The sequence below is a fragment of the Vicia villosa genome, linkage group LG1 (genome assembly GCF_029867415.1).
Source record: "Vicia villosa cultivar HV-30 ecotype Madison, WI linkage group LG1, Vvil1.0, whole genome shotgun sequence".
Lineage (NCBI taxonomy): Eukaryota > Viridiplantae > Streptophyta > Magnoliopsida > Fabales > Fabaceae > Vicia > Vicia villosa.
The window spans coordinates 71,033,296-71,105,384 of record NC_081180.1 but is presented as its reverse complement, the minus strand read 5'-3'; the positions used below and the strand labels follow the sequence as shown (position 1 = coordinate 71,105,384).

At 35.5% G+C, this 72,089-nt stretch overlaps 2 protein-coding genes across 3 annotated transcripts; one reads left to right on the top strand and one right to left on the bottom strand.

Annotated features, from left to right (window-relative positions):
- Positions 1-37,201: 37,201 nt before the first annotated feature.
- LOC131641374 (3-hydroxy-3-methylglutaryl-coenzyme A reductase 3-like) lies at positions 37,202-40,816 on the bottom strand. Its single transcript, XM_058911685.1, has 4 exons — positions 39,672-40,816; positions 38,628-38,809; positions 38,147-38,493; positions 37,202-37,945 (listed from the first exon to the last, which is right to left on the bottom strand). Exons 1-4 carry the CDS (start codon positions 40,604-40,606, stop codon positions 37,703-37,705), a joined length of 1,707 nt encoding a protein of 568 aa, XP_058767668.1. The 5' UTR covers positions 40,607-40,816; the 3' UTR covers positions 37,202-37,702.
- Positions 40,817-52,786: 11,970 nt separating this feature from the next.
- Positions 52,787-65,545, top strand: LOC131641363 (uncharacterized). Of its 2 annotated transcripts, XR_009295495.1 has the most exons (10): positions 52,787-53,325; positions 53,402-53,463; positions 53,809-53,923; positions 54,002-54,125; positions 55,038-55,118; positions 55,553-55,894; positions 61,850-62,016; positions 62,417-63,240; positions 63,523-65,145; positions 65,236-65,545. XR_009295495.1 is itself a non-coding variant. In XM_058911673.1 (9 exons), the coding sequence occupies exons 1-9, from the start codon at positions 52,967-52,969 to the stop codon at positions 65,016-65,018; spliced, it is 3,570 nt and encodes a 1,189-aa protein (XP_058767656.1). In that variant the 5' UTR covers positions 52,787-52,966; the 3' UTR covers positions 65,019-65,545. The 2 variants fall into 2 exon arrangements, 1 of the variants encoding a protein (XP_058767656.1); XM_058911673.1 differs by having other exon boundaries at positions 63,523-65,545.
- The last annotated feature ends 6,544 nt before the right edge of the window (positions 65,546-72,089 follow it).

The following is a 72,089-nucleotide window of genomic DNA, read 5'->3' as shown; positions in this document are numbered from 1 at the left end:
GACTAAAATGGTGGTTTTGAAAATGGGGGGATCAAAATCAAGAAAATAGCTAAATAGGAGGACCAAAGTTGTATTTAAGCCTAAATTAAATTGAAACGGATTTTTTCCATTGATGCACCACCCTAAAATAAAGAGTATGTGTGGAAAAAGAAATCAAATAACTATTACAAGTTCCATTTCATCTTATATATGCGCAGAAAGCTAAAATGTATGGGGGCCACCATATTTTATCTCTCTCTTTTATTTCTCTGATAATCCAAACAGGAGAAATGCTTCATTTCTTACATTACTATTTCACTTACACTTCTCTCGTCTTAAATTCACCACAAACAAACACACGTTTAGGATTAGATTGGTTAGGGCCCAACCCGATTTTCCTTGTTCACCAACCTCATTCATTCATGTGCACCCCTTTGGCTGATAACAATTTCTTTATCCACCCCCTGGGGTGAGAACCCCTGCTGGAAACTCCATAATACCCCTGACTTCGGAGATGCATCTCCGAAGTCATTTTTCCCTATTTTCTCAGAATTCGGAGATGCATCTCTGAAAACACCTATTTTTGGGTGTTTTCTATTATTTCGGAGATGCATCTCCAAAATATGCTCTGAGTTTTTCTTTTTATTCAAATTAATGATTAATCTCATATTTTATATTAATCGACAAAACAGAATCGAATAAATACGAATAAAATATAACACGTAAATATGAATAAAATAGCAATATTATAAATACGAAAATAGTTGTACGGGTAAGTGCTAAGCGTCAATATAATACAACCTGAATACAAAAAAGTCAAGAATAAAATATAAATTGGCAACTGCTACTGAGTATGTCTAACCCTAACTCCCTGAGACCTCATTTGCCTCCTATATGACGCCGCACCGGCCGCGTCACTAACCATTGTAACACCCTTCTAAACCCCCGCGGTATTTAATAAAATAATCAGAGTAAACATGAACAAGGGTATCACAATTGACAAAATAAAACATCATATTGAAATATCATGCTTCACGAGGAACAAATCACCATATATTATTCAATCATGTTTATCACAGCGGAAATAAATTCAACATGGAATAGTTTAATCTTCACCAAGGCATAACCCAAAAAAAACATAATCATAAATCAACCGAAATAATAGCATAATTCGACAACTCAAAACTAGCGTTCCCCAGTGTTACAAATCAGAGCATGACACCGACGCTACACTAAACAGACTAGCCTATAAGTTATCCTCACCATGCCAAGAGTCGTTACTCCTCAATCTGAAAAATGTCAACAGTAAGGGCGAGTCTCATTCGCAATTAACAAATATTATGTGTTTATAAATAATAAAACGTCATAAGTATATCATTCATCCAATCATAATATGTTTAAATTTTCAGACATTCATTCAGCAGCACAATAATAAATATATCACCAAAATATAACACTGGAAGCCATCCAATCATGTTATAACAATAATACATATGAGATATACTGACTCTATGCATGTGGTACCAAACATGGGATCAATCCATCCAACCGATCTAAACATCATCGAGATACGGCCCTACCGGCACAAATTCCACACAATGGGAATTATGCCCTCACTGATCCAAAACATCACCAGGATTCAGCCATCAAATATGATTATGAATGCATGCACATATAACATACTTACCATCACCAAATAACGATGAACAAATCATCTCAACACCACATCACCGAATAAAGTATGTACATGTCATCAGCATCATTCAAAATCAATCATCACAATTACAATACAATCATATATATATATATATATATATATATATATATATATATATATATATATATATATATATATATATATATATATATATATAGATATATTATCACTGTGTTATGATTCACAATACGTGCACACAATGTATAATTTCACCAAGATAATTAAATCGGGTTTTAAAAATAAAATCAAGCATCTTCCTATTTCACCATCGCATCACATAAATTATTTAATTATCTTCATTGTGCTCGAAACGGCACTTAAAACAGATACACGGTTCAAAAGATATAAATTTTAGAAAATAGTTTATTTTTCAAAAACACACAGCGGTAACCGGTTACAGCATGGCTGTTACCCAGTTACGCGTTTACTTCAACTTATTCGCTATTATTGAAATTCGCCTGTAACCAGTTACAGCAGGGAGGGTAATCGGTTACAGCAGCCAAAATTGCCCAGTTTTATTATTTTTACACGCGGTAACCGGTTACAGCATATGGCTGTTACCCGGTTACAGTGTACCCATTAGCATAAAATCCCCATTTTGACAGCACATTCTCATCTCTAACTCAATCCAATTCGTGTCATAAGGTACGGTATCATGAAATAGCACAGGAATACACATTATAACACCACTTTAACATGTTTTAGGAATCAATTAACATCATACATGATCATCATCATTCAATTCACCCTAAAACTATGAAAAGTTTCCAAAACCTAACATCTTCTAATTGAATCAAATAATACACTAATCAATTATATTACCCATGAATACATAAGAGATATTAATCGGAAGAGTCACCCCTTGCCTTAGCCACAAACTTGATTCTTCCTCTTCCTCTTTCTATGTTATTCTCCCCCTCTTTCACGTTCTTCTTTTTCTCCTCTTTTGCTCTTCTATTTCCCAATTTCCTTATTTTCCTTATTTTGTGAAAATAGAGTATAACTTTAGTAAAAAGGCCTAACAACCTCACTCCCTCTTTACTAACCGCAACTCCGACCCAATTATATTATTTTCTCATTTCTTCCCATAATTCAATTAAAATACCAACAACTCCAATTAATTAATTTAAATCTTAATTAAACTAATATAGAGAAAAATGGGGCGTTACAACTATCCTCTCCACAATGGAAACTGCCTCTGGATTGCCCTGCTCAATGATACCTCTATCCAAAGCATTCTGCCCAAGAATTTGTATCCGTTGGCATACCGGCAGGAGATCAGTGGCATGGTCATCCTCGGCCTGCTGGTTCTCCAAGATCTCCTCATGTGCCGGCCTAGATGGATCTCTAGGAGCGTCGAGTGTCATCAAAGGATGTGACACCCGATAGAACCATGTCACGTATCCCTCCACACAGTGCCACTTCTGGGTGACCACCATACGCCGATACTCCTCAGGCTCCAAATGATGCGCCCAATCCTCAAATATAGCAGTGAGGCCCACCCGAGTAACGGTGTCGGGAGCAGCCACAAGCAGAGACCTCGATATCATCTGCACATGTCCAAACTGCCTTATGCACCGCTCCGGCAGATACGTGACTATGGTGTTGGTCCCACATGCCAATCATCCAGAGTATAAAGCGATGCGGTCAAATGGGACAACATGACGGTAATCAGTGAAGGACGTCCAACGGATGTCGTCGTGCATAGTGCGGTCCAGGTGCATGCGATATGGGCCCACTGCGTTATTCCTCCTTTGGAGGACATATCGTGCGGCCCTGAGCATGGCGTCATCGTACGCAGGATCAATGGCGAAGCTGTGGATGCGATGGAAGTATGAGATGATCCAGCCCTGAAACTCAAATACGATACGATAATATAATATGTGAAATAATATTGAAAAAAATATTAAATATGGAATAATAATACGATAATATTGAATAGTAAATGTGAAATAATATTGACATAATACGATAGGATAATATAATATGTTGAAAAAAATATGAACCATAATTAAATATGAAATAATTAAAAAGAAACGTAACGTCAGGAGTGTGCATGATCCAGTCAACTATCTGGTCCTTTAGTTGGAGGCTTCATTCAACTTCTGGTATAAGTATACTAGAATAGCTGCCCCAGTTCCACTGGTCCACTATAGTCCGATTGATAAAGTATCGGAGATATGTCATGTCGATGTAGGTTACACTTTTGTCCACAAAGAGTGCAGTGCCTACCAAGAACATGAACCAGCACCGCAGAACCCAAGCAAGGTGATACTCAGTAAAAAGCTTGTCATCCTCCTGCTCCGACTCCGCTGCCGCCACCAAGTGTTTCTCATCCAACTGTATCAAGTTGGAGGACCAGATATGCGCCTCACTCGTCACTCTGCACTCGTAATCCACCATGTTTGGGTACATGCCCAGATAGTCCACCGTCCACTCAATGGCCTCAACCCTCTGTATCCGGGAATGGTCGAGCAGCATCCCTTTGATCGGCATGTGGAGCAGATAGGCCACGTCGTGTAAGGTGGTCGTCAACTCCCCAACAGGAAGGTGGAAAGAAGACGTCTCCTTGTGCCACTGCTCGACAAAAGCGTCCTACATGCCGTGACTGATGGTACTAGCCGGTCATGCATAACCCGCCAAGCCCGCTCTCAGCTACCACGTCATTAAACCACTGAGCCTGTGGTTTAAACAGAGAAAATATCTTCCGTGCATGGTTCACGGATTTTATGGTCGGTCGTTCCTGTCACAACAAAAACAAAAAAGAAACTTAGTTAGACCAATAGGAGAAAGTGGAATAAAAACCTAAATAAAAAACAGTTAAATTATAAAGTGTAATTAACAAAACTACTTCTCCCTCTCAAACACGTCGAGCGACGTGGTCGTGATAGTAAATCAGCACGGAAGTGTCTATAGGCCCTCCCGGGTAGCCCTCCTCCGCATCATCCTCCCCGCTCGGAGGGTCAGCATCAGTTATATCATCCTCATGATGTCCCACCTCCTCCTCGATCTCTTCCTCCTCATGTACCACCTCACGAGAGAAAGACGCCCGAGCCAGCCGACTCCTAGATCCAAATGAGGAACCAGCAGGCGCCTCATCCATTTGGACGGGTACTCAACCCCGTCCCCGTGTCGATGCTAACTGTGAGATTCGCTCGCGTCGAGCCGATGCGGTTTGGGTCTCCCTACCCTGTCTAAGTCGTGCGGGGTTTCCTGACATTTTCCTGAAAAAATTGAAACCGGTAAGAAGGCGAAACAATCAAAAAAATAAAAAAAACAATTCTGAGTACATTTCGGAAGTGCATTTACGAAACTGGTCAGAGAGATGTTTTCGGAAATGCACTTCCGAAACAACCTACGAACACCATTTTTTGCAGAAACCCATTTCTTCCCTAAATGCTTCAAAATCCATTTTTTTTCCTATCTAAACACACACATTGACGTATAATAATTAAACCCTATAACATTTTGCTAGTTTCTAATAGCCCTACTATGAATTTCAATCCTAGAGTTTAAGGTTGTAAAACTTACAAATTGGAACCTTTGAATGTAGCCGTTGAAGTAGTCTTTGAATGTTGTAGAGCAACTTTAGATGTCAAACTAAATGTAGTAGTAGGAAGAAATAGAGAAATTTTTGGAAATTTTGTGTTCTAGGGTAAAATGAAAAAGGGGGGAGGTTGTTTTGTTTAAACTGCAAAACGCAGGTATTTTCGGAGATGTATCTCCGAAATCACCTTTTCAAAAATGCATCTCCGAGAACACCTTATTTTTAAATTAAAAAAATAATTTCAGAGGTGCATCTCCGAATCACCCTTTTTGATGACTTCGGAGATACACCTCCGAAATATAAGGATGTTTTAAGAATTTTACGCAAATATCTAAGAAGGTTGGGGTGGATAAAAAAATTGTCTGACTGATTGGGTGGACAATGGGCCATGACTGGTTTGGCCCAACATTTTTTATTAATTTGCATGCTTTTGTTTTTTTTTAATATAGTTTTTTAAATAACATTGACTAATCTTCTTCACAAATAATAAAAGGGATTAGAATTTTTTTTTAATTTTTATAATTTAAAAAAATAGGTATTTTGTTTTCTTGTACAAAGTAAAGATGTTAAAAATAATTTAGATGTAGTGATTTAGAATTTTTTCTATCAAAATTAGATTAAAATGACAAAATATTTTCTTTAAGTTTTTTTAAAGACAGCTTTGTTTCTGGCTTGGTATTCGATTCTTCTTTGTGTGCTTATTTGTATTACTTTTAGTACTTGATCTCTTGTTTGTATGGATAATTATTTGGACAATTTTGATTGTTAAACAAGATAAAGTAAGTGCACAATAAAACCGACCTTTTAAGATAAGTTTCAAAAGTTTGATTCAACGTCGAGTCTTTTTCCTAATCATAATAATAAATGCAATGTGAGTGCTTGATCCAATATAAGGTATCTCTTCTGATTACCTCAAATACTTTAAAAACAAATTCAAATATTTGATCCAAAGTCAATTAATTAATACACAAATCTTTTTTCTTAATAAAATCAAAAGAGCAAGTGATAATAAGAGCGCGCCTCTTGAATATCTTGATCTTTTGCATTAAAATACTTTAATTTAAATCCAACATGACCTTGTTAGAGATATATTGTTTGATATATTTCGGCAGATCATAGTATCTCTAAAAAAAGAGGCACCTGTGAATTTTTTGACTGACACAAATGATGAGGGCTCGAGACTTAGGCCAACAAATATTTTGGTATGGAGGTTTTATTATGGGACAAACAACTCTCAAAGCTCCTTCAAGTAAATTAGGTAAACATGAGAAAGCATGTTTCGACAATCAACAAGTTTTCATATCATTTGTCTTTGACATTTTTTATTTTCTAGCACCAGAAACATTTGATTTTTTTACAAAGAGTTGAAAGACTTATGAATAACAATATTGTATCTCTTAGATCTATAAATATAATTTTTAAAAAGATTGATTTTGCCATAAAAAGAAAATAGCGGCGCAATGACCTTTTATATATGAACTTTACACTTATATTAAAATCTCAACTTATATTTTTGTTATTCTCAATGGAAAGTTTATGTGTTTGATTAGTGTAATCATATTTTATTTGTTTAGATTAATTTTTCCTTTTGATATTTCAAATTAATTTAATAGTGCGGTATAATAAACTTTTCCTTTCTAAATGCACATGCAGATAAATTTGACATGATTTATTGGTAGGAGTTCTATTAAATGCGAGAGTTCTATTAAATGCGTCAGTAGTGAAGTAGAAAAAGTAATCAAATTTAATAAATAATATAAATTTATTAAAAATCATAATAGAATATCTATCCATTTTCACACACAATCTTACTCCTAAAAAAAAGTTTCAAAGACAAGATTTTCATTTACAAACAGCAATCAACTTTTCAAAGCAGATTTGATTTTTCCTACTGCACAATAAAGTGATTGGCACAAAAGTTAAATGAGTAGTTTGACAAAGGTGGTTCATAAGTCATAACAAAGAAAATACTCATCTAACGAGGGCATCCGAAACACTTTTTAAAAATATAAAATAAAAAATTATTTATTTGAAAATTATTTATTTAAATTTTAATACATTAAATATATGTATTTAAAAAAAAACATATCTTTTTAAACACTTAAAAGTATCCTGAAACACTAGTTAATCTTTTTTAAAAATAATAATAATAACAAATAATGTCTTTTTTTAAAAAATAACAATAATATTAATAATTATTAAGACGAAAGCTAGGTTCTGTTTGGCAAGTCGTATTTTGTGCTTATATCTTATAGCTTATAAGCTCGTATGATACCAAAAGAGTTGTTTGATAACAGTTTTTTCATCACAAACTTATAGTTTATTTTGCTAACTTATAGCTTATTTTTCAGACGTTATTTTAAATAGTGTTTTAACTTATAGTTTATCATTTTTCTTTCATTAATACTCTTATAAATTTTAATTATTTTGAATGTGCATTTAAATATTAATTAATAAATATTTTTTTAATGTCATTTTACATTTATCAGCTAGTTAAACCGTTAATTTTATCAAACAGTTTAAATAGCTTATCAACTATCAGTCATCAATTATCAACTATAAGCTATCAGTCATCACCATCAGTCATAAGCTATCAACTATAAGTTAGCTTATCACTCAACCGTTAATTTTACCAAACAGAATCTTAGGGTCTGTTTGTTTAGAGAGAAAAAAAGGAGAGAGAAGTTGAAAAAAGAGAAGACGGAGAGAAGTGTCAAATCAGTTGTGTTTGGAGAACATAGAAATATGGAAGAGAGATTAAAATTGACTGGATCCCGCATCAAAATTGTTTCTCTTCATGTGAGAAGAAATGGAATGAAATACGTGAATTTGTGTATTTTTTCCTATATAGCCTTGCTCATTAAATGTATATTAAAGGCTATGTTGCTTCTTTTAATATAAAATTTTTATTTTTACATATAGCCACATATGAGAAATTTTATAATATTAGTTTAATAATTTTATAAAAACAGTATCATAATTTAATCACATAAATTAATAATAATTAATAAAATTAAATTGTTATAATTGATTCAATGTTAAGTAATAACTTGAGTTTACTAAATTAAAATATTTTAATAATTGATTAAATATTAATTTAATTTTCATATAAAAAGTAATTAATTTTATTAATGAATTAAAACAATAAAAAAACTAAAATAATTTATATTTGAAATTAAATTATTATGATAACATAATTGCATATTTTAATATAAGGATATTTTAGTCTTTTCAAAAATTAAACACACTTATTTCTTTTCTATTTTTTTCATCTTTCTCTTATTCCAAACAATATGTTAAATCTACTATATTTCTCATCTATTTCTCTCTTTTTCATACTCTTTCTCATCTATTTCTCTCTTTTCACTTTCTTCTCATTGTCAAACACACCCTTAATGTTCTCTTGTACATAAATTAAAATCCAACACTTGTTTGTGGACCTAAAATAACAATAATGACAATTACCACAAACTGGTTTTAAGTTCCGTAAATTTAAATGCAATTTGTTATATTTAACATTCTTCCCGCAAATTCATGTTCCTTACAACCAATTCATGTTCCTTGCTTTCAAATCATATGAAGTTTTCTTAGTTTCTTGATCATTCTAATCTTTTGGGTGGGATTTATAGTTTCAACACCTTCAATGATCATTGATGGGACAAAAGGACAATCTTCGATGGCAACCCAAAGCATTTTATCGATTAACATTAAATAAACATACATGTTATCTTTCCGGTACTCATAGTTTTTGTCCTTGAATCTGGAGCTCGTATGCACCATTCAGATCTTCCTTGCTCATATTCTGAACTTTTAAAATCGTAATACGTGATCAAAAGACTATCTCTTGATGTCAATTATTGGAGAAGAATATGGGTGAAAAAGATATAAAATGGAGGTTTGAATAGATCTTACCTTTCAAAAATTCTTTTCAAAATTTTTAAAAAAAAATTAAAAAAATTATTAAAAAAAAAAAAACAAGCTTATTGTGTTTGTGTTGAATTTGATATCAGATGTTCTCTATGTTCAGACAACATAATGGAAAGTGGAATTATTAATAATTTATTCAATTAATGATTAATCCAATTTAAACAAGCTGTCAATTTTATTGATTAATTGAACCAAATTAATATTACAATTACAAACAGTTTTAATCGCAAGAAACATAATCTGAGTGACTTAATCACTACCAAACCTACACTTTATGCAACAAAATGATATTAACAGAATAAACCGAACATCATGAGATTTATAAGAAAAACTATAAAATCCTAAACATGCAATTATATATAATAAATTAAAAGGAGATGGGGAAAGAATATTGCACTAAGGTTTATACTGGTTAGTAGTCTTCCATTATTTTGACAATTATACAACATATATTTTATACAATCAAGGAACCAGATGTAATTAAAAAAGTAACAACTTTAATCTGATTTTTTCCTTCTTTTGTTGTACATGACTCATGCAGCTGAATTCTCCAACACCTTCATTCAGTATTGATCGTCTTTTAATTAGATCCAAGGCCAGCTCCAAACATCCGTTCCACAACAATCTTCACTTGATCGTATTGTTCCCTTGTCTGAGCTTGATTCAACCTAATGGGAGAGAAACTCCTAACTTCATTATGTGTCTACCTTCTCTTGGCATTATCAAAGTCTTAGGTGGAGAAGAAATCATTTTCTTTTTACTCCGATTGGATTTTCAATTTTCAGTAATACCATACAATCTTAATTTTGACCTACACTTCAAGAACTCCACTCTCTAAAAATTAAGAAGCAACTAATTCATAGTATCTTGCTAGAGGTTAAAGATTAATGCAGATTTAAAAGAATATTGTGATTTGTCGTACTTAGAACACAATGTTTTAAAAACTCTTAAAGTTGTGATGTATTACTCACATCTATGTTTTTTTGCTTGAAAAATTACATAAGAATATTTATATATGTGCTTCAGATAGAGCGCTAAAAATGAACAAAAGTACTCATTTTTTTAGAGTTAAGTGCAGTTTTGTGTGACTTGAGTCGAATGAAAAATGACTTGAGTCAAAAACTTTAAAACCATAATTTTGACCTTGTGATTTTTGTAACACCCGTAATTTCATAAATTAAGTTAATTGAATTTTTTAATTTAATTAATTGATTTTATTTAATTATTCGGTGGGTTGGAAATTGGGAGAATAATTGTAATGGGCCATTGTTGTAGTTAGTAAGAGGGAGGGTGTTAAAACTAAGGTCTTTACTAAAGTTATGTTGTGCTTTTCATAAAACAAGAGTTTTGGAAGAAGAGAAACACAAGTGCATTTGGGAGAACGCAAGGAACGTGGAAGTGTGAAAGAGCAAGGAAGAGGAAGAACCAAGATCAACCTTCGAGGTAAGGGGGGACTCTTCCGGTTAATCTTTATTATTGATTTATTGAATAATATGATTGAATTGTAGGTTGTTTGATTCAATGGGTATGTGTTGGGTGTTGAGGATTTTGGGGTTTTGGAGAAGTTTAGGTTCAATTCATGATATGTGATGCAACTGATTTGTGTGAATGATAATTGATGTTGGAAATGTTTGTATTATGATATAATTGTGTCAAATGTCTAGATTCTATGCTCTTTGTGGTGTGTAATCGTAATGGTACGAAGTTGGAAGGATGGAGAATGGAAAATTCTGTCAAAAGCTGTATTTTCAGGTTACAGGTGCGAAGTAACCGGTTACATGGTATGAGGTAACCGGTTACCACTGTTGGTTTTGGGGAAAAGTTGTTGTCTGGGGGGCAGTAACCGGTTACATGTTTTGGAGTAACCGGTTACCAAAGTTACGAATAGGATTTGTGGGAACTCCGTCAGGCAGTAACCGGTTACTTGAGTTGAGGTAACCGGTTACCGCTGAGCAATTTTATTAAAATAGTTACTGCCATGTGTAGTAACCGGTTACTTGGATTGAGGTAACCAGTTACCACTAAATGTTTTCAAAATATTGTTTTTGTAAAAGGGGCAGTAACCGGTTACTTGAAATGAGGTAACCGGTTACCGCTGTTTGTTTTTGAAAAATAAAATATTTTATAAAATCCGTAACTTCTGAACCGTTTACCTGTTTTGAGTACTGTTTTGAGTACCGTAGAGCTGATGAGTTATGCTATCATATTAAATGAAATGTTGTGTGGTGTGAATTATATAATATGATTGTTTGGATTATGTTGAGGTGTGAACATAATATCCGTAATTGTTGTTGGTGTTGAAATGTAATAAATGTTGTTCATATTTTGATGTTGATGATTAGCATGCGATAGGTGATGCATGCATATATAATTATATTGGTGGTTGTATCCGATGGTGTTGGATCAGTGGTAGCTAATTCCCATTGTGTAGAATTAGAATGGAGGTAGCTGTATCCTTGACGATGGTGGATCGGTGAGATGGGTTAATCCCATGTTCGGTACCACATGCATGTAGTTGCATTGCATTAGGCTGTATGTATGACTATAACATGAATGGAAGGTGTCCAATGTTATAATGTGGTGTGATTGATGTAATTGATGTGTTTGATGTATGGCTGAATACCTGAATATATTCTATTGGGTAAATGATGTACATGATATCTTGCTATTTATAAATTTATAACATTGATTAATTGTGAATGAGACTCACCCTTACTGTTGTTATTTTTCAGATTGAAGTGTAGCCGTACTTGCCTTGGTGAGGATAGCTCGTAGACTGTTTCGATAGTTTTAGAGTCGTGTCATGCTCTGGTCTTGTAACATTGGGGAATGTTTGTCTTTAGAGTTGGATATTAACTCTTGTTTTGGTTTTATTGTTGAATAATATTGTTTATGTCTTGAGTATGGTAGACGTTGGCTTTGATTATTCAACTGAATGAAGTATTCCGCTGTGTTTGAAACATGTTGAAGTTATTTATGTTCCTCGGAATAGCATGACAGATGTTTTGTTTTATATGAAGTAGTTGTAACGCTCTTAATTGCATGTTTACTCTGAAAATATTATTTAAATTATCGGGGGTTTAGAAGGGTGTTACAATTTTAGTCAAGAAATTTTTTTATTCGAATCAGACTGATACAACAGAAATCCAAATTTTGAAATGTATTTTTTATTCGAGTCCTCATTTAGCTTGATTTGAATCTAGTTTGCTTCTGATTTAAGCCAGAGAAACTTGTGATTCAAACCACATTGACAATGACAAAAAATATTCACATTTAATTTTTAATTCAATCACGCATAACCTTAATTTAAATCGCCCTTTTAAAATTTGAATTTTTGAAAAAATTAAAGTGTAATAATGAATTTAAAACAATGTTGGAACGGATTTCTTGACTCAAATAATCAACTAATTTGACTTGAACCATTTGCAATAATTTTTATTTTGTAATTTAATTTAATGCATTCAATTTAAAAAATATGTACAAAACTAAGGAGAGGAGATTCAATAATAAAAAGTTAAACACGATAATATAAAAACTATAGTTTTGAAAATTAATAATAATTTTTCATAAAAAATAATAAAATTTTATTTTTAAATATTCTAGTTTCCATAGGTTAATTGTGAAGTTTTTATAATAATATTTTTTCATAAAAAATAATAATTATTTTATTTTTAAATATTCTAATTTTGAAACTTGACCATTGTGAAATTTGATATATATATATATATATATATATATATATATATATATATATATATATATATATATATATATATATATATATATATAAGAGAACTAAGGGTTTTCCAACCTTGATACACAAGAACGGAACGAGTCCGACAAAAAACGATATTACAAACCAATTACAATTACGACATAAAAGACAACGGGTCTTTGCTAAAATCGTAAAAGTTACAATTGGAATAAGCAATGTCGCCGAAGGAAGACCACCTCCATATCAAAATCTTGATGTTCCAAACAATATTATTTACGTTCCACCCTTCATTCCTAAAGCAAAAGCCGTTTCTTGTCAACCAAATAATCCAACAAGTGGCTAACCAAAACACCCCCAATTTACCAATCTTGATACTTTTCATACAACCCGTGGAATACCATTCCATAAATGACGGAATACAATCTTCCTCTTTCCAACTTGGATGATCCACCCACACACCAATTTCTTTCCAAACCACTTTAATTACATCACATTTAAAAAAGATATGGTTCCTATCCTCCAAATGTGTATTGCAAAAAACAAAATTTAAATTAGAAGTAGAAAAATCAATACCTCTAACCAACAAAAGATCTTTAGTCGGTAACCTATTACCAAAAAGTCTCCACGCAAATGCTTTAATCTTGAAAGGGATCTCCATCCTCCAAATCTTTTCCAAAGCTTCATCGTACCTATTAGGAGGGTCAAAAGGTGTACGATAAGAAGTATAACGGTGATAACACGAAGAGACCGTGAAACATTTCTCCTTTTCAAGAAGCCAACAAACGGAGTCTTTGTCGGTTTTCAAGCCCCCGAAAAGCTCCAATTGCGCCTTCAAAACCGCAAGCTTAATAGATAAGCCCGCCTCCGCCGCCCCCACCTCCGAAATACCTAAATCACCCCAAATCCACCCTCCATCACTCCAACCTCCCATAGCCGCTACGGACACTTTCTTCAAAGAAGAAAACTCGTAAAGTTCCGGAAAAACCTCCATCAAAATAGAGTTATTCAACCAACAAACTTCCCAAAAAGGAGTAGAGAAACCATTTCCCACTAGATAAGAACAATTAGAAACAAAAGGGTCATTATGAAAAGAATTAACACAACCGACCTTTAATAAATCCCGCCACCAAAACGAAGAAGAAAGAAGTTTGGAAGAATCCCCTCCACATAAAACAAGCAATCTAAGATCTCCATAGCGGGCCTTCAAAATCTCTAACCACAAAGCACTCCCTCCAAGAACAATCCTCCATCTCCACTTGTTAAGAAGAGCTAGATTAAAGTCTTTAAAATCTTTAATAGCTAAACCACCTTTTAAATAAGGCAAAGTAACAACTTTCCAACTAACCCAATGTATATTCTTTTTCTCGACCACTCCGCCCCATAAAAAATTACTTTGGATCTTAGTAATTTTCTTAACCACTTAAGCCGGCATCTTATAGAAGGACATGGTGAAAATAGCCAAGGAACTCAAAATAGACTTCAAAAGAGTAATTCTACCTCCGAGATTTAAAAAACGATTCTTTCACCCGTTCAACCTATTTTGCATCTTTTTCACAAGCGGGAGCCAAGTTGCCTCCTTCCTAGGATTGCACCCAATGGGAATACCAAGAAAAAAGAAATTTCTAGCTTCAATCTTACAAGAAATATAGAAAGAGGCGGCATCCAAAAATTGAGGCGAAACATTAATCCCTATTAATTTTCTTTTATGAAAATTGATACCAAAACCCGAAACCAACTCGAAAGCTCTCAAAATAATCTTCATAGCCTTAACATGCTTCCAAGAACCTTCTCCAATCATTAAAGTGTCGTCCACAAATTGAAGGATATTAACATTACAACTCCGCTTATTTGACAAACTCTCAAATTCGCCAATATCAATGGATTTTCGCACCAACCTAGAAAGAGCCTCCGTGACAATAACGAAAAGAAAAGGCGATAAAGGATCACCTTGTCTTAAACCTATCTTTACAACAAACTCCTTAGTAGGACTTCCATTCACCACCACTGACATGTCACTTTTAAAAATCAACAATTCCATCCATCTCCGCCATTTTTCTCCAAAACCCATCTTAATCAACATAAACCGCAAGAAATCCCAAGAGACTTTATCATAAGCTTTCTCAAAATCAACTTTAAAAAGGAGACAAGAAATACCTTCCTTCCTAGCATAGTCTACCACCTCGTTTGCTACCAAGACTCCGTCAAGCAATTACCTACCCGGAACAAACGCACTTTGACAATGAGATACCACTTTATGCAAAACTAATTTTAGTCTCCCCGCCAACAACTTAGACAAAGCTTTATACAATCAACCCACCAAGCAAATGGGTCTATAATCATCCAAACATAAAGGGTTAGAAGACTTCGGAATCAAAGCCAAAAAAGAAGATGTGATCGCCTTTGATAATTCGCCTCCCACAAAGAAATGATCAAAAAACCTCAAAAAGTCTTCTTTTAAAAAAGACCAACATCTTTTAATGAAAAGAAAAGAAAAACCATCTGGGCCCGGACTTTTGGTTCCACCACAACACCTTAGAGCCTCAAAAATCTCTTCTTCTTGAAAAGGTCTTTCAAGCCAACCTTTATCCACCTCACTAATACTATCAAAAATGATACCATCCAAAAAGGGAGCAACTTCTCCGTCCTCCTCAAATTTTTTGAGAAATGACGAACAACATGCTCTTTAATCTCATGTACCGATTCCAAACTCCCTACCGAAGTGTTTAAAGGCCCAATATGACTATGTCTTCTTTTCTCCTTCATAACCTTGTGGAGAAAACCACTATTAGAGTCACCTTCATTTAACTACTTCAAATTAGCTTTTTGGGCTAGCATATTCTCTTTTATCCTTAACTTCGACCAAAACCGACTCGTTGCCTTCCTCCTATTATTCACTATTTTCGGGTGGAGATCCTCCACTTCCCTCTCCAATAAACCATCCCCAAAATTAATATCTCTAACCTCCTCTTGGATATCCAAGTCTATTCTTCCAAAAACCTCTTTATTCCACCATTTAAGTCTTCCTTTGAGGAGAGTAAGTTTTTGTTTCAAAACATAATCCCCTCTACCTTCCACCTTAAAGCTTTTCCACTCCTTTTCCACAAACGAGAAAAAAGAATCGCACGAAAACCATTCATTGTTGAACTTGAACGGCTTAGGACCCCAATCATAATTATCCACTTTCAACCAAATAGGACAATGATCGGAAATATCTCTATCACCCACCCTTTGACCAACCACCCCCCAATCATTCACAACTTTATCTGAAACAAGGAATTTATCAATACGACTCATCGATTTACCATCACCACTAAACCAAGTGTATTTTTCCCTTTACAAGGCACATCCACCAACTTGCTCTCCTCAATAAAGGCCGCAAATTCCATTGTCTCGTTACCACTTGAAATCGTCCCTCTACCCTTCCGCCCACCCCTCTCCTTAATAGCATTGAAATCACCGCCAATAATCCACTCCCCGTCATCAAATTTCATCTTCAAAACCAAAAGCTTCTTCCATAAAGATCTCTTTTTGTTAATGTCGCAAGATGAGTAAACGTTGACCAAATAGAAGAACTTATTATTCTTATAGAATTTAACACTGAGAACCCCCCCCCCCTTTGAAACTAAATATGACTTCCAAAACATCCTCCCTCCATAAAGAAAGAAGACCCCCCGACCTTCCCGAAGAATTAACAAAAGAGAACCCGATGCCTTTGTTGTTCCAAAAGCTTTTCGCCACAAAATCTTCCATCTTAGAAATTTTAGTTTCTTGAATCAAGAAAACATCCGCTTTGCTCTTAAGAATCAACGAACTAATTCTTCTCCTCTTAAGGGCATTGCCTCCCCCTCTAATATTCATGGTGCCGATAATCATAACAAGATCTTCTTGGACTCCCTCAAACCACCCTTTCTCAACAAAGCCTCTTCCTCCAAAAATTCAATCTTCTTTATGACCTCCGACTCTCCCCCTTATACACCACCCCTAAGGATTCCATTGAAGGATAGAAAAACACTTAGAAAGGGGGGGTTTGAATAAGTGTAGTCTTAAAAACTTGAGCGATAAAAATAAATTGCACAGTTATTTTTATCCTGGTTCGTTGTTAACTAAACTACTCCAGTCCACCCCCACGGAGTGATTTACCTCACCTGAGGATTTAATCCACTAATCGCAACAGATTACAATGGTTTTCCACTTAGTCCGCGACTAAGTCTTCCAGAGTATCCTGATCACAACCTGATCACTCCAGGAACAATTGCTTAGACACAAGCTAAGACTTTCTTAGAGTATCCTGACCACCACGTGATCACTCTAATTACAACTGCTTAGACACAAGCTAAGACTTCCTAGAGTATCCTGATCAACACTTGATCACTCTAGTTCCTTACAACTTAATGTAATCAAATAAGAGTTTTACAATGCTTCTTAAAAGCTATAATCACAACAGTGATATTTCTCTTAACGTTTAAGCTTAATCTCACTAATATATTACAACAGCAATGTAGTGAGCTTTGATGAAGATGAAGTTTCTGAGCTTTGGATTTGATCAGCGTTTCAGCAAGTTAATTGTTAGCAAATCGTCCACCTTGCTTCTCATCAGAACTTCATATTTATAGGCGTTTGAGAAGATGACCGTTGAACGCATTTAACGCTTTGCGTGTTCCGTACAGCTTTGCATTTAATGTTTCACGCTTTTGTCAACTACCTCGAGCCTTGTTCACGCTGTGTCTACTGACGTTGCCTTTAATAGCTTCCAACGTTCCTTTTGTCAGTCAGCGTAGCCTGCCACCTGTACTTTCTTCTGATCTGATGTTTGTGAATAAAATATTTGAATATCATCAGAGTCAAACAGCTTGGTGCATAGCATCTTCTTGTCTTCTGACCTTGAAGTGCTTCTGAGCGTGATACCATGAGAACTTCAGTGCTTCTGCTTCTGATCTCAAGTTCTTCTGATGCTTTCATAGACCCATGTTCTGATTCTGCCTTGACCATCTTCTGATGTCTTGCCAGACCATGTTCTGATGTTGCATGCTGAACCTTCTGAGACAAAGCTTCTGAGCGCTGATTTGTGCATACTCTATATATATTTCCTGAAAGGGAAATTGCAATGTATTAGAGTACCACATTATCTCACACAAAATTCATATCCTTGTTATCATCAAAACTAAGAATATTGATCAGAACAAATCTTGTTCTAACAATCTCCCCCTTTTTGATGATGACAAAAACATATATAAATGATATGAATTTGCGATCAGAAAGAGTAGACGGCTAAAGACAAATTACACAGCTATAGCATAAGCATGTGAATATGTCTCCCCCTGAGATTAACAATCTCCCCCTGAGATGAATAATCTCCCCCTGAAATAAATACTCGAAGAACTTTAATAAAAGACTTCCCTGATTATTTCGGTAGAGACGATCACATAAGCTTCTATCTTCTGATAATTCATAGCTTCTGACTTCTGCTTCCATTGGACAGCTTCAGAACTTTGAATTTCTTTAGATCCCTAGAACACTCACAGCTTCTGATTCCTGCTTCCTTTTAGGACAGCTTCAGAACTTGAATTTCTTTGATCTTCAGAACATTCACAGCTTCTGATTCCTGCTTCCATTTAGGACAGCTTCAGAACTTGAATTTCTTTGATCTTCAGAACATTCACAGCTTCTGATTTCTGCTTCCATTTAGGACAGCTTCAGAACTTGAGTTTTCTGGATCTTTAGAACATTCACAGCTTCTGATTTCTGCTTCCCTCGGATAGCTTCAGAGCTTTGAATTTCTTCTTACATCACTTCATGCTAGATTGTATCAGAACATTGTTGAATGTACCAGAGCATCATCAAAGCTTCTCTACATCCTGAAATGTTACAGAACGAAACTAAACGACAAAAGTCAGCATGAATGAGTTAGAACATAAAATGTGTATCAGAACACAAAATATGTATCATAGCCATAAAATGTGTATCAGAACACAAAATATGTATCAGAGCCATATAGGCCATATAGAATATATCAGATCCAATAGACAATGTATCAGAGCAAATGGACACTGATTTGGATCATATTCTATTATCAGAATTTCTGATCATTCTTCCTTCTTGCTTCTGATTCTGAAGCTTCCTAGCACTCAGCTTGCTTCAAGAATCCAAGAGCTTGATTCATCTTGTTGCTTCTTATGTTGATCTTGAATCTTTGATTCCTGCAACAACACAACTTAGAAACATATGAAGCTTGCAGCTTCTATTAGTAGCAACTGATTAAATCAAATCATTTATCATATATTTCTCCCCCTTTTTGTCATATCATCAAAAAACAGAAAAGATTCAGATACAAACAAAAAGAAACACACTGAAGAAAAAGATGATTTCATTGAAGTTCAAACAACAGGTACAGAAGTACACGAAGAGAAGGAAGACAGGATGCACAGAACAGATGAAACAACAGAGACTCAATCTAAGACGGCCCTAGCCTTGACAGGATCTCAGCCAGCATCTTTTGAACCCCATTGTTGTGCTCATTCTGCTTCTCTATGAAGGCTCTAAACTCATCCTGGTTCTTCTGAAGATCTTCCAGAGTCCTTGCAAGACGAGAAGATTCATCAGAAGAAGCTTCACCGCTTCTAACCACAGGAATAGCATTGTGATCTGTTGCTTCCATAGATAGATCATTTGCAGGGATTTCCTCAACAGGAACTGATTCAGCAACATGATCTTCTACATCTGCTTCTTGCATAGAAGCATCTCCATATTCTGCAGCTGGAATCTCAGAATCTCCATTCTCAAGTGCCTGAAGAATGGCAGCAAGATTCCTGGGAGCAGAAGGACCTTCAACTTCTGGTGGATCAACAACTTCTGGAATGACCAAGCTTGGGTCTTTCTCAGAAGGGTTTTCCCTCAGAAAGTCAAAGAGGGTCTTGAAATCCCCAAGCAGAACTGGATATTGAGGTATCCAGATAACAATCTCCCTGCATGGATTAGCTTCCATTGCAGCAGCAAGCCTTGCTTGTTCCAATTCATCCAGAAAGGGCTTCTCTTCCAAAAGATGTCTTCCTATGAGACGAACAAACCAGAAGTCTTCATAGCTTCATAGCTTTCTTCATCAGATTCTTGAAGAATCATCTTCCTTTTTCTGGTTTTCTTCTTCTCAACAACTTCAACAATCTCAGAATTGTCATTTGACTTCTTCTTCTTTCTCTCAGCTTCCTTCTTTTTCTTCTCAAAATCAGCAGAAACAGCCTTAACTACTTTTGCAATGACTTCTTCTGGGACTACTTCATTCTTAGTGGTAGCAGCAGCTTTCTTAACAACCTTCACCTGATTGAAGGAGGGGTGATCAAACTTTCTTTTGGTCCTTTCTTCTTTCTTGCGATTTACTTTAATAGGAGCACCTTTGTCTTGATCTTTAAAACTTTTATTCTCTTTTTGTGACTCCAGATACTTAGTTCTGACTTCAGGTACCTCATTGTTGAAGAAAGTTTCAAATTCAGCTAGAACTGGTGCTCTTCTGATTCTTGTTCCCGCAAGAGGTTGGGGAGTCTTACTGATAGCCTTAATCACTTTCATCTTCTTTAAGGTGTAGGCATTCAGACAGGCTCCATTGGTGACAGCAAGGTCTTTAATAATACCTTCAGATTCCAGACTCTCAACAATCTTGGAATGCACTAGAAGGTTTGTGATAATCCTACCAAAAGGAATGATTGTACCACCTTTTTCTCTAAAGGCGTTTCTGGAATCCTTCACAGCTTTCCACATATGGTTGAAGATAATGTAGATAGCATCAACCTTCTTCTTGGTGGCAATGCAATACAGAATGTACTTTTGCTCGTTGTTAACGAAGTCAGAAGCATGTGTCCCTTTTCTGTGATAGAAACATCCAAGAAGAATCTTGGTCCAGATTTTGTAGAGATCCTTCATGTCCTTGACATTCTTAGTCTCATTTATATCTAAGTAAAGAGTAGATAACACGGTCTTCCAATCAACTCTTTTATCGATTTCAAAATCTCCTTCAGGGTCTTTCAGATCAAACATCATTCTCAGAATGTTCTCAGTTACTACCACAAACTTTCCATGGACGAAAGACAAGATGGATTTTGGGGCGACAACTGCATGTATCCAGAATTCCTTGACAAGATCTGGGTAGACTGGTCCACAGAACTCTGCGAACAGCAAAGTCCATCCTTGAAAAATTATATCTTCTTTGAGATGAAATTGGTGTTCTTCGATGTTATCAAAATCAACCATAAGTTCACACAGAACTTCCAATTCATCCTTTGGAATGGAGCACGCAACAACTGGAGTGAGTTCCTGGTATGCTTCATTTTGAATATGGAGAAGAGTAGATGAACCAACATTTTGAGATGAAGAAGCAGCCATTGAAATAGAATGAACAACTAAGAGGAACAAATTCTGGGTTTTCGGTTAGGGTTTTAGAAACGACTAAGAAGATTTCAAAAGAGAGTATGCAAGAAGAAAGAGAGACACGGAGCGAAAAAGATATATGAGATGATTTGAAAAGAATGTATAGAGGCGGATTTGAAAAAGAAAATAATAAAAAATATAAACTGAACAGTTCCAGAATCAAAAGAAATCAATTTTATTAAAAGATGAGTGACGTAAGGAGAGAGAACATGGTAAATGAAATGATTTAGAACAGTTACCTAGGTCGGTGTCTTTTCAACTGCACGCTTCGTACTAGCCGTACAGACACGTGTTTACCATCAGATAATAGATGACAGCTGTAAAATTTTCAATAGACTTTACGCCTTCTGCTTCTGATCACTGCTTCTGATTGTCATTCTTAAGAAATGATCTGGTTCTGATAGGATCATCTTTCTTCCCAAGGATCACATCTTCTGGATGAGCTGAAGCAAGTCTAGGTGATCTTCTGACTGTTGGTTCTTCAGAAATCCTAAGATTCTCTAAAGATGCAGCAACTTGATCTTCTGATCCATTGCTTCTGAGACTGCCAGCTTCTGCAGCTTTGCTTCTTGGTTCTTCAACTTCTGATATATCAATATCAAAATCTGCAAAATTCTCAAACTGCTTTGGTTTTTCAAGACCAAGCTTATCATCAAACCTGATATTGATTGATTCTTCTACAATCAATGTTTCAGTATTGTATACTCTGTAGCCTTTAGAGCGTTCAGAATATCCAAGAAGAAAACACTTTTGTGCTTTAGAATCAAACTTACCAAGATGATCTTTAGTATTCAGAATAAGACATACACATCCAAAAGGATGGAAATATGAAATGTTGGGCTTTCTGTTCTTCCACAATTCATAAGGAGTCTTATTTAGAATAGGTCTGATAGAGATTCTATTCTGAATATAGCATGCAGTGTTAATTGCTTCTGCCCAAAAATGCTTAGCCATATTGGTTTCATTGATCATGGTTCTGGCCATTTCTTGTAGAGTCCTATTCTTTCGTTCTACAACTCCATTTTGCTGTGGAGTTCTAGGACAAGAGAAATCATGGGCAATACCATTTTCTTTGAAGAACTCCTCAAAGAGTCTGTTCTCAAATTCACCACCATGATCACTTCTGACCTTTATGATTTTGCACTCTTTCTCAGATTGAATCTGAGTGCAGAATTCAAAGAACACTGAATGAGACTCGTCCTTGTGTTTCAAGAACTTTACCCACGTCCAGCGACTATAATCATCAACGATGACTAATCCATATTTCTTCCCTCTGACAGATGCTGTTTTGACTGGGCCAAACAGATCAATGTGCAAGAGTTCTAACGGCCTTGAGGTAGAAACAACATTCTTAGACTTGAATGCAGGTCTGGAGAACTTGCCCTTCTGACATGCTTCACAAAGAGCATCTGATTTGTATTTCAGATTTGGGAGTCCTCTGACCAGATTTAGTTTGTTAATCTGAGAAATCTTTCTCAAACTAGCATGTCCTAATCTTCTGTGCCAGACCCATTGCTCTTCGGAAACAGACATAAGACAAGTCACCTTCTGCTTCTCAAGATCAGAAAGATCAATCTTATAAATGTTGTTCTTCCTCTTGCCTGTAAATAGGATTGAGCCATCCTTCTGACTTACAGCCTTGCAAGACTTTTGATTGAAGATTATATCATAACCATTGTCACTTAATTGACTTATGGACAATAAGTTATGCGTTAATCCTTCAACAAGAAGTACATTAGTTATGGAAGGAGAGTTACCAAGACTTATGGTTCCAGAGCCAATGATTTTGCCCTTCTGATCTCCTCCAAACTTGACTTCTCCACCTGGTTTAAGCATCAGGTCTTGGAATGTAGACCTTCTTCCCGTCATGTGTCGCGAGCATCCAGAGTCCAGGTACCATGACATTTTGCTTCCTGTCCTCTTTTCCACCAAGGATATCTGCAATAGGAATAATCTTTTCCTTAGGTACCCACAATTTCTTGGGTCCTTTCTTGTTAGTTCTCCTCAAGTTCTGATTGAACTTGGGTTTTGCAAAATATTTAACAGGAGGAACAGCATGATATTTCTTATTCTGAGTTCCATGATATTTCTTAGGTTGTGTCACATGCTTCTTGGTGTGTGTTATGTGAAAACTTTGTGCATGTGATGTGTGCTTAATATCATGGGAGTGGCCAAATTTAAATTGGTTATACAGAGGCTTGTATGATATTTTCATATCATCCACAGATTCAAGCTTGTATGGGATTTCACCCTCATAACCAATGCCAAATCTCTTGTTCCCAGACACAACATATATCATAGAAGCTAGCTGACTTCTGCCAATACTTCTAGATAAGAACTTCCTGAAACTTAAATCATACTCTTTCAGAATATGATTCAGACTGGGAGTGGATTTTTCTGAATCAGAAGGAGATCCAACATTATTGGATAATTTTAAAACTTTTTCTTTTAATTCAGAATTTTCCAACTCAAGCTTCTTAGTTTCAAATTCAAATTGCTTTTTCAGCTTTTTGTATTTGATACTAAGATGGGCTTTTAATTCAAGAAGCTCTGTTAGACTGGAAACTAACTCTTCTCTAGATAGTTCAGAAAATACCTCTTCAGAATCTGATTCTGATGTAGATTCTGATCCATCATCTTCTGTCGCCATCAGCGCAAAGTTTGCCTGCTCTCCTTCAGAGTCTGATCCTGATTCTGATTCAGAATCATCCCATGTTGCCATAAGACCTTTCTTCTTATGAAACTTCTTCTTGGGATTCTCCTTCTGAAGTTTCGGACACTCATTCTTGTAATGTCCTGGCTCATTGCACTCATAGCAGACAGCCTTCTTCTTGTCAGATCTTCTGTCACCAAAAGATTCTCCACGTTCAAATCTCTTTGAACTTCTGAAGCTTCTGAACTTCCTTTGTTTGCTCTTCCAGAGTTGGTTTACCCTTCTGGAGATCATGGACAGTTCATCTTCTTCTTCAGATTCTGATTCTTCAGGATCTTCTTCTCTAGCCTGAAAAGCGTTAGTGCATTTTTTAACAATAGATTTTAATGCAATAGACTTACCTTTCTTCTGAGGCTCGTTTGCGTTCAGCTCTATTTCATGGCTTCTCAAGGCACTGATAAGCTCTTCCAAAGAAACTTCATTCAGATTCTTCGCAATCTTGAATGCAGTCACCATTGGGCCCCATCTTCTGGGTATGCTTCTGATAATCTTCTTTACATGATCAGCCTTGGTGTAGCCTTTATCCAGAACTCTCAATCCAGCAGTTAGAGTTTGAAATCTTGAAAACATCTTCTCAATGTCTTCATCATCCTCCATCTTGAAGGCTTCATACTTTTGGATTAGAGCAAGAGCTTTAGTCTCCTTGACTTGAGCATTTCCTTCATGAGTCATCTTCAAGGACTCATATATGTCATGGGCCGTTTCCCTGTTAGATATCTTCTCATACTCAGCATGAGAGATAGCATTCAGCAAAACAGTCCTGCATTTGTGATGATTTTTGAAATCTTTCTTTTGATCATCATTCATTTCGCTTCTCGTGAGCCTTACACCAGTAGCTTTAACAGGATGTTTGTAACCATCCAACAGAAGATCCCATAGATCAGCATCCAGACCAAGAAAGTAACTTTCCAGTTTATCTTTCCAATATTCAAAGTTTTCACCATCGAATATTGGTGGTCTAGTATAACCATTGTTACCATTGTATTGCTCAGCAGAGCCAGATGTAGATGGAGTTGGATTTACTTGAGATTCACCAGCCATCTTTTACTGAAGCGTTTTTCTCTTCCTGAATCTTTTCTAAACACGGTTAAGTGCTTGCACCTTAGAAAAGGCGCTCTGATGCCAATTGAAGGATAGAAAAACACTTAGAAAGGAGGGGTTTGAATAAGTGTAGTCTTAAAAACTTGAGCGATAAAAATAAATTGCACAGTTATTTTTATCCTGGTTCGTTGTTAACTAAACTACTCCAGTCCACCCCCACGGAGTGATTTACCTCACCTGAGGATTTAATCCACTAATCGCAACAGATTACAATGGTTTTCCACTTAGTCCGCGACTAAGTCTTCCAGAGTATCCTGATCACAACCTGATCACTCCAGGAACAATTGCTTAGACACAAGCTAAGACTTTCTTAGAGTATCCTGACCACCACGTGATCACTCTAATTACAACTGCTTAGACACAAGCTAAGACTTCCTAGAGTATCCTGATCAACACTTGATCACTCTAGTTCCTTACAACTTAATGTAATCAAATAAGAGTTTTACAATGCTTCTTAAAAGCTATAATCACAACAGTGATATTTCTCTTAACGTTTAAGCTTAATCTCACTAATATATTACAACAGCAATGTAGTGAGCTTTGATGAAGATGAAGTTTCTGAGCTTTGGATTTGATCAGCGTTTCAGCAAGTTAATTGTTAGCAAATCATCCACCTTGCTTCTCATCAGAACTTCATATTTATAGGCGTTTGAGAAGATGATCGTTGAACGCATTTAATGCTTTGCGTGTTCCGTACAGCTTTGCATTTAATGTTTCACGCTTTTGTCAACTACCTCGAGCCTTGTTCACGTTGTGTCTACTGACGTTGCCTTTAATAGCTTCCAACGTTCCTTTTGTCAGTCAGCGTAGCCTGCCACCTGTACTTTCTTCTGATCTGATGTTTGTGAATAAAATATTTGAATATCATCAGAGTCAAACAGCTTGGTGCATAGCATCTTCTTGTCTTCTGACCTTGAAGTGCTTCTGAGCGTGATACCATGAGAACTTCAGTGCTTCTGCTTCTGATCTCAAGTTCTTCTGATGCTTTCATAGACCCATGTTCTGATTCTGCCTTGACCATCTTCTGATGTCTTGCCAGACCATGTTCTGATGTTGCATGCTGAACCTTCTGAGACAAAGCTTCTGAGCGCTGATTTGTGCATACTCTATATATATTTCCTGAAAGGGAAATTGCAATGTATTAGAGTACCACATTATCTCACACAAAATTCATATCCTTGTTATCATCAAAACTAAGAATATTGATCAGAACAAATCTTGTTCTAACAATCTCCCCCTTTTTGATGATGACAAAAACATATATAAATGATATGAATTTGCGATTAGAAAGAGCAGACGGCTAAAGACAAATTACACAGCTATAGCATAAGCATGTGAATATGTCTCCCCCTGAGATTAACAATCTCCCCCTGAGATGAATAATCTCCCCCTGAAATAAATACTCGAAGAACTTTAATAAAAGACTTCCCTGATTATTTCGGTAGAGACGATCACATAAGCTTCTATCTTCTGATAATTCATAGCTTCTGACTTCTGCTTCCATTGGACAGCTTCAGAACTTTGAATTTCTTTAGATCCCTAGAACACTCACAGCTTCTGATTCCTGCTTCCTTTTAGGACAGCTTCAGAACTTGAATTTCTTTGATCTTCAGAACATTCACAGCTTCTGATTCCTGCTTCCATTTAGGACAGCTTCAGAACTTGAATTTCTTTGATCTTCAGAACATTCACAGCTTCTGATTTCTGCTTCCATTTAGGACAGCTTCAGAACTTGAGTTTTCTGGATCTTTAGAACATTCACAGCTCCTGATTTCTGCTTCCCTCGGATAGCTTCAGAGCTTTGAATTTCTTCTTACATCACTTCATGCTAGATTGTATCAGAACATTGTTGAATGTACCAGAGCATCATCAAAGCTTCTCTACATCCTGAAATGTTACAGAACGAAACTAAACGACAAAAGCCAGCATGAATGAGTTAGAACATAAAATGTGTATCAGAACACAAAATATGTATCATAGCCATAAAATGTGTATCAGAACACAAAATATGTATCAGAGCCATATAGGCCATATAGAATATATCAGATCCAATAGACAATGTATCAGAGCAAATGGACACTGATTTGGATCATATTCTATTATCAGAATTTCTGATCATTCTTCCTTCTTGCTTCTGATTCTGAAGCTTCCTAGCACTCAGCTTGCTTCAAGAATCCAAGAGCTTGATTCATCTTGTTGCTTCTTATGTTGATCTTGAATCTTTGATTCCTGCAACAACACAACTTAGAAACATATGAAGCTTGCAGCTTCTGTTAGTTGCAACTGATTAAATCAAATCATTTATCACATATTTCTCCCCCTTTTTGTCATATCATCAAAAAACAGAAAAGATTCAGATACAAACAAAAAGAAACACACTGAAGAAAAAGATGATTTCATTGAAGTTCAAACAACAGGTACAGAAGTACACGAAGAGAAGGAAGACAGGATGCACAGAACAGATGAAACAACAGAGACTCAATCTAAGACGGCCCTAGCCTTGACAGGATCTCAGCCAGCATCTTTTGAACCCCATTGTTGTGCTCATTCTGCTTCTCTATGAAGGCTCTAAACTCATCCTGGTTCTTCTGAAGATCTTCCAGAGTCCTTGCAAGACGAGAAGATTCATCAGAAGAAGCTTCACCGCTTCTAACCACAGGAATAGCATTGTGATCTGTTGCTTCCATAGATAGATCATTTGCAGGGATTTCCTCAACAGGAACTGATTCAGCAACATGATCTTCTACATCTGCTTCTTGCATAGAAGCATCTCCATATTCTGCAGCTGGAATCTCAGAATCTCCATTCTCAAGTGCCTGAAGAATGGCAGCAAGATTCCTGGGAGCAGAAGGACCTTCAACTTCTGGTGGATCAACAACTTCTGGAATGACCAAGCTTGGGTCTTTCTCAGAAGGGTTTTCCCTCAGAAAGTCAAAGAGGGTCTTGAAATCCCCAAGCAGAACTGGATATTGAGGTATCCAGATAACAATCTCCCTGCATGGATTAGCTTCCATTGCAGCAGCAAGCCTTGCTTGTTCCAATTCATCCAGAAAGGGCTTCTCTTCCAAAAGATGTCTTCCTATGAGACGAACAAACCAGAAGTCTTCATAGCTTCATAGCTTTCTTCATCAGATTCTTGAAGAATCATCTTCCTTTTTCTGGTTTTCTTCTTCTTAACAACTTCAACAATCTCAGAATTGTCATTTGACTTCTTCTTCTTTCTCTCAGCTTCCTTCTTTTTCTTCTCAAAATCAGCAGAAACAGCCTTAACTACTTTTGCAATGACTTCTTCTGGGACTACTTCATTCTTAGTGGTAGCAGCAGCTTTCTTAACAACCTTCACCTGATTGAAGGAGGGGTGATCAAACTTTCTTTTGGTCCTTTCTTCTTTCTTGCGATTTACTTTAATAGGAGCACCTTTGTCTTGATCTTTAAAACTTTTATTCTCTTTTTGTGACTCCAGATACTTAGTTCTGACTTCAGGTACCTCATTGTTGAAGAAAGTTTCAAATTCAGCTAGAACTGGTGCTCTTCTGATTCTTGTTCCCGCAAGAGGTTGGGGAGTCTTACTGATAGCCTTAATCACTTTCATCTTCTTTAAGGTGTAGGCATTCAGACAGGCTCCAGTGGTGACAGCAAGGTCTTTAATAATACCTTCAGATTCCAGACTCTCAACAATCTTGGAATGCACTAGAAGGTTTGTGATAATCCTACCAAAAGGAATGATTGTACCACCTTTTTCTCTAAAGGCGTTTCTGGAATCCTTCACAGCTTTCCACATATGGTTGAAGATAATGTAGATAGCATCAACCTTCTTCTTGGTGGCAATGCAATACAGAATGTACTTTTGCTCGTTGTTAACGAAGTCAGAAGCATGTGTCCCTTTTCTGTGATAGAAACATCCAAGAAGAATCTTGGTCCAGATTTTGTAGAGATCCTTCATGTCCTTGACATTCTTAGTCTCATTTATATCTAAGTAAAGAGTAGATAACACGGTCTTCCAATCAACTCTTTTATCGATTTCAAAAGCTCCTTCAGGGTCTATCAGATCAAACATCATTCTCAGAATGTTCTCAGTTACTACCACAAACTTTCCATGGACGAAAGACAAGATGGATTTTGGGGCGACAATTGCATGTATCCAGAATTCCTTGACAAGATCTGGGTAGACTGGTCCACAGAACTCTGCGAACAGCAAAGTCCATCCTTGAAAAATTATATCTTCTTTGAGATGAAATTGGTGTTCTTCGATGTTATCAAAATCAACCATAAGTTCACACAGAACTTCCAATTCATCCTTTGGAATGGAGCACGCAACAACTGGAGTGAGTTCCTGGTATGCTTCATTTTGAATATGGAGAAGAGTAGATGAACCAACATTTTGAGATGAAGAAGCAGCCATTGAAATAGAATGAACAACTAAGAGGAACAAATTCTGGGTTTTCGGTTAGGGTTTTAGAAACGACTAAGAAGATTTCAAAAGAGAGTATGCAAGAAGAAAGAGAGACACGGAGCGAAAAAGATATATGAGATGATTTGAAAAGAATGTATAGAGGCGGATTTGAAAAAGAAAATAATAAAAAATATAAACTGAACAGTTCCAGAATCAAAAGAAATCAATTTTATTAAAAGATGAGTGACGTAAGGAGAGAGAACATGGTAAATGAAATGATTTAGAACAGTTACCTAGGTCGGTGTCTTTTCAACTGCACGCTTCGTACTAGCCGTACAGACACGTGTTTACCATCAGATAATAGATGACAGCTGTAAAATTTTCAATAGACTTTACGCCTTCTGCTTCTGATCACTGCTTCTGATTGTCATTCTTAAGAAATGATCTGGTTCTGATAGGATCATCTTTCTTCCCAAGGATCACATCTTCTGGATGAGCTGAAGCAAGTCTAGGTGATCTTCTGACTGTTGGTTCTTCAGAAATCCTAAGATTCTCTAAAGATGCAGCAACTTGATCTTCTGATCCATTGCTTCTGAGACTGCCAGCTTCTGCAGCTTTGCTTCTTGGTTCTTCAACTTCTGATATATCAATATCAAAATCTGCAAAATTCTCAAACTGCTTTGGTTTTTCAAGACCAAGCTTATCATCAAACCTGATATTGATTGATTCTTCTACAATCAATGTTTCAGTATTGTATACTCTGTAGCCTTTAGAGCGTTCAGAATATCCAAGAAGAAAACACTTTTGTGCTTTAGAATCAAACTTACCAAGATGATCTTTAGTATTCAGAATAAGACATACACATCCAAAAGGATGGAAATATGAAATGTTGGGCTTTCTGTTCTTCCACAATTCATAAGGAGTCTTATTTAGAATAGGTCTGATAGAGATTCTATTCTGAATATAGCATGCAGTGTTAATTGCTTCTGCCCAAAAATGCTTAGCCATATTGGTTTCATTGATCATGGTTCTGGCCATTTCTTGTAGAGTCCTATTCTTTCGCTCTACAACTCCATTTTGCTGTGGAGTTCTAGGACAAGAGAAATCATGGGCAATACCATTTTCTTTGAAGAACTCCTCAAAGAGTCTGTTCTCAAATTCACCACCATGATCACTTCTGACCTTTATGATTTTGCACTCTTTCTCAGATTGAATCTGAGTGCAGAATTCAAAGAACACTGAATGAGACTCGTCCTTGTGTTTCAAGAACTTTACCCACGTCCAGCGGCTATAATCATCAACGATGACTAATCCATATTTCTTCCCTCTGACAGATGCTGTTTTGACTGGGCCAAACAGATCAATGTGCAAGAGTTCTAACGGCCTTGAGGTAGAAACAACATTCTTAGACTTGAATGCAGGTCTGGAGAACTTGCCCTTCTGACATGCTTCACAAAGAGCATCTGATTTGTATTTTAGATTTGGGAGTCCTCTGACCAGATTTAGTTTGTTAATCTGAGAAATCTTTCTCAAACTAGCATGTCCTAATCTTCTGTGCCAGACCCATTGCTCTTCAGAAACAGACATTAGACAAGTCACCTTCTGCTTCTCAAGATCAGAAAGATCAATCTTATAAATGTTGTTCTTCCTCTTGCCTGTAAATAGGATTGAGCCATCCTTCTGACTTACAGCCTTGCAAGACTTTTGATTGAAGATTATATCATAACCATTGTCACTTAATTGACTTATGGACAATAAGTTATGCGTTAATCCTTCAACAAGAAGTACATTAGTTATGGAAGGAGAGTTACCAAGACTTATGGTTCCAGAGCCAATAATTTTGCCCTTCTGATCTCCTCCAAACTTGACTTCTCCACCTGGTTTAAGCATCAGGTCTTGGAATGTAGACCTTCTTCCCGTCATGTGTCGCGAGCATCCAGAGTCCAGGTACCATGACATTTTGCTTTCTGTCCTCTTTTCCACCAAGGATATCTGCAATAGGAATAATCTTTTCCTTAGGTACCCACAATTTCTTGGGTCCTTTCTTGTTAGTTCTCCTCAAGTTCTGATTGAACTTGGGTTTTGCAAAATATTTAACAGGAGGAACAGCATGATATTTCTTATTCTGAGTTCCATGATATTTCTTAGGTTGTGTCACATGCTTCTTGGTGTGTGTTATGTGAAAACTTTGTGCATGTGATGTGTGCTTAATATCATGGGAGTGGCCAAATTTAAATTGGTTATACAGAGGCTTGTATGATATTTTCATATCATCCACAGATTCAAGCTTGTATGGGATTTCACCCTCATAACCAATGCCAACTCTCTTGTTCCCAGACACAGCATATATCATAGAAGCTAGCTGACTTCTGCCAATACTTCTAGATAAGAACTTCCTGAAACTTAAATCATACTCTTTCAGAATATGATTCAGACTGGGAGTGGATTTTTCTGAATCAGAAGGAGATCCAACATTATTGGATAATTTTAAAACTTTTTCTTTTAATTCAGAATTTTCCAACTCAAGCTTCTTAGTTTCAAATTCAAATTGCTTTTTCAGCTTTTTGTATTTGATACTAAGATGGGCTTTTAATTCAAGAAGCTCTGTTAGACTGGAAACTAACTCTTCTCTAGATAGTTCAGAAAATACCTCTTCAGAATCTGATTCTGATGTAGATTCTGATTTATCATCTTCTGTCGCCATCAGCGCAAAGTTTGTCTGCTCTCCTTCAGAGTCTGATCCTAATTCTGATTCAGAATCATCCCATGTTGCCATAAGACCTTTCTTCTTATGAAACTTCTTCTTGGGATTCTCCTTCTGAAGTTTCGGACACTCATTCTTGTAATGTCCTGGCTCATTGCACTCATAGCAGACAGCCTTCTTCTTGTCAGATCTTCTGTCACCAGAAGATTCTCCACGTTCAAATCTCTTTGAACTTCTGAAGCTTCTGAACTTCCTTTGTTTGCTCTTCCAGAGTTGGTTTACCCTTCTGGAGATCATGGACAGTTCATCTTCTTCTTCAGATTCTGATTCTTCAGGATCTTCTTCTCTAGCCTGAAAAGCGTTAGTGCATTTTTTAACAATAGATTTTAATGCAATAGACTTACCTTTCTTCTGAGGCTCGTTTGCGTCCAGCTCTATTTCATGGCTTCTCAAGGCACTGATAAGCTCTTCCAAAGAAACTTCATTCAGATTCTTCGCAATCTTGAATGCAGTCACCATTGGGCCCCATCTTCTGGGTAAGCTTCTGATAATCTTCTTTACATGATCAGCCTTGGTGTAGCCTTTATCCAGAACTCTCAATCCAGCAGTTAGAGTTTGAAATCTTGAAAACATCTTCTCAATGTCTTCATCATCCTCCATCTTGAAGGCTTCATACTTTTGGATTAGAGCAAGAGCTTTAGTCTCCTTGACTTGAGCATTTCCTTCATGAGTCATCTTCAAGGACTCATATATGTCATGGGCTGTTTCCCTGTTAGATATCTTCTCATACTCAGCATGAGAGATAGAATTCAGCAAAACAGTCCTGCATTTGTGATGATTTTTGAAATCTTTCTTTTGATCATCATTCATTTCGCTTCTCGTGAGCCTTACACCAGTAGCTTTAACAGGATGTTTGTAACCATCCAACAGAAGATCCCATAGATCAGCATCCAGACCAAGAAAGTAACTTTCCAGTTTATCTTTCCAATATTCAAAGTTTTCACCATCGAATATTGGTGGTCTAGTATAACCATTGTTACCATTGTATTGCTCAGCAGAGCCAGATGTAGATGGAGTTGGATTTACTTGAGATTCACCAGCCATCTTTTACTGAAGCGTTTTTCTCTTCCTGAATCTTTTCTAAACACGGTTAAGTGCTTGCACCTTAGAACCGGCGCTCTGATGCCAATTGAAGGATAGAAAAACACTTAGAAAGGGGGGGTTTGAATAAGTGTAGTCTTAAAAACTTGAGCGATAAAAATAAATTGCACAGTTATTTTTATCCTGGTTCGTTGTTAACTAAACTACTCCAGTCCACCCCCACGGAGTGATTTACCTCACCTGAGGATTTAATCCACTAATCGCAACAGATTACAATGGTTTTCCACTTAGTCCGCGACTAAGTCTTCCAGAGTATCCTGATCACAACCTGATCACTCCAGGAACAATTGCTTAGACACAAGCTAAGACTTTCTTAGAGTATCCTGACCACCACGTGATCACTCTAATTACAACTGCTTAGACACAAGCTAAGACTTCCTAGAGTATCCTGATCAACACTTGATCACTCTAGTTCCTTACAACTTAATGTAATCAAATAAGAGTTTTACAATGCTTCTTAAAAGCTATAATCACAACAGTGATATTTCTCTTAACGTTTAAGCTTAATCTCACTAATATATTACAACAGCAATGTAGTGAGCTTTGATGAAGATGAAGTTTCTGAGCTTTGGATTTGATCAGCGTTTCAGCAAGTTAATTGTTAGCAAATCGTCCACCTTGCTTCTCATCAGAACTTCATATTTATAGGCGTTTGAGAAGATGACCGTTGAACGCATTTAATGCTTTGCGTGTTCCGTACAGCTTTGCATTTAATGTTTCACGCTTTTGTCAACTACCTCGAGCCTTGTTCACGCTGTGTCTACTGACGTTGCCTTTAATAGCTTCCAACGTTCCTTTTGTCAGTCAGCGTAGCCTGCCACCTGTACTTTCTTCTGATCTGATGTTTGTGAATAAAATATTTGAATATCATCAGAGTCAAACAGCTTGGTGCATAGCATCTTCTTGTCTTCTGACCTTGAAGTGCTTCTGAGCGTGATACCATGAGAACTTTAGTGCTTCTGCTTCTGATCTCAAGTTCTTCTGATGCTTTCATAGACCCATGTTCTGATTCTGCCTTGACCATCTTCTGATGTCTTGCCAGACCATGTTCTGATGTTGCATGCTGAACCTTCTGAGACAAAGCTTCTGAGCGCTGATTTGTGCATACTCTATATATATTTCCTGAAAGGGAAATTGCAATGTATTAGAGTACCACATTATCTCACACAAAATTCATATCCTTGTTATCATCAAAACTAAGAATATTGATCAGAACAAATCTTGTTCTAACATCCATAGCGTTCCAAATTTTAGAACCGGCTTTGCAATCTAAGTTGCCCCATTGCCTACAATTATTCCTATTGATATCGCTCAGTTCACTGTGATTTCCATGAGAAACAGCATCATTTCCAGCAAAGGGAAAATTCTGAACAGCCCTAAAAGGGGAAGAAACAGCCCCTGTGTTACGCCTACTGGTACTGCCAGGAACAGCCAAAGAGGAAGCCCTCCTATGCTTGTGAACCCGGTTGCCAACAGCTAATAAATCCTTCCCTCTAAATTTTGTACCCTTCCGAATAGCTCTATTATGAAGCGAACCTCCAAAATCCGATAAATTTTTGAAAATAAGATACTTGTTTCGCCGCTTCCTCTTATCCTTAGCCACTGAAACAGCATTATCGAAAGAGCCAGCGGCTTCCGCTCAACAGACATAATTCCCACAAGCATGATCAACGTCTACAGCGGACACACCCCCGCCTACAGCGACCGCCTGAACAGAATTCGACATACCAGGCTGGATACCGAAACTGTCTTCAACAAAAGAATTATCATCCCCAATCAAGGTTAAAACAGGACCAGGATTCGCCGTAGAAACAACATTCCCAGCCGAAGACGAAAGAAAAAACTGATTGTCCACGCGATCCTCGGAATTAGAAGCAACTGAACGCTCCTTCCGAGCCATAACCTTCAGAAAAGCTGTCGTTCCTACGCTGTCCGCTTCAGCCAAAACAGTGGCATGACCAACCTTCTCTACGGCACCCGGCTCACCAACACCTGTTGAAGAAAATTCAACGATATCGTCTTCCGATTCATCTAAATCGTCATTCGAATCAAACTCCGAAATAGAAGATTCAGAAGTGGAAAGATTAGAAGAAGGATTAACGACGTGCGAAGAAACCTGACCAAACTCCTCCCTTAAAAGAAGAACATAAGGTCTTTCGTCTATGGTAACCGACAAACTATCCATCAGCTTGAAGTCAAGTGGCACTGAAATCCTCATCCTGGCCACATCAAAACGGTTCCCGCTTACCGTGGAATCATCTAAGGACAGAAAACCACCCAGGAAATTCGCCAACAAAATGAAAAAATCAGGATTCCAAGCCTGGACCGGCACACCGAAAATCCTGATCCAAATAGGCCTAACCGTTTCAACCACATCTTCCTCCCACTTGACAACCTTCTCAAAGCAATTGTTCCACCATATCTCCCCTTCACGAATGAAGTTGTCGATCCAACCCTGCACCGATTCTTCTAAAAGACACAAAGAATCACCCAGGGGAGTGACCTTGACATTGAAATAGCCTTTCATCTCCAATTTAGACTGCATACTGTAAGTTGAACCAAAGACAATCACCTTCCCCACATAAGCCTTATTGAGTCTCTCCTTAACAGAATCCGAAGAGGAGAAACGCACATGACTCCTGACAAGCCTCTCTGGTTCTTTGGTCTTATTCAAAACCGCATCCCCAAAAGACCTATTCTTGTCCTGTTAAAAAACTTGCATGCTGCATCATGACGCCCTCCACCCAACACTCCTCCTGACGCACCAACCCTCTCCCCGAACCTCCTCTTACCTTCAAAAGACCTATGCGAAGCGGGAGCCGGACGAGCGAATCTAGGTTCGTTGGCATGAATCTTCCTGCCACCAATCTGAACGTTATCCAAAGTGATGGCCAACAATCTCGAGTCCTCGACATCCTTAAACCTCGCGAAACCAAACCTCTTTCCCACCTTATTTCTTCTCGGTGCTATCGATACCTCCACTATTTTGCCAATGCAACCAAAGAGACCAAACAGATCCGCAGCCCTAGTAGAATCCGGAAATTCCGAAATGTACACCGAGGTTAAATCCCCCAATCCTGCAGGGACCTGAGACTTGCTGAACGGGAAAGAATCCCACAAAGGGGCCCAATTCCTGAAATGCTTTCTCCTCACCTCCACCCAATCCTTCTCCCTCTGAAAACCGGCGTTTCTCATGAAGAAGAGAAAACAAACCCAAGAAAGAAGCCGAAACGAAAACAATCTCGAACACAAAGACCAAGCAGAAACAGCTAGAAAAAGAAGAAGAGAAAGAAGATCTCAGAAATCAACAGCCCCAAATCTAAACCTCCACCAAGGAATTTAAACCGAAAATGAAGGAAAAGAGATGGAAAGACCCTATATATTAGAAAACAAAAAAAAATATGAATCGGAGAAAAAACATATGATAAATTTTGAAATTAATTTATATCATTATTGAATAAGATATGATCCAATTATTTATAATATTCCGTCTCTTGTCCTTCACATTAAGCTGAACCTTAATTCTTTTAAATTTATAGTAAGATCATATACAAAAGATGAACTCATTCTTCACACTCTTCCTTACTTTCTTGTTATGACTTCCGATTCACACACACATATGCAAAAGATTAATCCAATAAAAAAATGGATTAAATTCAAGAATTTCGGCCAGAAGCATCACGTTTAAGATAGACATAAGTAAAACCGGCACATGAATATCCCTTTAAACTCTTTTGTCTTAGAATCTCTATAAAAATTATTTCGGAAAAACCGATCTAAAGTATTTGCACAACGTCCCAAATGCCAAGCACCAAAAGACAACCAGAGATTATTATCAACAACTCTACATTTCATTGATGTCTCAGCTCTTGCTAAAGTTACAAATTTACCAGAACTAGGAGATTACAACAACAAAGCAAAATACTCCTTCATACACACTAAAATACTGAATCTTTGAGGCAATAGCTTTCCATGTCAGAATGACATAGTACAGAATAAATTAAAACAAAACAAAAAGAATAAAAACTAAGCCAAAGTTTAGCTATTTATTTTTCTCCATTTTTTGATTCAACCCTTTTGTACAATCTCATAAAAGACAATGTCTTCACATGGACTAGGTGGTTAAGCTTTTCTTATTTAGTTCTTAGTTCTTACCACATGCTCTTGTTGAGCTGGATGTATTACTGAAAATATGCCAATCATCATTTTTTATTCACCCTTGGCCACCACCAATAGTCCTTTTGAAAGTTAACTATAACTATATACCTTGCCATTATTAGAGGCGTTGGTCCCCCTCTACAAGTTTATTATTGTGTTGTATGTGGCCAGCTCATGAGACGATTTTGGAGATATCCTTGCTAGATCTGTTGTATTTCATGTGACTCTTAACTAGCTGCCCAGCTGCAATTGCAGACATGAGCGATAGTTCCCCGGCGAGGACTGATCCGGCTACAATGGTTGCCAGTAGCCGAGAGTTTGCGCCGGGAGAGTCTTTGCTGGCACCCTTCACACCAAGTAAATTAAGACAAGCTGACTGAGATGCAAGTTGTGTTCCTCCTCCCACAGTACCAACCTGAATGATAAGAACAAAGGATCTTGTCATCATTATAGGAAATCTAGTTAATGATACAAAGAAATGGAAGGAATTTTAAAAAAATCAAGTTTGCTTCTACATGAATGCTTGGGTAAAAATGGAAAAGATGTAACATTTGCATTAAGTGTGAATTTCTGATAATGTTGTATTTAATTTCGAAGTGAACATGAATTCCTGTACCTCAATGGAAGGCATGGTGACAGAAATGTGAAGGTCCTTGCCATCATTCACAGCTTCCATCATGGTAATACAATGAGAACTCTCCACATTCTGAGCAGGATCTTGACCAGTGGCTAAGTAGATAGCAGAGACAATGTTGCTAGCATGAGCGTTGAACCCGCCAAGAGCACCAGCAATGGCTGAGCCAGTTAGGTTCTTAAGCATGTTTAGCTCAACCAATGCCTCCACATTAGTCTTCAACACTTTCATCACCACCTCTTCCTTAATTACAGCCTCACACACCACAGACTTACCACGCCCTTCTATCCAGTTCACAGCCGCCGCTTTCTTGTCGGAACAGTAATTTCCTGCCACAACCAAACCAACAGTGCGCATGAAAGCATTAGTAACTACTTTCAATTCAACCATATTAAAAAACACAATATTAGAATTACAGGTGTGCAGGAAAAAAACTTATAAATAAACAAGTTAATGTATTTACCAGAGATTCCAATGACATCCATGTCAGGGAAATCATTTAGGAGAAAATCAAGGACATTTTGAACGCCTTTTGATACCATGTTCATCCCCATGGCATCACCTGTACTGCAACGGAATCTAATGTACAAATTCTTGCCAGCAATAGCAGGCTGAATGCTCTGCAATCTAGCAAATCTACTTGACCTGCACAAATCCATTAAATTATTAATGAACAAACAATAACACATCCCAATTTTAATTTATCACCCTGGTAATCCCAAAAACTGAAAGTATTGATAGCACAATAAATTAGATCATCTCAATCCCTTCCATAAAATGGATTCTATCTGACCTCTCCATCAACTCCAACCCCTAAAAGTTTTGATCTCTCAACATTTAGATCAATCTATGAACTAAGATTTTCCATTAGATTAATCTATGAACTATAATTTTGCATGCGAAACACAGGGTGTCAATCAACACCTAAGTGTGGATCCTCTCCGTCTCATCAATTTATTCCCTCTCTATTCTCTTTATCTCTCTCTTATTTCCCGTCCTACTCCCCAGGACCGTCTTAAGTTTTCGGAGACTCTGTGTAGGTTAACCAAGATTGAAGTGAGACAAATCAAATAGGAGTCCTGTTTTGTCATGGTTTAACTGTGAAAAATATTTTAGAAGGCCTTTTTTAGACACGACTTAAACGTATCAAACTTTGTGCAATGTGGTAGTCCACCTTGCACGCCCTCAAAGGCGGCCTTGTTTTTCACAGACTTACTTTGATCCACTGCAATGATGAAGGGATGTGGGATCAAAGACAAATAAACTTGAAATTTAAATCTATGCCATTGCAGGGGACCCATTCTACTTTTTCAGCTAGATTCAAATCCTTTCAATCAACATTCAACACATCCCTTAACCTAAATTTCTATCTGAGAGGATTCAAAATCCCACAAATCATTTGATCTCAATTGCATCAAAATTAATACACATTTGTTAACCTAATAATAACAATTCACAAGCCATAACCAAATTGGAATAATGAAAAGAAAATAAGAGAAATTCATACTTGTTGAAAGTGAGAGAAAGAGCATCAAAGTTGAGTGGATCTTCCAAGTAAAACTTCAACTGAGCAGCTCTTTTAGCAGATGAAAACCTAACAACAGGTGCTCTAGTCATTCCATCTCGAAGCAAAACCGACGAAGCTCCGCCGCAAGCATGAATAGCTTTACACCCTCTATTAGTACTCGCAACAAGACAACCCTCCGTTGTAGCCATTGGTACTGTATACTCAATTCCATCCAACAACAATGGACCTGCCACACCAACCGGAATTTGCACAAACCCTATCGGCATCTCACAGCACTGACCCAATATTGAATCGTAATCAAAACCTTCCAACGGTAAACCCTCCAAAGACTTCCCTGTTATTGTCTGAACCGCCGAACGACGAATCGCCGCCGCTTTTTGACAATCAGCAAGCCTAGATTCCAACGAGTACGACGGAATTGAACCGGAAACAACCGATTTCACGATCTCCTCGTCTTCGGCTGAGAGATTCACCGGTGCAGCAACGTCGTAAATCTTCGGTGACTGAGCTATTGCTGGTTTCGCGTCGGTGTCGACAAGTGCGGCAGGACACGGTCCTGATATCCTTGAATCTTCCTTAGCGAGGATCTCTTCATCGGAGAGATCCTCCGGGAAGGAAGCACGAGATCCGACACCAAAGAAGCCTAATAGATAAACGGCGGAGGCTACAAGAGAAACAATAGCGGCGGTTTCGGACGCAGTAACGACGTGGAGAGGAGTGGATGTACGGATCTTCTCGCGCCAACGGTGGAGGAGAAAGTACGCGACGGAGAAGAATAAACCGAAGAAAACCGCATTAGCCATGCATAGAGAAGCTGTGTGTGAGTCGGTAGACGCGAGCTTCTGGGTTCTTTGGAGTTCGCCGGGGTGAACAGGTGTAGGAAAGGAATTTTGATCTCTCCGGCGATGCTCCATTTTCCGACGAATTTTGATCCACGAAATGCAGATACAAAAAAGCGAAGGAAAATGGAAGCAACGTACGGAAGAAAAAACCCAGAAGCGAAAACGAGGGAGTTTGGGGAAGAGAGAAATGGGAAAGGGGTTAGAATGTTTTTGTTTGGTTGGTTAGAAAATGAGAGGAAGGGAGAAAATAGTGGAGAATGAATGAATGAGAAAAATTTGTAACGGTTGTTTATAAGAGAGAGAGTAGAGAATAGAAAAATGGTTGGCGCGCTGATTCGTTGCCCACGAGTACTGCGTGTGACGCTTGTTTGAATTTTATTTGAACGGAAGATTTACTATATGTCTCACTCTCCACATGCAACGTGCAATAAACATTTTTGTTACGTGATTTTTTTTAATCTATAGTGCTAATAATTGAAGAGTAGGTTTATATTGAAAATTATTAATTATGATCTCGTATTCCATGCGGTTACGAAATTATAGAATAATGAAGTCAGTCGGTCTATTTATGTCGTCTGAGATAAGATATATTTATCGAAATTTATTAAAGATATTAGTATATTATAAAAATTAATTAATTTTTAATTTTTTTTTAATAAGCAATTTATATTATATTTATTATTTAAAAATTAATAAATATATTTAAATTTATAGAAACTATACCTTTAAAGACATACGTTAATGTTGATTTTTTTTAAAGGTTTTGCAGTATTTATTGCATATAGAAATTTTATATTTATTCTACACGTATAATATTCCTAAGATGCTCACTTACTCTGCTTATTTTCCATTTATAGGAATTTTATATTTATTCTCCGGTTAATATTTCTAAGATGCCTTAAAAAATTAAATTTCAATATTCTATTGGTCTAAATATATATATATATATATATATATATATATATATATATATATATATATATATATATATATATATATACTTAAATTATGTAAAAAAAATTAAGAAAATAGTTAATTATATTATTTTCAAGGCCATTGTTGAGAGCGTGCAAGGTGGACTACTGCATGAGCTTTAAATTTTAAGTGTTAAACTATAGTAACTAAATAGGATCGGATAAATCTTTGTCATTTTTAAAATGTGATTAAATAGGATCTCTGATTATCTTGCCATAGTTAAACCATAATCAATCTATACAAGACCTCCAAAAACTTAGACGACCCTATTCATTTCAATAATAAAATCAGTGTTATTTAATAAAATATTTTAAAAAAATTATAGAAAATGTGTATCTAGAGATAAATATTAATAATTTGTTCTTATTATTTCAATATCTTTGGTATAAAGATATTTATCTTACACATAATGACTATCACAAGATTAGTATTCCATGAAAATGTGTTAATTAAGTTACATGTGATTTTAATGAAGGGTGAATTCTTATTTATCCAACTCAAAAAGTTGGATAAGGTTATTTCCAATATAAAATATTTTAAAAATAATAAATAATTATATTATTTAATAAATATTAAATATGTTAAAATTAAATAGTATTTATGATTGAAGGTATACTATCCAATTTTTTGTGATAGATAAAGAAGTTATTTCCATGATTAATTATGTTGATTTAATGATAAAACTGTCAAGTCATTATTAATTGAGTCAAACAATTTATTTATTAATGTTCCGTTAAGGTAGCTCACTTGTTCATTTTTTGCTTAAATACACTTTTAGACATCTCATTTTGATCAACTCACGAAATTGATCCTGCCTTTTTAGCCTCTAAAGGGTATATTATAATAGATATTTTTGTTGAACATGAAGTGGGTATACTAGATGTAGCTGAATTTGGCGATGAAGGTCCTTTGAATGATGAGGTTAGGAATGATGAAGAAGTTGTTATTGATGAGGTTATAGGTGAGAAAAAAGATGTCAATAATGAAGGTGTTATAGAAGATGCTGAGAATGAAGATACTAATGAAGTAAGAAATTATGGCCAAGGTGGTGATGATGGTTATATTAATGGAGAAGTTGGAGTCAATTATGATGTTGAAGAAGTTGTTATGGAGGAGGTTATATGTGAGAAAGAAGATGTCAACAATGAAGGTGTTATTGAAGATGTTGAGAATGAAGATACTAATGAGGTAAGAAATGATGATCATGGTGCTGAAGATGGTTATATTAGTGGAGAATATGAAGACTATGTTCCAACTGAAGGTGAAAGTGAAAATGGCTTTGTTATACATGTTGAAGGAGAATAATGGGATTGGACACATGAATTACCTACTGAGACATTTGCTGAAAATAATCAAGAGGGTGGTAAACTGAATGAAACACAAGCTGCCTATGAAGAGTCTGACCAAGATGAAAGTGATTTACATACTATAGTTGAAAGTGGTGATGAAGTTGTTCACAAAAGGAAATTCCCTACTTTCAAAGTTCCTGGTAGCGGTGATCCTGTTAGGTTTGAGTTGGGTATGAAGTTTGTCTCAAAGGAACTCATCTTGGATGATGTCAAGGATAATGCTATGGAAAGGAGGACTAGTTTATCGTTCAAGAAAAATGATGCAGTCAGGGTGGTTGTGAAATGTCAACCAAATTTCCCATTTCATATGTTAGTTGCTAAAAGGAGTGGAAGTCAATATTGGCAAGTTACAAATTTGAAACCAAATTATGAATGTGTTAGGTAATGTTGGCAATAAACAAGCTAGAACTAAATGGGACCTATTTTTGAGAGGATTTATATTTGTCTGGAAGCTTGTAAGGCTGCATTTGCTAGCACATGTAGACCATTTATAATTTTAATTTGTTGTCAATGTATGCTCCACAACCTATAGGTTTATGGTACTATTTTGGTTATGTAATGACAATTATGCTTGATTGTAATGCCTTAATCAACATTGGCTGTAATGACAACTATTTTTGGTGATGTAATGACTATTATGCTTGATTGTAATGACAATTAATAGTTTCAATTAATCTATGTTTGGTTCAATTTTCATTGATTCAATTGATTGATTCAACATAATTCATTGATTCAGTTTTCATTTTCATTCAAACATCATTGAAGTTCAATTGAAAATTACAACAACTAAACAAGAATAAATACAGAAGCCTTACTAACATAATCAGCCTTGTTGCCCTAATAAAGAACACATAAACACTTAAACAAGCCTTCCTAGACATAACACTTATACAAGCCTTACAAGACATAACACCTAAACATAATCATTAGAAGTAAATAGCAGCCTTCAAACCTTCAATTCTTCAAGGTAATAAGACAGAGCAATCCCATAATGATCACAACATATGCAACAACTAATCCTTGGCAAAAACTTTAGCTTCTTTTTCAAATCATCGTCTTGTTTCAGCTTTATATTATCCTTCTTCTTAAATTCGTCAATTTTCTTCATTAGTGACAAAATCATCTCCTTTGCATGCACATACATTTCTTCATCGTACCAACTGAAGAAATTACATCCCTTTCGTCCCTGCAACTGCATTCATAAACAAGCAAAACAATGTTAAACTTACGCCCAAGATTCCAAAACAACACATTCACAAACAAACTAGCAAACTGCATTTACCTTGTATAACCCACAACTATTAAACCTACGCACAGAATTCCCAGTTTGTCCATGAAGTAGTGAGAGGTGAATCAATGTCATAGAAGCAATAAACATCTCTTCTTCGTAATGCACAATTGTTACTCGATACAATATATGATTGTGGCATTGATGAAGAGGGAGAAAACAAGGAGGGAGATAACGAGGAAGAAGATAGTTTCTGAAGGAGACAGGGAGGAATAAGTATGTTTCTGAAGAAGACGACTTGGGGAACCAATTTAGGGATTAGGATTTTTAAATTTTCAAGAAACCGAGTTTTATTCTTTTATTAAATTTATAAAATGTTTCATTTGTTTTATTTTATTAAATTTTTCAATTGTATTTTAAAATATAATTTTCCAGATTGGCACTTCCACATATGCGTTTATTTACCATCTGTGCATTTCTGGAGGGGAAAATGGGAGTTAGGACAAAAATTGCAAAAAAAAAAATTAGTATAATGACTATTTTGTTCGATTTGAAAAACGCAGGATCAATTTCGTGAGTTGATCAAAATACAAGGACTAAAAGTGTATTTAAGCATTCATTTTTAATAAGCCATTAAGTTATTTAATGAAAAAAATTACTTATTAATTATTTTGTTGCTAATTATACTATAAAATAATGATAAATTTTGCCTTAATAATTTAAATATTAATTACTTTAGAATATTAAAAAAATGATGGCTTCTAGGGTGGAGGATCATTTAATTCCCTCACCAGTGTACCATTCGATCTGACAGACCCTTAAATAAAATAAGTTCATGCAGTCTCTCCAGTCCTTACCACATTAAATAAACATTTCCACTTTGTATTCACATCCGTTTCCTCTCTATTAGCAAACACGATTGTCTTTCTCATCCATGAGAAATGCTTCAACCGTAATAGTAGTGGTAACATTTATGAAAATAAATAATAGAAATACCAACACCAATTGCACAAACAAATAATTTATAAATGAAAAAAATTGAAATTAGATTTGAGACTTTGTGAATAGGATATGCTTTCACTAATTCCTATGAGAAATATTTTCTAGGAAGATTTATGTTACTGCAACTACTGATATATATTGGAATAAATGTAGACATGGTTGAGTGTGAAAAAGTTTATATGTTATCATTTTAATTTAAAGTAATTTAAATCATCAATTAAATCTAATGATAAAATTTTTATGTTTCATCGGTGAGGAATTTAATTAATCCCTCACCTTTGACGCCACCTAAAAAATATATAAAATATTTTTAATGAGACTGTGAATAAATTTATGAAATAAGGATAAATTTCAATAAACTTCTGGAAAATTCTAATTTTAGGAGTAATGGTATCTCATATGTATTAGAAGTACATGGGTGATCTAATATAGCATTTCCACTCGATTTTATACTATGATCAACCACAGTTGTTAATTAGTGATTAAACCGTTTAGATTTTAAATTTAACTAATTTACATGCATTTGCACGAGAAACATTATTGATATTTTAGATCATTCAATAAATTTTTAATTAAAAAATTATATACTATATAATTTTAAGTCTAACATATAGTATGTAAAAATATTATTGTTATTTTAGAAAGACTTCATGTATACCATGTCGCGGCGCAAAAAATACTTAAGCGCACCGCACGCTCAAAATACAACAGAGTCGCCACCAAATTTTATTTATTTCTAAAATAAAAGAGAAAATATCTATAAAACCCACAAAGATCAAAGGATAAGATGGTCATCGCAACCAAATTAGAGTTTGAAAGTCAGTTATGCAAGAGGAAGATATTAGCACCCCTCGCATTCATTGTATCCAATGGGATCCATTTAGTTAGTCTCGTGACGATTGTAAGTGTGATGTTTACAAAGAAAAGGGGTTTTGGTTTTTTATTATTGTGTTTGACAAGACTTTTGAGTCTCGCTCATATGTATCTCTAGGTACAATGAAGAACTCAAGGCTACATAGTTCTGGGTAACAACACACAAGTGAAAAACTAACAGCAACAAGTAAACCAGTTAGGCAAGTTCAGGGGAGGTGGATCCAGTTTGCACAAAACACAAGTGACTCGATTTTAAAAACAAATCCAACGCCCACCATCTTCTTCTGTCTTATTTGACTCTCTCTCTTTTCCCTCAATCAACATAAAACGCAATGGAAGCTTCTCCTTTCTCATGCCTGATTCTTCGTCTAAACACCAAACATGTAACTTAAACCTCGCCTAAATCTTGCCCACGAATGTGATTTTTTTATCAACTTCAAAGAACAACGCACAAATTTTGCAAATCCGACATCTCCTCCCCCGAACCTAAACTCAAAACTCTCACTCAAGCCCTCAAAGAAACCACGAAAACGATTATGGCGAGTTAGAAACACACATCACAATAATTATAAAGTACAATAACACATCAAAATCCAAACACATACCCTTAACCCTTAAGCACCCCATCCATAATCCAATATTTATCGGTGATTACACATTACAAGAGCAAATAACTTGCAGAAATCAATTGAAAACGAACGACAAAAAAAAGGAAATAAGGTATGTTGCTTCTCTATTTTCTACTCTTTAAGCTTTGTCCTCCTTCTCCTGTGCTCCGTCATGTTGCTCTTTTGCTTCTTGCGGCGCTACTGTTGTTGACTGCTTATCGTTTCTTATGGTTGTGAGGTTGTTTGATGATGAGGGTAAAGGTTGGTCGTGAGTTAAGTGAGTAATAGATGGTTGTTGTGTATGTTTGGTGTAGAGGTTTGGTTCTACTTTCGGGGGTCTACTCATTGATTTTGTGTATGTTTGACTGAGGCTTTAGGGAGAATTCAATAGAGGTTTTGAGATAATTAGGCAGGGGTTCGATATGATTTTTGTGTCTAAAATGAGAGGATGTGAGGCTATTATATAGGAGAAGGGAAGTAAGGGTTAGATGGGAATTTGAGCGATATTGGATAAGGGTTGAGGGGAGATTCGATTGAGAGTTTGTTAGAGGAAAGATTGAGCGAGCTGGAATTTTGATCCAATCTCTTTTCTGAAATCCATTGTGAGGGCATAATGGAAATAATTTGTTATTGAAGTTGTGATTCTTGTTTGTACTGATCCTCTAGAAGGATTATGGGATGTATGTGAGGAATAGTTATGGTCATGGAATGTATGGTTTGTACGTTGCGTGTTATCATGTGATGCTTGTGTATGTGTATTGTAAGTATTTCGTACTGATCTGGATGGGATAATTTATGCAGATGTATGAATGCAAGGTATATGTTAAAACTGATTCTTTGGTTATGTATTTGCACGTGATGTGCGTAGAGCATGGAGGACTCTGTATGGCATAGTGAAAACGTGAATAGAAACCTGGTAACTTGAATAGAAGAGCAATAATATACCTTTTTTGTCTTTTTCAAAAAAAATGAAATTATGAATATTATATATATATATATATATATATATATATATATATATATATATATATATATATATATATATATATATATATATATAAACAAAATGAGTTAGTTTTGATGAAATGGTGAATGAACGTGTTAAGCCTTTATGTAGACAAAATTATAGAACCTTTTTCCATGGTTGGTACAAGTAACTATGGTGAAATGTGTTAAGATATCACCATGGTTGTTAATAGTAATTGTGGTGAAAAGATTTCCTTTTAAATTATAACACAACAAGTTGAAGTTTATTTCCCTCATAATAGAACAACACCCTAGAGAAAACCCTTCAAAATAAAACAACTTCACACGAAAACTCATCTTCACTAATCTCATTTCTTCACTAACATATATCATATTCGATACGAATCAAGGAAAGGAAAGTTGAAACTCACAAGAAGGGGTCACGAAACTCATTTCTTTGACTCTTCTTCTTCTTCTTCACCTTTATAAGTACATGAAATATTTCACCATTATTCATGTTACATTAATATTGTTGTTGTTGATACCTTAAACCATAGAGTTTTAATGTTGCATCTTGTTGTGTTTTTAAATTGATGTTGTTGGAGGTGGTGTTTAGTCGTTGTAACTTAGCAAAGTTTTAAATGTTATATGTGGTGTGATTGAGAGTGAGATTGAACTTTTTTGTGTTTTTATGTTGATGATTATGTTATATGTTGTTGTTGTAATTGTTGTATTATTGTGTGACTAAGCAATGTTTTATTTTTAAATATGTGACTTAGTAAATTATTTTTACTTAGAAAAGTTTAAATTCAAGATGCATTATTTTGCAAGCATTTGATATAAATTTCTGAATGTATTATGGATCATGCGTAGTTATATGAAAGTTAATAGATTGAGTCTGGTGCATAAGAAAGGAGTTTTTCAATTTCTTGAATTCACTGAAAGAAAATTGCTAGACAACAATGAAATCTTTTATTGTCCTAGTATTATATGTGAGAATATCAAAATTTTGAAAAGAAAGTAATATTCAATCACCTATGTTGGTATGGAATCAGTCAAAATTGTACAATATGGACGTGACATGGTGAAGTGGATAAAAATCAAACTGTGACGTTACAAATACATGAAGTTGATGTAGATATGGGTAATCAACTAGAAGATATGATATGCGATATTGGATAATATTTTTTTAGGAAATCTCATATGCACGATACTTTAAGTAGTGACAAGGATAAGTCGTTATATAAGGGGTGTACAAAATTTACATGATTGTTCACGGTGTTAAAACTGTTTAATTTGAAGGCAAAAAGTGGATGGACAGATAAAAGTTTCACAAGATTTCTTGAATTCACTACTATAGAATACACTTTCGGTGACACTATTACCATGACCATATATCCATCGTAGTCTTATCACATTTTCTACGAACATTATTTTTTTTTATTAAGAAAATTTTCATCACAGATCCTATAAAGAACCGTTGTCATATAAGTTGGATGACAAGCTTCAAATCCTAGCATCAACATTTTTCCATTTTTAGAGTAAAAATAACTGTGCGTCCCTTAATATTTTTTTAGTTAAAAATTGAAAGTATAACACCTACGATTGTTTTATTCAACCGTGGTTATAAGTTTCATATATCACTATAGTTGAAGTTCGCAACAGTTGCGAAATTGTTTCCCACAGTACTTTATTTTTCGTTTATAACACACAAGAGTTCCCTAGCGAACGAGACGACAACGATAGCGAAATTTTCACCATCCTCTTCAAATATCATTTCTGGAAGCGAAATCTTCATCATCCTATTCAAATATCATTTCTGGAAGCGAAGTCTTCACCATCCTCTTCGAATATCATTTATGGTGCGTCACCATTCTCTCTCTCTCTCTCTCTCTGACGCTTATGAATGTTTGTGGTTACCACATTTGTTTATGTTCTTATGAATGTGTATTGTTCATGTTTTAGATTTTCTAACATTCACATTTCCTTTATTTTTGTTTAATTGTAATTGTGTTTTGGTTTTATTCAGATTTTGTAGTATATAACCATAGGATGAAAGCTGATAGATTATTGTGTATGAGAAAAGAGTTCTTGAATTCCTTGAAACCATAGGATGAAAGCCCTAGATTAATGTGTATGTGAAAATAAGCTAATAAATTAGAAACGTTTATAGAATTCCATGAATACAACTTTCATTAAATAAACCTTAAGCTGAAAACTTACAAAAAGGTCTGTCATTTTTTTAGTAATCATATCTAAATGATATGCCTTAGAGAAAGTTTGACCAAGTATAATCTACTTCGTCGTCATCATCCGAATCAATTATGACTGGTCTTTTCACCCTTCTTCTTCTAGATCTCATTTTCTGAGAGCTCTCTTGAGTCTCAAAGGTTCAGTACAACCAAAACAACTTTGAATGACTTGGTCCTCTTCTTGATTTTGAGGAAAGTTTTTCATAGGAACAACAACAACAACTTCTATTCGCTCCGCATTGTTGGAAGTTTCAGCAGAAGTACTAATTTTCATTCCTCGTCTTCTCTGATTCCTTTGGATGAAGTTCTTTTTGTGTTTTGGTTCAAAGAGGAATTCCACTTTTATATTGGTTCTTCTGATTCTTCCTCTTCTCTAAACTTTGAATGTCTAAAAGTCAAAAGATTTCGCGCACGTCAAGTTTACTCATTATTGCTTCTTCAACTCTCTACGTTTTCTTCTCTTGAAAGTTGGAAACCTCGAGCTGTTGAATGATTACATCTCTTTGTCTTTTCAAAATTCTCGAATGAAATTGTGTCATTGATGTAATACAAGGTTATATTAAAAAATGGGTGAATTGTTTTTTATGGTGTGATATGGGGTGGATGCTTTCTATTGTAACACACTGATTGTTTCCATAAACCGTAGTTATAAGTAGCACACTATCTAATTTATAAAAACAGTCACACGCTCGTTGTGGTAACCAACATACATACAATCACACGCTACCTAACAAGGGACGTACTACCGTCATTATATGTATTTCACAATCGTCATTATTTGTGTTTTCCAATGTAGTGATTGCCGAAAGAAATGCTTCCATAAGCTAACAAGTTGTCAAACTATAGTTATGAGTCCAAAAATATATTATGTCCAATGAGTTTGGATTATATCAAAATAAATATATGTAATAATAATTGCACATTATACAAGAAATAGTATAAAAATTTAAATCAATATGATGTCTACTTATATTTTATTTTATTTTTAAAAGAAATTATCAAAACGATGTCATTTTGTTTGAGGTAAAAAAGAAAACATTTAATTTTCTGATTTTTTATCGATTCTAAACGATTCTCGCTGGTTTAATAGCTTATCAATCCAGCAATCATACTAGATCAATGACCCATTCAATTCTCGATTCAACTAGTTCGACCAACCAGTCCAATTAGGGAGTACCGTAACAAATTAAACAAACGACTAAATTTAATTACTTATCATAAAAGTTCATAAGGGTAAATGTCTAACACCTACCATTTCAGAGACACGTCGATGATTAACTCATTTGATATTCCATTCTAGAAGAAACACTACCCCGAACCACTCAAACCTAAACGACTAAATAGAACAATTGTTGAAGAACCTCTCGCCAAAATAGTAGCGACAACAACCATTTGATTCCATCTCATCAACCCCGGTCCATATCCAATCACAACTTGCAAACAATGGAAGACTACCTAGAAGAATTACAAACTCCACCCATAACACTAGCTTCCATGGTAGATTGCCCTGATCTCCACCCTCTAATTTTAACCTACCTATTATGTCAACAATCCCAAATCAACACTTTAGCACTTTTAGAATGAGTTTTATCACTTCTCAAACACATACACACTTAACACTTAAAGACATTTCATGTATGAAGAACTAATAAACAATAACAGACATCAATTTCTTACAGAAGTTAAAATTTATTTGCATAAAAGGGTCCCACTAGATTTTTTTTTACAGAATTTAAAATCATTTAAGAGATTAAACTCGAAAAATCTCAAGGACAATTTGTGCATTAAAATACAATGAAAAATGTTTGTGATTGGAACTTAAATGTTTGAATGTTGACAAACTGAACATAAATTCTAACGAAAACCATGTAGAACTTCTTTTGAAAAAGACAATAAGCAAAAAGCATAACAAATGTCATAAATGCTTCAATTAAAGGTTTTAAAGAAATAAAAGAAAGAGGACGCAAACTCATACATTTTCTCACAAATTGTTTCTCTCTGTGACTTGGATTCCTAAGTTTTATAGATAATATTCGATGAATTTTTGCGACCCTGATCACAACAATGAGATCAAATTATATACTACTACAATGTTAACCGCCGACAACAGTTATCTCCACAAAACTTGACACATATCCTCTTATTTGGGCTTCAGTCTTCCAATTTGCTTCCACGCGTCTTCAATGTTAAATCTGCATCAAACCATTCACCACGTTGATAACTTCCTTTTGAACTCCCTAATTGCCTTTGTCGAGAGTCTCTAGTCGATTTCTACAGTGTTGTTGAAACATCCCTAGTGTAACTGAATTCTAGACTAAAATATAATAAGTCCCCAACACCTGATACACGTCGACTTTGACACCTTGTCGAAGAATTGATTTGTGCAAAACCCTTTTCGAGGTTATGGACATGTTTTGAAGAGAGAGTGATCATAGTCTTGTAGATCTGTTACCGAGACTCTTCCAAACCAAGCCTAATAAATTAGTCGAACCATCTTGGTCGATGTGAATAGTGTGTCAAATACTAGGTCTTTTCATTATTAGTCATTTTCAAACGTGGCTATTAACATTCTCTATCGAGTCTTTCAACTAAAATCTCCAAGCTAACAAGTATATAATCTGATTTTATTGTTTAGATTTGCAAAGAATGAATTGAACGAAATGAAACATGACTGAATCTATTCCATCTTATTCCATCCACTCCTTCAATTTTCATTCCCCACATTTCAAGTGTATGCAATTGAATAAACTAATTTATTTAATTCGATTCTTTTAAATTATAAAAAATTCACAAACAATAAAATAAAATCTCTTATCTATTGTAATCTACTCCATTTCATTCTATCATATTGTATTCCACTCTATTACATTAGTTCATCAATACAAACTTAGAAAAAAAGTTCAATTTAATCTCGTAAATACACTTACAAAAAAAAGTTCAATGGTATCTAAATCAAAGGATTTATTTATTTAATTATGCATAAAAGTTCATAAGGGTATATGTCCGGGGCACATAGGTGATTAACTCATTTCACACATTTCATTCCAGAAGAAATACTCCATGACTAACTCACACCCAAACGACTAAACAGAAGAACCTCTTGCCAAAGTACTAGTGCTAGCAGCCACTGCATTCCATCTCATCAACCTCGATCCAGATCCAATCCCAAACCACAAACAATGGAAGAATACCCCGAAGAATTACGAACTCCACCCATAACCCTAACCTCCCTGGTAGGTTGCCCCGATCTCCACCCTCTAATTTCAACCTACCTATTATCACAACAACCTCCAATCAACACTCTAGCACTTCCCGATTTATCCAAAATCAACGTCTTCAACAAGAAAAAAACCGATCCGGATTCCATCATTGCCGCGTCGCCGCCTCCTTTCATTGTTAACGGTATCTTGAAACGCGATTGGCTTCTCAAACACCGTACCAAAGTCCCTTCCGTTGTTGCTGCGCTTTTTCCGTCTAATCATGTTTTCGGTGATCCTTCTCAGTGGCTTCAAGTTTGCTCCGATCTCGATTCCGTCAAGTACTTTCTCTTCATCATCTTAGTTTTCATTTCCCCCTATTTTAACGCATTGATTAACAATTATTTGTTTTTGCAGAAGTGTTATCCGTGCCAGGAATATCAAATTAGTTGTTGTACTTGTTCACACCAATGCAAACGGTTTGTTTTTTAATTGATTTTCACTATTTCTCAGTTTTTTAAAGTATGTGTTTGGATTGACGGTAGACAGAGTTGATTTTGACAGAATTGAGTTTTACAAAATTGAGTTTGATAGAATTGAGTCGAGTTAGCATAATTGATTTATGATTGGATACATAAGATACAAATTCTAGCTTCTAGTAGAATCATTTATGGAGGAAGAATCAATTCCACTTTAGAAAAACCAAACACGTCAAAATCACTCAAGAATTAATTATACATCTCTAAAATTGCTTTTGGCTATTCTAAAAGCCAAACCAAACATGCTATAACTTATAATGTGCGGTTTTTATTGGTTGATTGTAGATGAGGTTAGTGAAGATAGAATGATTGCGTTAAGGAAACGAGCTGAATTAGAGGCGAAATATGTTGTTATATTGAACCCTAATAATGATTCAGAATTTCAATCCTCTCTTAACAGGTATGGGATTTTTGTTGGGAAGTTTTATGTTTTTTTTTTTTTAATTTATGAATGGGAATGTTTTTGGTTTGGATTCAGGCTGGCGAGTATATTTTCGGAATTATCGGGTGTGTATTATAAAGAAGAAGGAAGAAGGGTTAAACAGAGGATAGAGAAGAAGAATGTTAGCGCTGTGGAGTTGATTGTTCGTTACTGCTTCAAAGTATGAATCTTTCATTTTGTTGTATTTTTTAGTTAATAGGCTTGCACTGTTAACATGTTATGTAGCACCGACACTTCAACATGTCTACGAGTCTGACACATGTGGTTGCACAGAGTCACTTCCATTTTTTGACATTATTACTAGTGTCTACGTGACAGTGTTTGTGCCATGTCAATGATAGTGTGAGTGCTCCATAATATGCCTATCAGCTGAGATTATGTTTAGTTTTATTCTCTTTCTGATTTTTCTTTGGTCTTGTTAGTTATGGGAAGTGTGGATTGTGTAATTTAATTTGGTAATCATGTTATTGGTGCGAAGGATTCCCCGGCTTTGCCAATGACTTATCTTTGCCAGGGAACTGATTGGTCATCTTTAGTATAGTCTCCCCTCTCAACCACATTTTTTCCATCTACAAGTTCCGCACCCGAGACCTGACTTTAGGGATCTGAGTCTAGTTCCACTTGGATCAGTGTAATGTTGGTTGACGGATTATGTACCTTATAGCCAATTTTATAAGTAGTAGTATAAAAGAATGAAATTCTTAAGGCATGTTTGGTTTTTGGATTTGACGTTTTCTGTTTTCATGTCTTGTTTTCATATTTTGATACGAAACTCACATTGTTTTCTATTTGTTCCCATTTTTAATAAATTTAATCAATTGAAGCAGGAACCATAGTGGAAATGAGGTGACACTTTTGTAGTCATAAGTGAAAACAATAATTGAAACAGGAACCTTGAGGAGTATGGACTGAAATTGTATTTATTGTGTTATACGTTGGCTGACGCGTTTTGTCTTTTGACTTTATTTTTTCATTTATTGTCAGTGAACTTTTTATTAAGTCTGCATTATTTATATTTTTAATTTAACAAAATAAAGTTTACATTATTTATCTAGATGCCATGAATTGCTAGGTTGCTGTATATGCAGAGTTTCGAAGTGACTGGACTGAAGCATTGAAATTTTATGAGGAGGCCTATCATACACTGCGAGAGGTACGTGTAGGTTTGAATAATTGTTGGGGTTTAGTTATCTAATTTTGTTTCACCACTGATGATATTTCTCTGCTTAGAGCGGGAATGCTATTACTGGTTTTATATGCTTGCTCCATCTGTTGGTTAACAAAAAAATTAATTCTCATTGTGCCATATGTATATTAAGATGATAAGATCCTTGTGATTTATGATGTGGATTTTTTCACATCCTCCATTAGGATATATAGCAACTGATATTTTACATGTTTAACATGGACATTTCTGCTTTAACTTGCCATAATTGTCTTCAACTCTAAAAAATATCATACTGCCTCTTCTATGATTTCTAGTGATTAATAAAGCTGCATTAACATTTCATTATTTGTGTGGTTATTAGATGTCTCTTAACTATTGAGCTTTTGTCACATCTATTTTTCTGTGCTTTTACACCACAGATTGTTGGGGTGACAACAAGGTTACCTCCTATACAACGCTTAGTTGAGATAAAATCTGTATCTGAACAATTGCATTTCAAGATATCAACCTTGTTGCTACATAGTGGGAAGGTTACAGAAGCTGTGACGTGGTTCCGCCAGCACAAGAATACATATAAAAGGCTTGTTGGTGCTCCGGAAGCAATACTTGTACACTGGGAGTGGATGAGTAGACAATATTTGGTATTTGGTGAATTGTTGGAAACAAGTTCAAAAGCCACTCAAAACTTTCCTCCTGTTATTTTAGGCTCTTCATCCAAACCACTGTCAGAGTGGGAATATTATCCTGCTTATTACTACCAGGTTAGCACCCCTCTTTTAACTCTTTAGCTTGTATTATACATTGCACGTTGAGAAATGCAAATGAGTAGACCGTTCTTATTTACTCTGATAACATAGCTCACAATCTTTGAGATTTCCATTATATTCTGGAGCATTTTCTTTGGTAATAAAGTCCTATAGTATAATCATTGCTTGATGTTACATTCTGAATAGTCAATTGTGATACTAATTGTAATAGTGACATATTTGAAATGGTTGGTTCTATAACTGTATTCAAGATGGAGGTCGTGTAACCTTTTATTTGAAAGCTGTTAGAAATGTATAGAATTCACGAGTAGTTGAGAGAATTCTTTACTGAAGTTCTCTTCTCTTTGTAGATTATGATTTCTTATCGAGTTACAAGATGGTTGATCTGTTTAATAAATCATAGGGATATAACTAACTTCAGGTACAATAGTGTAGCTGTCTAGATTTTAATAGAGTTGTTTCCCTTAATACTTCTCTACCAACTTAATTGGGGGGTTGGGGGGATGAGGAAGAGTCTCAAACAGTTAGCTTGGACCTAAACCCCTCAAATTTGATTGGAGACAAGGCCTTGTTCATGACATCAATACTCTGAAGGTTGCCAAAAATGTGCTCACTCTTGAGTTGCTTGTAGAGTACCTTTTCTCTGACAAAGAAAAGATCAAGCTCCATGTGCTTGGTAAGAGCATGTAAGGTGGCCAAAAATGTGCACGATCTTGAGTTGCTTGTGGAATACCTTTTCCCCGACAAAGAAAAGATCAACCTCTATGTGCTTGGTACGAGCCTGTAAGATAGAGTTGTGGGCCAAGGCAATAGTGCTCATATTATCACAATGGATAGTTGGGGAGGAGTAGCTGATGCCCAACTCAGTAAGTAGGCATTGAATCCTAAGAAGCTCAGAGGTTGCAAGAGCCATACTATACTCATGTATTCTACTTCAGTACTTGAACAAGATATCACATGACTCATTGCTAGGGATCATGTTTCATTGCTCATAAAGGCATCATATTAGTTGGTCATGGCATCTAGCCAGGTAGGGTCAAACAATGCTTGCTTTGTGTTTCTAAGCTCAACATGAGCAATGAGTAGAGTGGGATGACGTCTAGGGTAGATAATGACATCTTTGGAACTAGTGTGCATATGGTGAGTGTTAATTAGGAGAGGTTTGATTCTGGTGATTGGTTGAGGGCGGGGTGGAGAAATAAAGGATGGGGATGTCACGTTGGAGGTGCCAGATGAAGGTGTGACTTGTGTCGGAGGAGAGTTAGGAGTAGAAGGGAAAGAAGAGGTAGGGTTTATGGTATTGGTTAGGGAGGTTGATGGATAAAGAATAGCATAAATAGTTGCAAGCATTTAAGGAAATTGTTGATATTGGTTGGAGGATAAGGTTGAGGTTTTGAGTAGGTTAGGATAGGGAAATTGATGTTCATTAAAGATAATACCCTTAGAGATGTAGACTCTACCATGAGGTGCAAGGCACCTATATTCTTTGTGAGTGGTGGAGTAACCAAGAATACACACTCCTGAGATCTGAATTGGAGTTTATGTTTGTTGAAAGGTGTAAGAAGAGGGAAGCAAGAGTAACCAAGGGACTTAAGAAACTTGTAGTCACGTAGGTGGCCAAATAGCTTGGTGTAGGGAAGTTCAAACTTGAGAGATAAGGTAGGAAATCTGTTGATGAGTTACACACTTGTGCCAAAGGCAACTTCCCTCCAAAGTGAAAAGAAGGCCACCAACCTAGGTCATGTGCCTTAATGGGCACCCATTGACCTCATATTTGAGCAATTCAAGCTCATGGTGGAATTTCATTTTGTACATTATGACATTTCTTATAATTTTATTTTTATTGAATAGATGATTGGGACTGCTTTAATCTATAGACATCTTAAGACCCCCCCTCAAAGCTGGCCGGTGCATAAATATCATATGCATCAAGCTTGTTACAGTTACTTATATAAGATATTCTCAGACCACTGAGAGAATTGACAAATATATGAGCCAACTGATCATTAAAGTTCACAAAGGAAGTAGCAATTTGCTCAGATATAATCTTCTCGCGGATGAAGTTACACTCAATCTCTATGAGCTTCATACAGTCATGGAAGAATGGATTTAGATGCAATATGTAAAGCTATTATCACGAATGAGACTCATTGACTCAGACTTGCAAAACTCCAACTCATTAGGAGGTTGTTCCAGCCAAATTAGTTCACATGTAGTGAGAGCCATAACTGTTTATTATAATCTACTATATGTTCAATCTAGTATTTTGATGAATTAATTAGCTAGTTAAAGCCAACGTTATCTTCATACTAATATTTTGATAAATATTGTGTGATTATTAGCTGTGAAAATAGGCCAGGCTGTCGAACAATGAATGGTCTATGGTCTAGCCTATGATAGGCCCAGACTAGGTTAGATTTAAAAAAAGAAAAGAAAAGGACAAGAAATTTTCAGAAGCCTATTTTAACTAAATATGTCTGGCATCAGGCCATTTAAAAAGCCTTTAAGGCCCAAGCCGATAGTAAACATAAATATTTCATTATTACTATTATTGTTGTGTTAAATGTTGTATAGTGTGTTAAGTCAAATACTTGCTAATCCTTTCAATAATTTACACGTATTGTCCTATATAGATTTTTGACATATAAAAAGGCCTTATTGTAAAATAAAGTTTAACTATCATATAGTCATAATCTCTAAAAAGGTAGGTTAGACCTCAAAAATATTTATATCATACAAATAAATTAGAATAAGGATATAAAAAACTCAGCTTGTTGAAGATGTTAATATAAAGTAAGCCTTTAAGAAGTCAAGAGGTTATAACTTATAACATACTCCCTCCGTTCCTTTATAATTGTCACTTTTGTGAAACAAATTTGTTTCTTTTTAAGTGTCACATTTCAATGTTCAAGAAAGTATTTTTGTTCTTTTGTCAAAATTACCCCTAATCATTACGATAGAGAGAGAAAAAGTTAAATAAAGTATTAAAAAGTTTAGGATATTATTGGAAAAAGAATAATCATTACTTAAAAAGTAACAATAATCATTGGTTGTCTTGGTATGTGAAAAAACTTAAAAAGTGACAATTATAAAGGAACGGGGGGAGTACTTTCAAAAGGCCACATCAAACTTAAATAAAGCCTATGACTATGATAGCTGGTAGGCTAGAATTGGGCCATTAATTTTTTGAAATGGTTAAACCTATTTATGGAAGACAATTTCTCTTCCCACCCTTTGCTATATGGGACACACCCTTGAAAATCTGAAAATGCCTTTGGGTTAATTCGGAGATGCATTTCCGAACGCACCAAATTCTATTTTTTGACAAATTTTGGTTCGGAGATGCATCTCCGAACACGCCCTTGGGTAAATTTAATGATGCATCTCCGAAGTAACCTTTTGCCTTCCATAAATAGGTTTAACCATTTCAAAAAATTGCCTCATGCACCACTCAGTGGCCTCATGAGTTTGATACTCCATCGGTACCAGATGATTCTCCCAGTTCGCCAGATTATCATCTAGGTCTCTGCGGACAGTTCAGTTAGAAGCAGCCTGCAAGGGTGACCTGGAAACGATCTGCACGTACCCAAATTGCCTCATGCACCACTCGAACAGATACCTGCACAAGATGTTGGTCCCACATGCCAACCATCCAGAGTATAACAAAATGGGGTCAACTGGAACTCTGTCCCTGTGAGTACTGCATGACCTCCATTCTAGGTCGCCGTGCTGAGTGCAGTCAATGTACACACGGTATGGCAAGATATGATCATTCCCTCTGTTAGGGACAAACTTGCAAGCATATGGCCAATCATGAGTGTAGGCCAGGGAACGTTTAAACCTGTGGATGCGGTGATAGTGAGCAAGGATCTATCCCTAAAAATCAATAAGAAAAAAAGCATCAGTAACAAGTATAAACAATAAAAATTAGTTTGTAACATAATAGTTGGATTTGGAAGTTACCTTAAGTAGTGCACGAGCAGGTCATCTGCTTTGTCGTCCACTTGCAAGCTCTGTTCAGGTTGTGGTATAAGTAAGCCAAGCACGCTGTCCCCCCCATTCCACTTGCGAATGGATTTTAAGTCGATGAGCAAGGAAGTGTCTGTCGGCCCTCCTGAGAACGAGCTTGCAAGGGGGGCATCCGCAGCAACTGGAACCTGGGGTGCAACATGTTCATCCTTGTCATGGGGCTCATCCTCTTCATGGGTCACATCACTCTATGATCCCGACCCCCGCGAAAGTCGACTCCTAGAGGCCGAAGCCTCCCTATCGTGAGCCAGAGGGGGGGACGACTATAGCCTGTTGGTGCTGACTAGCCCTCTCGTGACGAGATGAGGCAGTTAGGGTGAGTCGCCCAAGCCTCATCCTTCCTTGATTTGCTTGGTTTTTAGCCATATCCTGAATAAAACATAGAAAATTATGACATAGCAAAGAATTTAGATATGCATCTCCAAAAAAAAACTTTGTTCTACTTCCATGGCATAAACTTTTTTGCAAGTGCCCTAGCTCATTCTGACCCACCCAAACTCATCTAAATCATGTAAACAGAGTATCCGAACTTGTACACTAACTTATTTAAGCTATATAATTAAAGTTAGTACGTTTGAGTAAATACATTAATATATTCAAAATAAGCTAAATGATAAACTTACTCTTAAATGTGTTGGCGAGGGTCTAGAGTGCTCTGATGTTGAATGCACGTGTTGGGAATGGTAAGAAACACGTGAATGTAGTAGCTTCAAAACTTGATCTTGAGTGTTTACTGGAAATGGGTTGAGAGGTAGAGAGAAACTTTTGTTTTTCTAAAAAATGAAGGAGAAGACGGAAGGTCTGTCGCGACCTTTTAATATGTTTGTCTAGTTCGGAGATGCATCTCCGAACTAGATTTTTCTATTTAAAAAAAGGTATGTTCGGAGATGCATCTCCGGACATATCCTTTAAATTACTTGGGTTGTGCATCTCCGAATTTTATTTTCAAAAAAATGGAATTTGGTGTATTCGGAGATGCATCTCCGAAAATAGGGGGCATTTTTGAAATTTCGAGAAGGGCCTGAGAGAATGTATAAGGCTGGGAAGAGAAATTGCCTTATGTAAAGTCTAGCTTGACCTAGCATATTCTCATTCCTAGTGGTTATTGAGCAAATTGAAATTATTTTTACGTATGTCTTGGTTGCTTAAGTCTCTGAAGGCCAGCTTTTATTTAAAATGGAAGGGAATATTGTGATAAAACCCTCCTAAAATTGGTGGAAGGAAAACAAAGTATCATATCTAATCCTCCAAGTTCATCAACAATCACTTTTATAAGTGCCCCCTATTTGGAGAATGTTGGAGGAAAAAATGGCTTAGCTACTATTATCCTTTTTAATATTTCTAAGTTTCTTTGTTAATATACAATTTCAGTATTAGTTCGCATTTTAATACAAAGATAAATTAATGAGAATACATTATAATTAGTTTTTTTTCTTTAAAAAGTTCTCCATTTTCTTGCCCTTGTTAGTTTTAAACATAAACAAGAGAATAGAATTGTGTTTCCCTCCCCTCTGACGTTTATGTTCCTTTAGTTTCTTCTTTTGATGTTCTCTTTCTATTCTACAATCTATCTACACATATTTCTTTTTTGTCTTAGCTAGTAACCTTGTCATTTCCCTTCTCTTCATTGTTTTTCTATGTTTATATTGTTCATAGTCTATCCACACACTAATTAACCTTAAAACTAGTTTCCATTGTATCTTTTCATATGGGACTGTGGTGTATAGCCTGTAAGTGTCTTTTGCCCTTCCTGGGCAATACATTTGCCCTCATACATTTATGTTTGCAACATACATGTATATTTCTATGAGAATCTAATAGTTTGTTATCTTAACCTGTCTGTCTGTGCAAAGCTGTTTTGTCTATTAGTTTATGTGTTTTGAACTTCTGTGGGTAATCTTGATTTATTCACTGAAACAGTTAGCAGCTCACTACTTGAGTGAGAAGAGGTCAGCATTGGAGCTTGCAATCTCAATGTCAGAAATTCCAAATGAGGTTGACATTGGAGCTGATTCAGTTGTTCCTTCTGCATATGTCGGTCAGTTTGCTCGGTTACTTGAGGAAGGGGATAATGTTGATATGCTACCGTAAGTCGTAATTGAGTAATACTAAAGTTCATATAGTCATATGTATTACTTCCTATGGTCACTATTATAAGCAAAACAAAATTGACTATTTTGATTCATTCAACAATATTGGTTGTTGAATGAACCAAAAAAGTCAGTTTTGCTTATGATCCGAGGGAATATCTTTTAAGGATTAATTTTATATTCACTGTCTGTGCAAAAATGATTTTTACACCATCACTTATCAGTCAATGATAATCATCCAATCATTAAAAAAGTTCGACTTTCATTATATCCAACTTAAAAGTCTTCTAAATGATGATTTGTGATTGGTTGATACTTTACACTTCACATTTTACACTAGCAATGCATCAAAATTATTCTCATCTTTTGAGTAATAGTTTTCCATTTGAATTTGTAGTCTCACCGACGAAGGGTACACCCATTATGCTGTTTCTGAAGGAAGAAGGTTCCGAGATTCACTTGAAATAATTGCTCTTTTAAAAAAAGCTTATGAATCTTACAGCGGTATTAAACTTCAGAGGATGAGTTCCTTTTGTGGGTTCCAGATGGCCAAAGAATATTTTGCAGAAGGTGAAATTGGCAATGCAAAGCCGATTTTTGATAATATTGCTATCCTATACAGAAAAGAGGGATGGGTTACTTTGTTGTGGGAGGTCCTGGGTTACTTGCGAGAGTGCTCCCGGAAAAATGGTACAGTTAAAGATTTTGTGGAGTATTCCCTTGAAATGGCCGCACTCCCTATATCATCTGATACTGGTGTCCAGAGAGACACTGGTCCAGCTGGTCCTGCAAATATACTGCAAAGAGAAATTGTACACAAGGAAGTTTTTGAACTTGTTGGTGAGGCTTCAGTGTTGACAAAAAATGAAGATTCTAGTAATCTGAAGATTTCTGCAGATGAGTTTGTTCAGCTTGAGGTTGATCTTGTGAGTCCACTTAGGTTGGTGATGTTTGCATCCGTTGCTTTCCATGAACAGACAATCAAGCCTGGAACATCAACTTCTATAACAATATCACTTCTTTCCCACTTACCCCTCACTGTTGAGATCGATCAATTAGAAGTCCAGTTCAACCAATCTTCTTGTAATTTCTTCATAACAAATGCCCAAAAACATCACTACGTGGAAGGTAGTGATACTCTAAAGCAGAGAACAGAAACAACACCGTCTCTTTCGCTTGTATCTAATAAATGGCTAAGGTTGACCTATAACATCCAATCTGGTAAGTCTGACACCGTTGACAAGCTACTTTTCTGATTAGCTGTCAGGTTTATCCAGTACATCTTTAAATGTTTCTATAATCAATTAATCTAGGTACATACATTTCAGGCATTCTATTCATCTAATGCTACCTACCTATCTTTTGATATTTTTCAAAAGTATGATCTAACCTAACTCTGTGTCCATATTGAGACTTGCATGTCTATTATTACTATTACAAGTATCACTATCACTTTATCCATTTTATGTTGATTGTAATTTGGGTTACTATATCCTTTTTCAGATCAAAGTGGAAAACTTGAATGTCTGTCTGTTATTGCAAAAATTGGATCACACTTAGCAATTTGCTGCAGAGCCGAAAGTCCTGCCTCACTTGATAGCTTACCTCTCTGGACATCGGAGGATTGCACACAAACTGTTCCCATAAAAGATGCAGTTCTTGTGTTCTCTGGCCAGAAGTCTACCCAAGTGGAAGAACCAGATCCACAGGTAGATCTTTGTCTTGGTGCTTCAGGTCCTGCACTAATTGGAGAGGTGTTCCTGGTACCTGTAACATTGCTCTCCAAAGGCCATGCTGTCTACTCTGGTGAGTTGAAGATCAATCTTGTGGATGTGAAGGGGGGTGGTTTGTTTAGTCCAAGAGACTCTGAGCCGTATGCAATGGAAAGCCATCATGTTCAGCTGCTTGGTATATCTGGACCAGAAGGGGAAGATGATTCTCAATTAGATTCTGATAATATAAAGAAAATACAGCAATCATTTGGATTAATTTCTGTTCCCTTTATTAAAAATGGGGACTCCTGGTCCTGCAAATTAGAAATCAAGTGGCACCGACCTAAACCCATCATGCTTTATGTCTCTTTAGGCTATAAGCCAAATGGCTATGAGCCAAATAATACACAGATGGTCCATGTTCACAAGAACTTGCAAATTGAAGGGAACAATCCTATTGTTATTAGCCACCATTATTTGATGCCATTCAGACGAGACCCATTGTTACTCACCAAGACCAAAGAAGCCGCAGAGTCTGATCAGCCAGAGCCACTGCCCTCAAACCAAAAAACTGTTCTTGTTGTTAGTGCAAAGAACTGCTCTGAAGTTCCACTAAGGTTGAAGTCCATATCCATAGAGGAAGAGGATGGTGTTGAAAGGACGTGCTCTATACAACATGGAAATGAAGAGCTTTCAGACCCTGCTCTTCTTGTTCCCGGGGAAGAGTTCAAGAAAGTATTTTCTGTCAGTTCCAATATAAACATTTCAAAGCTCAGACTAGGAACTGCGTGTTTGAGATGGAGAAGGGACTTGGGGGTAGAAGAGAAATCTGCTTCTACCGCAACTTTGTCTTCTTGGGTTGTGACTAAACAAAAACTACCGGATATGAATGTGGAGTTACCGCCATTGATTGTGAGTTTGGAATGCCCTCCTTATGCAATCTTGGGAGATCCCTTCACATATTATATCAGAATTTTGAACCAGACACAGTTGCTGCAAGAAATCAAATACTCATTGGCAGATGCACAAAGTTTTGTGCTATGTGGGTATCATAATGACACTGTATATGTTCTTCCAAAATCAGAACACATTGTCAGTTATAAACTTGTCCCACTTGCCTCAGGCATGCAACAGTTACCTAGATTTTCAATGACTTCTGTGAGATATTCAGCAGCCTATCAGCCTTCAAACTCTTCAAATACTGTTTTTGTTTTCCCTTCCAAGCCTCATTTCAAGACCGCGGCCCCAACAAACTTTAGGGTGGAGGAGTCTGTAGCTAATGAATAAGTCTTGTACATTGTTAGATTATTTTTCTTTTATTCTTGTCCCTAGGTTTGTAATCACTTCACCGCATTCCTAGGCCGGGCCGGGAGTTTGTGAGGGACAATATTTACATGGAAAAGCTGAGTACATGGTCTGCTTTTGACTCCTTGTTACAAGTTAATGTTGATTGGGCGGTATATATTCTTATCTCCCTTTTTATGTATGTTCATTATGTCACTAGACGAAGAGGAGGAGCCAGTTGCTGAAGACGATGGCATGCTTCGAGAGAGTTGGACATTTGATATATGGAGGAGTCAGGGTTGTGGGAAGAGCTAGAGTTTCTCAGTGGGATACCCGATCTGCAGGAGGTCAAGATATCAGATCTTATCATTAAATGTTTTTTGTTAGCCGGAAGATGTAAGTTGGTTTAGCACAAACATGTTAGGCAGCAGGGGTAGATGTATGTGATGCAGTTCCTTGTATTTGATTTGGGGTGCAGTTCCTTGTACTTTGGATTGAGAAGAATGATTAGTCTCGGGGCTTTTGATTTACTATGCAGTTTGTCTTGAGTAGTTGGAAATATTTTGTTATATATATATTTTTCTAATGACAAAAATGCCTTCATTATTATTTACCCCAAAAAATTTTACAAACTGTAAAAAAAATCACTAGATATGCTATAAAATCAAAATTTCTGGTATCCAATTTGAAAATTTATCCAAATTCTAGTTCTCACTTGAAATTGTGAAGTTTTCGGAGATATTTATTGGAACTTTTGAGAATTTTGGTGTTCTGAAAAACCAAAGAAACATCGAAATTTAATAACAATTTTTTGGAAATTTTGAAATTTTTGGTATACCAGAAATTTTGTTTATACTTGAAATTTTCAGTAGTTTGTAGAAAAATACTTTACTTGTGGGTTAGAACTGACAACTTCTACATATTTCTATACAAATTTTACTGAGTTCTTCACTACTGATGCTGTATGTTTTCTATGTAACAAACGTAATTTTTAAAGGTTTTTTCGTCTCTATGATATTGATAGGTTACTCTTTGTATGTTGTAATTGACAGATATTTAAGTCTAGATCTGAAGTTTTAGCATGACACAGACTATTAGTAACGACATGGTATTATTGTTGTCACTATTCGTTCCAAATATGCTAATGGAAGGTCAGGGAGGAAAGATAAATTGATCATGGGTTGTGAGAGAGGAGAAAATTACAAACGAAAGAATGTATCTGAAAGGAATAATTCCCTAGAAGGTATTTATAATATGAAAGTTAAATGTCCTTTTAGGTTGAGATCTGTTCCAAGCGGTATCAGTTGGAAGGTGATTGTTAGATGCGAGATGCACAATCATAAACTATATAAGGATTTGGAAGGCCATGACATATTGGACCGTCTAAAAGATCATGAAAGACAGTTTGTAAATGATATGGCGAAGTACGATATGACTCCAAGGTACTTAGGTGTATAAAGCTAGAGTACATACAGAACGAGCACGAAAGGTCCATTGACAGAAATGCAGATGTTGTTGAGTATGTTTCATTTGCTATTGATTTTTTATTGCACATACAAGACAAATAGGTAAGAATATTTGCACACCCTGATATATGTTATAGATATTGATTGATCAGTTTGATTATGTGCATCTTAATCGTACAGGTACCTGATATCACTGTTTGAGATTGTTGGTGTTACTTCAACGAAGTTGACATTTTCGGATGACTTTGCCTATTTGGAACATGAAAGGATGGAGAATTTCAAATGGACACTGAAGAAGCTCAAAGAGCTGTTCTCTTTTGAGAAATTGCTACCGAAGGTTGTGGTGACGGACTGAGAACTCGCGTTGATGAATGCCATATTGGTTTCTTCCTCATCTTTGGGATGAATTGCAAGAAAGAAAAAATATTCAATGTTCTGTGTTATCCTATCTTGAACAAAACATTTTTCTGCCCTTGCAATCTATCTCGTATAATAGTTTTGATGTTGTTGTTGTATTTTTGGAGTAACCTTCCTATATTGTCAATTAAAGAAAACAACATTGCTTTCCTCGTCTACCAACATTGAGAAATTTATTCCTAAACATGGTGTAAATTGCACAAAAAAATGGTGAATGACACAAAATTGAAATGAAAGCATGATGTTACTTTTAATTTTTTATCATTTACCATTTTTTGCTTGAAACTTATTACCTCGGTTTTTTACTAAAACTAATGGGTTTCCTTATTTTATTTTATTTTTTGAATTAAAAAATAAAATACCGTTTCCTCGATTTCAGAACAGGAACGAGGTTTTTTTTTACACAGCGACAACAAGGAATCTATACCCCTACATTCATAAAAAACAATGCTCAAAATATTGCCAAGACATCAATCCACAAGAAAATATCTACATCCACCACTATATTTCTTGTTCTCTTTCTTGTGAAAGCATTTATTCAAGATAATAAAATTTTGAAACTTAAATAAGCTTTGAAAAGTTCTTTATGATGGATTGCAAGTGTAGGAAAAACATTTTTCAATGGTTGGAACATATAACTTATCAGATGTTGGATGCATTCAATCCATTGAACTTTAAACAAAGGATATGCAACAAAATCTAGATGATAACAAAGATTTGTTATTCTCAAATAATAACAACAATAATGATGAATATGAATTTGTTATAAACAATATATTTTGATATTCTCTGTACACAATGTAATTTTTTTTAAAATAAAAATAAAAGCTTACTCACCTCAGTTTTCTACTGAAACCAAAGGGTATATGGAAATAAATAATTTTTACCTCATTTTTTGTCATAATTGAGGGGATTTATAAGTATGTTTATTAAGGATATTCGCCATTCTTAAACAAATCTTTGCCGTCCATTTAATGAGTATCAATGCTCAAGACCCTGCCATTAGTGATATGCGTGAACCTTAAAAGAATTCTGAATATCAAAAATTGAAAATGAAATATGAAGCACTTTAAACATAAAGATGTTTGGAAAATTTTTCTATGATGGATTGCAAGTGCAGAAAACTATTTAGGTTTAAGGTTTGTATTCTTTAATATTTATTAGAGCAGAAAGTCATATAACTTAAATATTTATTTCATTTATCTATTTTTTTTTTATATAAAAAACAAATGCAAGCAAAAGCCATTAGGAATATAGTCACATTTAACATTTGATCTTCCCTAAAATTCAATGATTCGAAGATCCAGCATCTGATCTTCACAGACAAATTAATTTTTACTTTAATATTCTATGTAAGCAATGTAATGTTCTGTGTAAACAATGTAGTTTGTAAACACATTAATTTATTAATATTTTGTGTAAACAATTTAACAAGTATTTTAAAAAAAAGAATTTATCTTTTCCCTCGGTTTTGTTCATAAACCGAGAGGTATGCGACGATAGTTTTGAAAATATAAAAAAGCTTTTGCTGATGATCCAACCCATGTGCATATAACTTTACCTCTCAGTGTTTTAATAACCGAGAAGTAAAGTGGTTGCTTTTCATGACGACTTTCATTACATCGCTTCTGTAGCCGAGGTTAAATGCAATTCGCGTCCGAGATAATTTTTTTTAGTAGTGCATACAATTGACAAAAAATTAGGGTTTAACATATGGACCACATTCAGAAATAATAACATTTACCTTGGTTTCTAAAAGAGGGAACAATAATACACATACCTGAGACTAAACTTAACCTCTTCGCCTCTTTTTCATGAATGTCGTGGGTTGTTCTTCATTGCAAAAATGCGTCGCTCTGTTACAAGCAAGACATTAAAAACATCCTATTAGTGCTTGGAAATGAAGAACAAAACTGATTTCATATGAAAGGTGCTACAAAAATTAGAACGAAAAATGGATAACTCACTCTCTGATACAAAGAGGGAAATTAGGGTTCTTGTACAAAGCGAGGAACTGGAATAACACAAAAGAGAACAAATTGATATAGGTGAATTCTTATCTACCCAACTCAAAAAGTTGGGTAAAGTTACCTCATTTGTAAAATGCTTTGAAAACAACAAACATTTGTAATATTTTAAGAAATAATTAAATGTATTAAATGAGATGGAATCATGTGATTGGTTGGAGGCACACTACCCAACTTTTTGTGATGGGTAGAGAAGTTGTTCCCTTGATATAACCTTAAATTTAATTCCAAATAATAATTAGAATTGAAAACAAAAATTACTTTAAATGATTTACAATATTAAAAATATTTATCGGTTTCAAATTAATAAAAAATAATGACGTGGCATCAACTTATAACATGTGGTACAAAACAGTCTTTGCCACGCCATTAAAATGCCTAACATATTTAACTAATTTTTTAAAAAGAGTGTAAAAAATTAAGAATATCAAATAAGCGGATCAAAAGGTGTATTCAAGTTTTTTTTATTGAACAAAACATAAGTATAAGTCATTATATAATATTCATTAAGCTTATTAAAATATATACAATCTAATAAACAATAAATTTTATTTAATACAAATTTATTTCAAACATTGTAAATATTAACAATATATTTGTGACATATTAACAGTATATTTCTCCTTTATAGTAAAAAAGGAAAAATAAACCATACTTTAAAATATTACATGACCCCAAAAAATTGTTTTAGATTATGAAATTGATAAGTTTAATCACATTAAAATTTTTGATGCGTAAAAACAAAGAATAATGACAACTAAAATATAAATGATTTTTAGCAAAAATAATTCAATAAGATAACAATTTAACTTGACCGAAGAAAAAGTAAAGATAATAAACACAATATCTTGTTTACTCAACTGGATCAAACGATCTACTTTAGATGAGATAGAGAATTTATGACTCATTATAAGATTTGTTATAAAAAATTACCAATGAGTTACAAGAAAATAGTTACAAAGTTTCTAAGAACAAACCATATTTTGTACTAACTATTTCTCAATCTTTCCAACTTTTTGTATACGAATTACACAAGTTCAAGGTGTTTAGAAGTGTTTCAGAGTCTCCCTTAAATATCTTTCAAGGTGTCCAAAATTCCAAGAGCACACTATTAAAAATTTATCCTTGTCTCTCTAAGAATACCACAAGCAATTCTGAACATTTCTCTCTGTCTCTAGCTCTAAAATTATGAAGATTGTAAATACAAAAGTGATATAGATACATATTTGTAATTGTTGAAATTCTACAGATACTTAACGATGTAAAACACAACTCATTAATAAAATGATCCACAAACCAAAACAACCAATCCCAATACACGCAAATTGTCTGGTCGGGTTTGGTATGAGTCCAAATTCAGGGCTGGCCCAATCAACATGGAGGCCCTGTTCTAATATTAAAAATAAGTCTAAATTTTGAGATTAAATTAATTTTTCAATTTTTTTTCTGACATGTATCATTTCCACTTTCATACTTTCTATTCTTAAGACGCATCTCAGGAGATACAGGAAAAAACTAAAATATCTCACTAATCCATTAATAAGTGATGATCAATTTAATTCATAGTATTTATGAGCAAACGATCTCCTAGTAATCATGTTGTGAAATTGAATTTCTACATTAAATTTAAACATTATATTAGTAGCAAGAAAATCAATCACATTAATTAGAGAAAATTATAAATTAATCATAAACAACAATTGACAATTAATAGTTAGAAACATTGATGGGTAGTAATTAGAAATTAGCTAAAAAACATTCACAATTAGTAATTAGAAAATTAGCCAAAAAATAAAAAGCTAAACTAACATCGTAACATAATAATATTATTATATAATATTCATGTAATGTTTATCCACATAATAACATTATAACATTGAAAATTGATACTCTATTGACTTTTTTTTTTCTTTATTAAAAATTAACTACCCAACTACTGTTCATCATCATCCATAAAATAACTATCCAATTGCAATTAGTACTGCAATATTAATTAATAATTATGACATAGATTTAAGATCTTAACAAAATTCACAAAAAAAATTATCAGCAAACAACTCACAGTCACATACTACTCTATTGTTCAATGAATGATACAAGAAAATAAAAGAGAAGAAAAAAAACCTACCTGACAGAGGAGATGAAAGAGATAAATAACAATGCGAATAATCCGGCTCCACGTTCGTTTTGCCGTATCTTCTTCGACGTAGTAAATTGATGGTGGACAGTGGTGCGGCGTTTTGTTACAGTGATGCGGTGCGACGATTCTTTACAGATTTACAGTGGCGCAGTGTTTAGTTATGGTGGTACGGTATTTATGTTACGGCAGTGTTACTAACCGTGCACAACGCTAACGTAAGGAGAGAAAGAGGGAGAAGAGCTAAAGCTTTGTTTTCCTTGTTTATTTCACAGCTTTGAGAACTGAGAAGAGAGGGATAGAGCCAACGTTTGATTTACCGTGTTTCAACTTTCGCGGCTCTGAGAAAAGGAAGAGACAGTAATATTTAATTTTCCTTTTTTTATATTGAGTAATAATAGTAATATTGAGGCCCCAGGATTGTGAGGCCCAGTGCTAAAGCACTGCCTGCACCTGGAAAGGGTCGGGCCTGTCCAAATTATCCATTGAAACTGCCTCAATCGTTGAAGCTACCGACTACCACCGCTCGTCGACAACCAAACACTCCACACCTGCTCCGTTGTCACACTTATAGTTGTCAAAATGGGCTACCCGGCCCTAAATGGGCCGGCCCATGCGAGCCTTGGGCTTTTTCAGGCCGGACCCAAAAATCCCATATTTAAATGGGCTCCATTTTACTACCCAGACCCAGTCCTGTCTGGGATGCGGGCTACCCGGCCCTGGCCTTATTTTCTCCTTATTTTTCTAAAAATCATGCAATTGCATGCAATAATACTTCTATATATATATATATATATATATATATATATATATATATATATATATATATATATATATGAGAGATATTCTTACTCCAAGAGTAAGTTATCAAGACTTACTCCTTATCATGACCGTTGATTCTTCTCAATCTAATGGTTAAAATTAATGAGTATTATTTTTCTCTCTCCACATTTAATTACTTATTAATTTTAACCATAAGATTGAAAATAATCAATGGCCATGATGAGAAGTAAGTCTATATAACTTA

What these genes read in the sequence shown, in the direction of transcription:
- LOC131641374 (XM_058911685.1), bottom strand. Translation starts at nt 40,606, where the DNA reads ATGGAGCATCGCCGGAGAGATCAAAATTCCTTTCCTACACCTGTTCAC. An exon ending in CTTTCTCTCACTTTCAACAA is followed by an intron (nt 38,810 to 39,671) that starts GTATGAATTTCT and finishes GGATTTGTGCAG; the next exon opens with GTCAAGTAGATTTGCTAGAT. An exon ending in TCACCATGCCTTCCATTGAG is followed by an intron (nt 37,946 to 38,146) that starts GTACAGGAATTC and finishes CTTATCATTCAG; the next exon opens with GTTGGTACTGTGGGAGGAGG.
- LOC131641363 (XM_058911673.1), top strand. Translation starts at nt 52,967, where the DNA reads ATGGAAGAATACCCCGAAGAATTACGAACTCCACCCATAACCCTAACC. An exon ending in TGTTCACACCAATGCAAACG is followed by an intron (nt 53,464 to 53,808) that starts GTTTGTTTTTTA and finishes GGTTGATTGTAG; the next exon opens with ATGAGGTTAGTGAAGATAGA. An exon ending in ATCCTGCTTATTACTACCAG is followed by an intron (nt 55,895 to 61,849) that starts GTTAGCACCCCT and finishes TCACTGAAACAG; the next exon opens with TTAGCAGCTCACTACTTGAG.